Here is a 72,089-nt window from a genome sequence, read left to right on the forward strand (position 1 = left end):
TTCAAAATAATTCCAGGCTTGTTAATGACACCTGCCCTCTAAACAAATCCGTGGTCACTAAATCGAGCAAAAATCTCAAAAGACGTGCATATTTCAAAACGACAATTTAAAGAGGCCTATTTTACGCACATTTTGTATTCTTTCTTTTTCTCTCTTTTTTTTGTTAAAAAAAGGGCAAGGAAACATGCTCAACATCAGTAATTAATAAAGCCAGGCAAATCCAGTCTACAAAAACGTTCACCTCACAGCCGTCAGAATGATCACCAGCAAAAAAGTCTACAACTTATAAATGGTGAAGGGGCTTTAGAGAACTCTGTACCCTCTAGCTGCTGGTGGGATGTCACGTGGTAAAAGACAGTACTGAAAACAGGATGGAGGTGTGTTTAAAGGTAAAAATTGAGCTACCATGTGATCTGGTAGGATCACTGATGGGCCTATCACCTGAGTAGACCAGAATCAAAGAGACACAGGCTGGCAATCCTGCACTGCAGCAACATGTACCATAGCCAAGACTTGGAAGAAACCAAAATGTCCATCAATAGAAAAATTCATCAAGAAGAAGTTGTTCGTGTACACAATGGAATATTAGCCATGGAAAAGCATGGAACAGTGCCATTGGCACCACCATAGAAGGATCTAGAGATAATCACCCAACTTGAAGTAAGAAAGAAACCAAAAGACAGATATCCTATGACATCAATTATAGGTGTTACCTAAAAATTGATACCCATGAAATACTTCTCAAGAGAAGGACACTCATAGATTCAGAAAACCAAATTATGTTTAACCAAATGGAAAGGTGTAAGGAAGGTATGAATTACGATAGGGGGATTAACAGACATGTACTAATACACATGAAATATATAATCACCAAATACCTACGGAATACCAAGAGAGGTCTACTCAACATTCTGTAATAACCTACACGGGAAAGGATCCAAAGATGAATGGATCGATACATACATAAAATGAACCAGATTCTGTACACCTAGAACACACACAACATTTTTATCAAATTTACTCTGATACTAAATAAAAATTAAATTTAAAAAACAAACAAGGAGTAAGGAGATACAAGCTCTTGGGGGTTTGCCCTGGCACATTCCGCCCCAATTTGCAGCCTACTAACAGGATTTCCAGGAAGCCTCTGTTGCCCAAAAACCCAGAGTTGGAAATGTAGAAATGCTGCCACCTTGTGGCCGTTTGCGGCAAGAGCGGCTTTAAACCCACTGCTAATGGTCACTTAACATTCACAGACTCAGGGCTGTAAAGGACACCTGCCCTCAAAAAATGTCCTGAGCTAGGGAATGACCAAAATTATTCAAGACATGCAAATGTTTAAAGGAGATAGTATGGAGAGATAAGTTTGCACACTCTTCTTCTAAAGAAAGGAAAATGTATAAAAGCTCAACATCAGGAATTATTAGACTCATGCAAATCTAATCTACCAAAAGGTTTCAACTCACACACGTCAACTACCATCAGCAAAACATCTACAAACAATACATGCTGAAAGGGTTTTAGAGAACTGTGTACTCTCTAGCTGCTGGTGAGATGTAAAGTGGTTACAGCCAATAATGAGAACAGAAAGGACCTCATTTAAAAGTAAAAACTGGGGCTTCCCTGGTGGTGCAGTGGTTGAGAGTCCACCTTCCGATGCAGGGGACACGGGTTCGTGCCCCAGTCCGGGAAGATCCCACATGCCGCAGAGTGGCTAGGCCCGTGAGGCATAGCCGCTGAGCATGCACGTCCGAAGCCTGTGCTCCACAACGGGAAAGGCCGCAACAGTGAGAGGCCATCGTACCACACACACCAAAAAAAGAAATGTAAAACCGAGCCACCATTCCATCCAGCAGGCCCAATGTTGGGCCTCTCACCTGAGAAGACCAGAATCGAGAAGACAGAGGCTGCAACAGCTGCACTGCAGCCGCTTTCACAGTAGCCAAGATACGGAAGCAACCAAAATGTCCATCAACAGATGAATTGATAAAGAAGAAGTGATCCATGTACACAATGGAATATTAACCTTGGAAAACAATGAAACACTGCTCTTTGAGACACCATAGATGAGCCTAGAGATCATCACAGAACGTGAGGTAAGTCGGAAAGCAAAATACATATTCTATGATATCACTTATAGGCGTTACCTGACAACTGACCCAAATGAACGTATTTCCACAGAGAAAGACACTCACAGACTTAGAAAACAAATTATGCTTATCTAAAAGGAAAGGTGGAGGGAATGGATAAATTAAGACCAGGTTTACCATACGTGTACAAATGTGTATTAAATACGTATGTCAGAAAGACCGGCCATATAGAAACGGAGGTCTACGGGACACTCTTCAATAAGTTACATGGGAGGAGGATCTGCACATCTATATCTATATATCTATATCTATATATCTATATATATCTATACACATATACATATATATAAATATAATGTACAAATGAACCAGACTGTGTCACCTAGGACAAACAATATTCTAATCATTACCCTGATTTAAATAATTCAAACAACGAACAAGAAGTAATGTGACATAAACTTATGGGGTTTTTTCCTGGCACATTGCATTCTAATTTACAACCTGGTAACATGACTTCCAGAAAGGATCTGCTGCCCTAGTAACCGGATTTGGGGATGGAGAAATGCTGCAGACTTGTGGCCGTTTCCCACAACAGCAGCTTTAAAACCAGTGCTAAGGGTCACTAAATATTCACACTCATTGCAGCCCTGTAAATGACACCTACCCTCAAAAAACATCCTGGTATCGAAAATCGACCGCAAAAATCAAGAGGGCAACCTTCCAAGAAGACAATTTCAAGAGGTTTATTGTACTCACATTTTTTCCTGTTTTTGTTTAACAGAATAAAAAAAAGGTGTGGAAAAAAGCTGAAAATTAGGAATTATTAAAGACATGCAAATCCAAATTACAAAAACTTATCAGCTCACACCAGTCAAATAGTCATCAGCAAAAGTTCTGCAAACAATAAATGCTGAAGGGGTTGCGGAGAAATGCGTACCCTCGGTTCTAAGTGGGACGTGGTAAGAGCCACTAATGAAAACACAATGTAGCTGCCTCGAAAGGTAAACATTGAGCTACCATTCAATCAAGCATACCCGTGCTGGGCCTATCGCCTGAGAGGATGAGAATCAAAAAGACACAGGCTGGCAATCCTGCACTCCAGCCATATTTAACACTGCCAACACTTTGAAGCAATGAAAATGTCCATCAACAGAGGAATGCACAAAGAAGAAGTGGTCCATGTACAGAATGGAATATTACGCCAATAAAAAATGTAAATTCAATTTAAAAAACAAACATAAGTAAGGAGACATCAGCTTTTGTGGGTTTATGCGGGGACACTCCACTTTAATTTATAACCAAGGAACACCACTGGCAGGAAGGTCTGTTTCCCTAGTTACCAGAGTGGGGAAAGCAGAAATGCTGCCGCCCTCTGGCCGTTACCTGCAACAGCAGCTTTAAAACCTGTACTAATAGTCACTTCATATGCACAAGTACTGGAGGGCTGTAAATGAAAGCTGCCCTCAAAATGTCTTCAGGGAGGTAATGGCCAAAATATTTCAAAATGTGGCACATATTTCAAGAAAACCATTTGAGGAGGTAAGCTGTACTCACAGTTTGAAGAAAAAAAAGGACATGCCTGAATGCTAAATTTCAAGGCATTATGAGACACATGCAAATCCAACCACAAAGAGGTATCAGCTCACAGCAGTCAGAATAAAAATTAGTAGAAAAACTACAAACCATAAATGCTGAAGGGGTTATGGAGAAGTGCATACCCTCAACTTTAAATGGGACGTAACCTGGTAAGAGCCATTAATGGAACAGAATGGAGGTACCTTTACAAGGTAAACAATTGGCTACCATATGATCCAGCGGGCCCACTACTTGGTCTAAGACCGAAGATGACAGAATTGGAAAGACACAGGCAGGCAAATGTGCACTGCAGCAGTATTACAATAGTCAAGACGTGGAAGCAACCAAAAATTCCATCAACAGATGAGTGGACAAAGAAGAACTGGTACATGCACAGACCGAATATTAGCCAAGGAAAAAAATGACACAATGCCATTTGCAACACCGTAGATGAGTCTAGAAGTAATCACACAACTTGTCGTAAGTCAGAAAGTGAAAGACACGTATACTATGATATCACTTATAGGTGTCACCTAAAACTTGACACCAGTGAAGATATTTCCACAGAGAAAGGCAATCACAGATTTATTAAACAAACTTATGATTCACCAATGGAAAGGTGTGAGGATTGGATACATTAAGATATCGGGGTTAACAGAGATATACAAACACAGGTGAAGTATATAATCACCAAAGACCTACGGAATACCAAGAGAAGACTACTCAACATTGTGTCGTAACCTACATGGGAAAAGGATCCAAAGAACAATAGATATATGTGTAAAACCACCACATCTTGCACACCTAGAAAAAGCAAAACATTGTAATCACACTTGCTGTGATAAAAAATGAAAATTAAATTTAAAAAGCGAAGAAGTAGTGGGATATAAAGTTAAGGGGCTTTTTCCTGGCACATTCCATTCTAATTTACAACCTAGAACACGACTTTCATTAAGGCTCTGTTGCCCTAATAACCAGATTGGTTAAAGGAGAACTGTGCCTCTTTGTGGCCCTTTCACACAGCAGCAGCTCTAAACCCAGCGATAATGGTTACTTGATATTCAAAATAATTCCAGGCTTGTTAATGACACCTGCCCTCTAAACAAATCCGTGGTCACTAAATCGAGCAAAAATCTCAAAAGACGTGCATATTTCAAAACGACAATTTAAAGAGGCTTATTTTACGCACATTTTGTATTCTTTCTTTTTCTCTCTTTTTTTTGTTAAAAAAAAGGGCAAGGAAACATGCTCAACATCAGGAATTAATAAAGCCATGCAAATCCAGTCTACAAAAACGTTCACCTCACAGCCGTCAGAATGATCACCAGCAAAAAAGTCTACAACTTATAAATGGTGAAGGGGCTTTAGAGAACTCTGTACCCTCTAGCTGCTGGTGCGATGTCACCTGGTAACAGACAGTACTGAAAACAGAATGGAGGTGTGTTTAAAGGTAAAAATTGAGCTACCATGGGATCTGGTAGGATCACTGATGGGCCTATCACCTGGGGAGACCAGAATCAAAGAGACACAGGCTGGCAATCCTGCACTGCAGCAACATGTACCATAGCCAAGACTTGGAAGAAACCAAAATGTCCATCAACAGAAAAATTCATCAAGAAGAAGTTGTTCGTGTACACAATGGAATACTAGCCATGGAAAAGCATGGAACAGTGCCATTGGCACCACCATAGAAGGATCTAGAGATAATCACCCAACTTGAAGTAAGAAAGAAACCAAAAGACAGATATCCTATGACCTCAATTATAGGTGTTACCTAAAAATTGATACCCATGAAATACTTCCCAAGAGATGGACACTCATAGATTCAGAAAACCAAATTATGTTTAACCAAATGGAAAGGTGTAAGGAAGGTATGAATTAGGATATGGGGATTAACAGACATGTACTAATACACATGAAATATATAATCACCAAATACCTACGGAATACCAAGAGAGGTCTACTCAACATTCTGTAATAACCTACACGGGAAAGGATCCAAAGATGAATGGATCGATACATACATAAAATGAACCAGATTCTGTACACCTAGAACACACACAACATTTTTATCAAATTTACTCTGATACTAAATAAAAACTAAATTTAAAAAACAAACAAGGAGTAAGGAGATACAAGCTCTTGGGGGTTAGCCCTGGCACATTCCGCCCCAATTTGCAGCCTACTAACAGGATTTCCAGGAAGCCTCTGTTGCCCAAAAACCCAGAGTTGGAAATGTAGAAATGCTGCCACCTTGTGGCCGTTTGCGGCAAGAGCGGCTTTAAACCCACTGCTAATGGTCACTTAACATTCACAGACTCAGGGCTGTAAAGGACACCTGCCCTCAAAAAATGTCCTGAGCTAGGGAATGACCAAAATTATTCAAGACATGCAAATGTTTAAAGGAGATAGTATGGAGAGATAAGTTTGCACACTCTTCTTCTAAAGAAAGGAAAATGTATAAAAGCTCAACATCAGGAATTATTAGACTCATGCAAATCTAATCTACCAAAAGGTTTCAACTCACACACGTCAACTACCATCAGCAAAACATCTACAAACAATACATGCTGAAAGGGTTTTAGAGAACTGTGTACTCTCTAGCTGCTGGTGAGATGTAAAGTGGTTACAGCCAATAATGAGAACAGAAAGGACCTCATTTAAAAGTAAAAACTGGGGCTTCCCTGGTGGTGCAGTGGTTGAGAGTCCACCTTCCGATGCAGGGGACACGGGTTCGTGCCCCCGTCCGGGAAGATCCCACATGCCGCAGAGTGGCTAGGCCCGTGAGGCATAGCCGCTGAGCATGCACGTCCGGAGCCTGTGCTCCACAACGGGAAAGGCCGCAACAGTGAGAGGCCATCGTACCACACACACCAAAAAAAGAAATGTAAAACCGAGCCACCATTCCATCCAGCAGGCCCAATGTTGGGCCTCTCACCTGAGAAGACCAGAATCGAGAAGACAGAGGCTGCAACAGCTGCACTGCAGCCGCTTTCACAGTAGCCAAGATACGGAAGCAACCAAAATGTCCATCAACAGATGAATTGATCAAGAAGAAGTGGTCCATGTACACAATGGAATATTAACCTTGGAAAACAATGAAACACTGCTCTTTGAGACACCATAGATGAGCCTAGAGATCATCACAGAACGTGAGGTAAGTCGGAAAGCAAAATACATATTCTATGATATCACTTATAGGCGTTACCTGACAACTGACCCAAATGAACGTATTTCCACAGAGAAAGACACTCACAGACTTAGAAAAGAAATTATGCTTATCTAAAAGGAAAGGTGGAGGGAATGGATAAATTAAGACCAGGTTTACCATACGTGTACAAATGCGTATTAAATACGTATGTCAGAAAGACCGGCCATATAGAAACGGAGGTCTACGGGACACTCTTCAATAAGTTACATGGGAGGAGGATCTGCACATCTATATCTATATATCTATATCTATATATCTATATATATCTATACACATATACATATATATAAATATAATGTACAAATGAACCAGACTGTGTCACCTAGGACAAACAATATTCTAATCATTACCCTGATTTAAATAATTCAAACAACGAACAAGAAGTAATGTGACATAAACTTATGGGGTTTTTTCCTGGCACATTGCATTCTAATTTACAACCTGGTAACATGACTTCCAGAAAGGATCTGCTGCCCTAGTAACCGGATTTGGGGATGGAGAAATGCTGCAGACTTGTAGCCGTTTCCCACAACAGCAGCTTTAAAACCAGTGCTAAGGGTCACTAAATATTCACACTCATTGCAGCCCTGTAAATGACACCTACCCTCAAAAAACATCCTGGTATCGAAAATCGACCGCAAAAATCAAGAGGGCAACCTTCCAAGAAGACAATTTCAAGAGGTTTATTGTACTCACATTTTTTCCTGTTTTTGTTTAACAGAATAAAAAAAAGGTGTGGAAAAAAGCTGAACATTAGGAATTATTAAAGACATGCAAATCCAAATTACAAAAACCTATCAGCTCACACCAGTCAAAATAGTCATCAGCAAAAGTTCTGCAAACAATAAGTGCTGAAGTGGTTGCGGAGAAATGCGTACCCTCGGTTCTAAGTGGGACGTGGTAAGAGCCACTAATGAAAACACAATGTAGCTGCCTCGAAAGGTAAACATTGAGCTACCATTCAATCAAGCATACCCGTGCTGGGCCTATCGCCTGAGAGGATGAGAATCAAAAAGACACAGGCTGGCAATCCTGCACTCCAGCCATATTTAACACTGCCAACACTTTGAAGCAATGAAAATGTCCATCAACAGAGGAATGCACAAAGAAGAAGTGGTCCATGTACAGAATGGAATATTACGCCAATAAAAAATGTAAATTCAATTTAAAAAACAAACATAAGTAAGGAGACATCAGCTTTTGTGGGTTTATGCGGGGACACTCCACTTTAATTTATAACCAAGGAACACCACTGGCAGGAAGGTCTGTTTCCCTAGTTACCAGAGTGGGGAAAGCAGAAATGCTGTCGCCCTCTGGCCGTTACCTGCAACAGCAGCTTTAAAACCTGTACTAATAGTCACTTCATATGCACAAGTACTGGAGGGCTGTAAATGAAAGCTGCCCTCAAAATGTCTTCAGGGAGGTAATGGCCAAAATATTTCAAAATGTGGCACATATTTCAAGAAAACCATTTGAGGAGGTAAGCTGTACTCACAGTTTGAAGAAAAAAAAGGACATGCCTGAATGCTAAATTTCAAGGCATTATGAGACACATGCAAATCCAACCACAAAGAGGTATCAGCTCACAGCAGTCAGAATAAAAATTAGTAGAAAAACTACAAACCATAAATGCTGAAGGGGTTATGGAGAAGTGCATACCCTCAACTTTAAATGGGACGTAACCTGGTAAGAGCCATTAATGGAACAGAATGGAGGTGCCTTTACAAGGTAAACAATTGGCTACCATATGATCCAGCGGGCCCACTACTTGGTCTAAGACCGAAGATGACAGAATTGGAAAGACACAGGCAGGCAAATGTGCACTGCAGCAGTATTACAATAGTCAAGACGTGGAAGCAACCAAAAATTCTATCAACAGATGAGTGGACAAAGAAGAACTGGTACATGCACAGACCGAATATTAGCCAAGGAAAAAAATGACACAATGCCATTTGCAACACCGTAGATGAGTCTAGAAGTAATCACACAACTTGTCGTAAGTCAGAAAGTGAAAGACACGTATACTATGATATCACTTATAGGTGTCACCTAAAACTTGACACCAGTGAAGATATTTCCACAGAGAAAGGCAATCACAGATTTATTAAACAAACTTATGATTCACCAATGGAAAGGTGTGAGGATTGGATACATTAAGATATCGGGGTTAACAGAGATATACAAACACAGGTGAAGTATATAATCACCAAAGACCTACGGAATACCAAGAGAAGACTACTCAACATTGTGTCGTAACCTACATGGGAAAAGGATCCAAAGAACAATAGATATATGTGTAAAACCACCACATCTTGCACACCTAGAAAAAGCAAAACATTGTAATCACACTTGCTGTGATAAAAAATGAAAATTAAATTTAAAAAGCGAAGAAGTAGTGGGATATAAAGTTAAGGGGCTTTTTCCTGGCACATTCCATTCTAATTTACAACCTAGAACACGACTTTCATTAAGGCTCTGTTGCCCTAATAACCAGATTGGTTAAAGGAGAACTGTGCCTCTTTGTGGCCCTTTCACACAGCAGCAGCTCTAAACCCAGCGATAATGGTTACTTGATATTCAAAATAATTCCAGGCTTGTTAATGACACCTGCCCTCTAAACAAATCCGTGGTCACTAAATCGAGCAAAAATCTCAAAAGACGTGCATATTTCAAAACGACAATTTAAAGAGGCTTATTTTACGCACATTTTGTATTCTTTCTTTTTCTCTCTTTTTTTTGTTAAAAAAAAGGGCAAGGAAACATGCTCAACATCAGGAATTAATAAAGCCATGCAAATCCAGTCTACAAAAACGTTCACCTCACAGCCGTCAGAATGATCACCAGCAAAAAAGTCTACAACTTATAAATGGTGAAGGGGCTTTAGAGAACTCTGTACCCTCTAGCTGCTGGTGCGATGTCACCTGGTAACAGACAGTACTGAAAACAGAATGGAGGTGTGTTTAAAGGTAAAAATTGAGCTACCATGGGATCTGGTAGGATCACTGATGGGCCTATCACCTGGGTAGACCAGAATCAAAGAGACACAGGCTGGCAATCCTGCACTGCAGCAACATGTACCATAGCCAAGACTTGGAAGAAACCAAAATGTCCATCAACAGAAAAATTCATCAAGAAGAAGTTGTTCGTGTACACAATGGAATACTAGCCATGGAAAAGCATGGAACAGTGCCATTGGCACCACCATAGAAGGATCTAGAGATAATCACCCAACTTGAAGTAAGAAAGAAACCAAAAGACAGATATCCTATGACCTCAATTATAGGTGTTACCTAAAAATTGATACCCATGAAATACTTCCCAAGAGATGGACACTCATAGATTCAGAAAACCAAATTATGTTTAACCAAATGGAAAGGTGTAAGGAAGGTATGAATTAGGATATGGGGATTAACAGACATGTACTAATACACATGAAATATATAATCACCAAATACCTACGGAATACCAAGAGAGGTCTACTCAACATTCTGTAATAACCTACACGGGAAAGGATCCAAAGATGAATGGATCGATACATACATAAAATGAACCAGATTCTGTACACCTAGAACACACACAACATTTTTATCAAATTTACTCTGATACTAAATAAAAATTAAATTTAAAAAACAAACAAGGAGTAAGGAGATACAAGCTCTTGGGGGTTAGCCCTGGCACATTCCGCCCCAATTTGCAGCCTACTAACAGGATTTCCAGGAAGCCTCTGTTGCCCAAAAACCCAGAGTTGGAAATGTAGAAATGCTGCCACCTTGTGGCCGTTTGCGGCAAGAGCGGCTTTAAACCCACTGCTAATGGTCACTTAACATTCACAGACTCAGGGCTGTAAAGGACACCTGCCCTCAAAAAATGTCCTGAGCTAGGGAATGACCAAAATTATTCAAGACATGCAAATGTTTAAAGGAGATAGTATGGAGAGATAAGTTTGCACACTCTTCTTCTAAAGAAAGGAAAATGTATAAAAGCTCAACATCAGGAATTATTAGACTCATGCAAATCTAATCTACCAAAAGGTTTCAACTCACACACGTCAACTACCATCAGCAAAACATCTACAAACAATACATGCTGAAAGGGTTTTAGAGAACTGTGTACTCTCTAGCTGCTGGTGAGATGTAAAGTGGTTACAGCCAATAATGAGAACAGAAAGGACCTCATTTAAAAGTAAAAACTGGGGCTTCCCTGGTGGTGCAGTGGTTGAGAGTCCACCTTCCGATGCAGGGGACACGGGTTCGTGCCCCCGTCCGGGAAGATCCCACATGCCGCAGAGTGGCTAGGCCCGTGAGGCATAGCCGCTGAGCATGCACATCCGGAGCCTGTGCTCCACAACGGGAAAGGCCGCAACAGTGAGAGGCCATCGTACCACACACACCAAAAAAAGAAATGTAAAACCGAGCCACCATTCCATCCAGCAGGCCCAATGTTGGGCCTCTCACCTGAGAAGACCAGAATCGAGAAGACAGAGGCTGCAACAGCTGCACTGCAGCCGCTTTCACAGTAGCCAAGATACGGAAGCAACCAAAATGTCCATCAACAGATGAATTGATCAAGAAGAAGTGGTCCATGTACACAATGGAATATTAACCTTGGAAAACAATGAAACACTGCTCTTTGAGACACCATAGATGAGCCTAGAGATCATCACAGAACGTGAGGTAAGTCGGAAAGCAAAATACATATTCTATGATATCACTTATAGGCGTTAACTGACAACTGACCCAAATGAACGTATTTCCACAGAGAAAGACACTCACAGACTTAGAAAAGAAATTATGCTTATCTAAAAGGAAAGGTGGAGGGAATGGATAAATTAAGACCAGGTTTACCATACGTGTACAAATGCGTATTAAATACGTATGTCAGAAAGACCGGCCATATAGAAACGGAGGTCTACGGGACACTCTTCAATAAGTTACATGGGAGGAGGATCTGCACATCTATATCTATATATCTATATCTATATATCTATATATATCTATACACATATACATATATATAAATATAATGTACAAATGAACCAGACTGTGTCACCTAGGACAAACAATATTCTAATCATTACCCTGATTTAAATAATTCAAACAACGAACAAGAAGTAATGTGACATAAACTTATGGGGTTTTTTCCTGGCACATTGCATTCTAATTTACAACCTGGTAACATGACTTCCAGAAAGGATCTGCTGCCCTAGTAACCGGATTTGGGGATGGAGAAATGCTGCAGACTTGTAGCCGTTTCCCACAACAGCAGCTTTAAAACCAGTGCTAAGGGTCACTAAATATTCACACTCATTGCAGCCCTGTAAATGACACCTACCCTCAAAAAACATCCTGGTATCGAAAATCGACCGCAAAAATCAAGAGGGCAACCTTCCAAGAAGACAATTTCTAGAGGTTTATTGTACTCACATTTTTTCCTGTTTTTGTTTAACAGAATAAAAAAAAGGTGTGGAAAAAAGCTGAACATTAGGAATTATTAAAGACATGCAAATCCAAATTACAAAAACCTATCAGCTCACACCAGTCAAAATAGTCATCAGCAAAAGTTCTGCAAACAATAAGTGCTGAAGTGGTTGCGGAGAAATGCGTACCCTCGGTTCTAAGTGGGACGTGGTAAGAGCCACTAATGAAAACACAATGTAGCTGCCTCGAAAGGTAAACATTGAGCTACCATTCAATCAAGCATACCCGTGCTGGGCCTATCGCCTGAGAGGATGAGAATCAAAAAGACACAGGCTGGCAATCCTGCACTCCAGCCATATTTAACACTGCCAACACTTTGAAGAAATGAAAATGTCCATCAACAGAGGAATGCACAAAGAAGAAGTGGTCCATGTACAGAATGGAATATTACGCCAATAAAAAATGTAAATTCAATTTAAAAAACAAACATAAGTAAGGAGACATCAGCTTTTGTGGGTTTATGCGGGGACACTCCACTTTAATTTATAACCAAGGAACACCACTGGCAGGAAGGTCTGTTTCCCTAGTTACCAGAGTGGGGAAAGCAGAAATGCTGTCGCCCTCTGGCCGTTACCTGCAACAGCAGCTTTAAAACCTGTACTAATAGTCACTTCATATGCACAAGTACTGGAGGGCTGTAAATGAAAGCTGCCCTCAAAATGTCTTCAGGGAGGTAATGGCCAAAATATTTCAAAATGTGGCACATATTTCAAGAAAACCATTTGAGGAGGTAAGCTGTACTCACAGTTTGAAGAAAAAAAAGGACATGCCTGAATGCTAAATTTCAAGGCATTATGAGACACATGCAAATCCAACCACAAAGAGGTATCAGCTCACAGCAGTCAGAATAAAAATTAGTAGAAAAACTACAAACCATAAATGCTGAAGGGGTTATGGAGAAGTGCATACCCTCAACTTTAAATGGGACGTAACCTGGTAAGAGCCATTAATGGAACAGAATGGAGGTGCCTTTACAAGGTAAACAATTGGCTACCATATGATCCAGCGGGCCCACTACTTGGTCTAAGACCGAAGATGACAGAATTGGAAAGACACAGGCAGGCAAATGTGCACTGCAGCAGTATTACAATAGTCAAGACGTGGAAGCAACCAAAAATTCTATCAACAGATGAGTGGACAAAGAAGAACTGGTACATGCACAGACCGAATATTAGCCAAGGAAAAAAATGACACAATGCCATTTGCAACACCGTAGATGAGTCTAGAAGTAATCACACAACTTGTCGTAAGTCAGAAAGTGAAAGACACGTATACTATGATATCACTTATAGGTGTCACCTAAAACTTGACACCAGTGAAGATATTTCCACAGAGAAAGGCAATCACAGATTTATTAAACAAACTTATGATTCACCAATGGAAAGGTGTGAGGATTGGATACATTAAGATATCGGGGTTAACAGAGATATACAAACACAGGTGAAGTATATAATCACCAAAGACCTACGGAATACCAAGAGAAGACTACTCAACATTGTGTCGTAACCTACATGGGAAAAGGATCCAAAGAACAATAGATATATGTGTAAAACCACCACATCTTGCACACCTAGAAAAAGCAAAACATTGTAATCACACTTGCTGTGATAAAAAATGAAAATTAAATTTAAAAAGCGAAGAAGTAGTGGGATATAAAGTTAAGGGGCTTTTTCCTGGCACATTCCATTCTAATTTACAACCTAGAACACGACTTTCATTAAGGCTCTGTTGCCCTAATAACCAGATTGGTTAAAGGAGAACTGTGCCTCTTTGTGGCCCTTTCACACAGCAGCAGCTCTAAACCCAGCGATAATGGTTACTTGATATTCAAAATAATTCCAGGCTTGTTAATGACACCTGCCCTCTAAACAAATCCGTGGTCACTAAATCGAGCAAAAATCTCAAAAGACGTGCATATTTCAAAACGACAATTTAAAGAGGCTTATTTTACGCACATTTTGTATTCTTTCTTTTTCTCTCTTTTTTTTGTTAAAAAAAAGGGCAAGGAAACATGCTCAACATCAGGAATTAATAAAGCCATGCAAATCCAGTCTACAAAAACGTTCACCTCACAGCCGTCAGAATGATCACCAGCAAAAAAGTCTACAACTTATAAATGGTGAAGGGGCTTTAGAGAACTCTGTACCCTCTAGCTGCTGGTGCGATGTCACCTGGTAACAGACAGTACTGAAAACAGAATGGAGGTGTGTTTAAAGGTAAAAATTGAGCTACCATGGGATCTGGTAGGATCACTGATGGGCCTATCACCTGGGTAGACCAGAATCAAAGAGACACAGGCTGGCAATCCTGCACTGCAGCAACATGTACCATAGCCAAGACTTGGAAGAAACCAAAATGTCCATCAACAGAAAAATTCATCAAGAAGAAGTTGTTCGTGTACACAATGGAATACTAGCCATGGAAAAGCATGGAACAGTGCCATTGGCACCACCATAGAAGGATCTAGAGATAATCACCCAACTTGAAGTAAGAAAGAAACCAAAAGACAGATATCCTATGACCTCAATTATAGGTGTTACCTAAAAATTGATACCCATGAAATACTTCCCAAGAGATGGACACTCATAGATTCAGAAAACCAAATTATGTTTAACCAAATGGAAAGGTGTAAGGAAGGTATGAATTAGGATATGGGGATTAACAGACATGTACTAATACACATGAAATATATAATCACCAAATACCTATGGAATACCAAGAGAGGTCTACTCAACATTCTGTAATAACCTACACGGGAAAGGATCCAAAGATGAATGGATCGATACTTACATAAAATGAACCAGATTCTGTACACCTAGAACACACACAACATTTTTATCAAATTTACTCTGATACTAAATAAAAATTAAATTTAAAAAACAAACAAGGAGTAAGGAGATACAAGCTCTTGGGGGTTTGCCCTGGCACATTCCGCCCCAATTTGCAGCCTACTAACAGGATTTCCAGGAAGCCTCTGTTGCCCAAAAACCCAGAGTTGGAAATGTAGAAATGCTGCCACCTTGTGGCCGTTTGCGGCAAGAGCGGCTTTAAACCCACTGCTAATGGTCACTTAACATTCACAGACTCAGGGCTGTAAAGGACACCTGCCCTCAAAAAATGTCCTGAGCTAGGGAATGACCAAAATTATTCAAGACATGCAAATGTTTAAAGGAGATAGTATGGAGAGATAAGTTTGCACACTCTTCTTCTAAAGAAAGGAAAATGTATAAAAGCTCAACATCAGGAATTATTAGACTCATGCAAATCTAATCTACCAAAAGGTTTCAACTCACACACGTCAACTACCATCAGCAAAACATCTACAAACAATACATGCTGAAAGGGTTTTAGAGAACTGTGTACTCTCTAGCTGCTGGTGAGATGTAAAGTGGTTACAGCCAATAATGAGAACAGAAAGGACCTCATTTAAAAGTAAAAACTGGGGCTTCCCTGGTGGTGCAGTGGTTGAGAGTCCACCTTCCGATGCAGGGGACACGGGTTCGTGCCCCAGTCCGGGAAGATCCCACATGCCGCAGAGTGGCTAGGCCCGTGAGGCATAGCCGCTGAGCATGCACGTCCGGAGCCTGTGCTCCACAACGGGAAAGGCCGCAACAGTGAGAGGCCATCGTACCACACACACCAAAAAAAGAAATGTAAAACCGAGCCACCATTCCATCCAGCAGGCCCAATGTTGGGCCTCTCACCTGAGAAGACCAGAATCGAGAAGACAGAGGCTGCAACAGCTGCACTGCAGCCACTTTCACAGTAGCCAAGATACGGAAGCAACCAAAATGTCCATCAACAGATGAATTGATAAAGAAGAAGTGGTCCATGTACACAATGGAATATTAACCTTGGAAAACAATGAAACACTGCTCTTTGAGACACCATAGATGAGCCTAGAGATCATCACAGAACGTGAGGTAAGTCGGAAAGCAAAATACATATCCTATGATATCACTTATAGGCGTTATCTGACAACTGACCCAAATGAACATATTACCAAAGAGAGAGACACTCACAGACTTAGAAAACAAATTATGCTTATCTAAAAGGAAAGGTGGAGGGAATGGATAAATTAAGACCAGGTTTACCATACGTGTACAAATGCGTATTAAATACGTATGTCAAAAAGACCGGCCATATAGAAACGGAGGTCTATGGGACACTCTTCAATAAGTTACATGGGAGGAGGATCTGCACATCTATATCTATATATCTATATATATCTATACACTTATACATATATATAAATATAATGTACAAATGAACCAGACTGTGTCACCTAGGACAAACAATATTCTAATCATTACCCTGATTTAAATAATTCAAACAACGAACAAGAAGTAATGTGACATAAACTTATGGGGTTTTTTCCTGGCACATTGCATTCTAATTTACAACCTGGTAACATGACTTCCAGAAAGGATCTGCTGCCCTAGTAACCGGATTTGGGGATGGAGAAAGGCTGCAGACTTGTGGCCGTTTCCCACAACAGCAGCTTGAAAACCAGTGCTAAGGGTCACTAAATATTCACACTCATTGCAGCCCTGTAAATGACACCTACCCTCAAAAAACATCCTGGTATCGAAAATCGACCGCAAAAATCAAGAGGGCAACCTTCCAAGAAGACAATTTCAAGAGGTTTATTGTACTCACATTTTTTCCTGTTTTTGTTTAACAGAATAAAAAAAAGGTGTGGAAAATAGCTGAACATTAGGGATTATTAAAGACATGCAAATCCAAATTACAAAAACCTATCAGCTCACACCAGTCAAAATAGTCATCAGCAAAAGTTCTGCAAACAATAAGTGCTGAAGTGGTTGCGGAGAAATGCGTACCCTCGGTTCTAAGTGGGACGTGGTAAGAGCCACTAATGAAAACACAATGTAGCTGCCTCGAAAGGTAAACATTGAGCTACCATTCAATCAAGCATACCCGTGCTGGGCCTATCGCCTGAGAGGATGAGAATCAAAAAGACACAGGCTGGCAATCCTGCACTCCAGCCATATTTAACACTGCCAACACTTTGAAGAAATGAAAATGTCCATCAACAGAGGAATGCACAAAGAAGAAGTGGTCCATGTACAGAATGGAATATTACGCCAATAAAAAATGTAAATTCAATTTAAAAAACAAACATAAGTAAGGAGACATCAGCTTTTGTGGGTTTATGCGGGGACACTCCACTTTAATTTATAACCAAGGAACACCACTGGCAGGAAGGTCTGTTTCCCTAGTTACCAGAGTGGGGAAAGCAGAAATGCTGCCGCCCTCTGGCCGTTACCTGCAACAGCAGCTTTAAAACCTGTACTAATAGTCACTTCATATGCACAAGTACTGGAGGGCTGTAAATGAAAGCTGCCCTCAAAATGTCTTCAGGGAGGTAATGGCCAAAATATTTCAAAATGTGGCACATATTTCAAGAAAACCATTTGAGGAGGTAAGCTGTACTCACAGTTTGAAGAAAAAAAAGGACATGCCTGAATGCTAAATTTCAAGGCATTATGAGACACATGCAAATCCAACCACAAAGAGGTATCAGCTCACAGCAGTCAGAATAAAAATTAGTAGAAAAACTACAAACCATAAATGCTGAAGGGGTTATGGAGAAGTGCATACCCTCAACTTTAAATGGGACGTAACCTGGTAAGAGCCATTAATGGAACAGAATGGAGGTGCCTTTACAAGGTAAACAATTGGCTACCATATGATCCAGCGGGCCCACTACTTGGTCTAAGACCGAAGATGACAGAATTGGAGAGACACAGGCAGGCAAATGTGCACTGCAGCAGTATTACAATAGTCAAGACGTGGAAGCAACCAAAAATTCCATCAACAGATGAGTGGACAAAGAAGAACTGGTACATGCACAGACCGAATATTAGCCAAGGAAAAAAATGACACAATGCCATTTGCAACACCGTAGATGAGTCTAGAAGTAATCACACAACTTGTCGTAAGTCAGAAAGTGAAAGACACGTATACTATGATATCACTTATAGGTGTCACCTAAAACTTGACACCAGTGAAGATATTTCCACAGAGAAAGGCAATCACAGATTTATTAAACAAACTTATGATTCACCAATGGAAAGGTGTGAGGATTGGATACATTAAGATATCGGGGTTAACAGAGATATACAAACACAGGTGAAGTATATAATCACCAAAGACCTACGGAATACCAAGAGAAGACTACTCAACATTGTGTCGTAACCTACATGGGAAAAGGATCCAAAGAACAATAGATATATGTGTAAAACCACCACATCTTGCACACCTAGAAAAAGCAAAACATTGTAATCACACTTGCTGTGATAAAAAATGAAAATTAAATTTAAAAAGCGAAGAAGTAGTGGGATATAAAGTTAAGGGGCTTTTTCCTGGCACATTCCATTCTAATTTACAACCTAGAACACGACTTTCATTAAGGCTCTGTTGCCCTAATAACCAGATTGGTTAAAGGAGAACTGTGCCTCTTTGTGGCCCTTTCACACAGCAGCAGCTCTAAACCCAGCGATAATGGTTACTTGATATTCAAAATAATTCCAGGCTTGTTAATGACACCTGCCCTCTAAACAAATCCGTGGTCACTAAATCGAGCAAAAATCTCAAAAGACGTGCATATTTCAAAACGACAATTTAAAGAGGCTTATTTTACGCACATTTTGTATTCTTTCTTTTTCTCTCTTTTTTTTGTTAAAAAAAAAGGGCAAGGAAACATGCTCAACATCAGGAATTAATAAAGCCATGCAAATCCAGTCTACAAAAACGTTCACCTCACAGCCGTCAGAATGATCACCAGCAAAAAAGTCTACAACTTATAAATGGTGAAGGGGCTTTAGAGAACTCTGTACCCTCTAGCTGCTGGTGGGATGTCACCTGGTAACAGACAGTACCGAAAACAGAATGGAGGTGTGTTTAAAGGTAAAAATTGAGCTACCATGGGATCTGGTAGGATCACTGATGGGCCTATCACCTGGGTAGACCAGAATCAAAGAGACACAGGCTGGCAATCCTGCACTGCAGCAACATGTACCATAGCCAAGACTTGGAAGAAACCAAAATGTCCATCAACAGAAAAATTCATCAAGAAGAAGTTGTTCGTGTACACAATGGAATATTAGCCATGGAAAAGCATGGAACAGTGCCATTGGCACCACCATAGAAGGATCTAGAGATAATCACCCAACTTGAAGTAAGAAAGAAACCAAAAGACAGATATCCTATGACCTCAATTATAGGTGTTACCTAAAAATTGATACCCATGAAATACTTTCCAAGAGAAGGACACTCATAGATTCAGAAAACCAAATTATGTTTAACCAAATGGAAAGGTGTAAGGAAGGTATGAATTAGGATATGGGGATTAACAGACATGTACTAATACACATGAAATATATAATCACCAAATACCTACGGAATACCAAGAGAGGTCTACTCAACATTCTGTAATAACCTACACGGGAAAGGATCCAAAGATGAATGGATCGATACATACATAAAATGAACCAGATTCTGTACACCTAGAACACACACAACATTTTTATCAAATTTACTCTGATACTAAATAAAAATTAAATTTAAAAAACAAACAAGGAGTAAGGAGATACAAGCTCTTGGGGGTTTGCCCTGGCACATTCCGCCCCAATTTGCAGCCTACTAACAGGATTTCCAGGAAGCCTCTGTTGCCCAAAAACCCAGAGTTGGAAATGTAGAAATGCTGCCACCTTGTGGCCGTTTGCGGCAAGAGCGGCTTTAAATGCACTGCTAATGGTCACTTAACATTCACAGACTCAGGGCTGTAAAGGACACCTGCCCTCAAAAAATGTCCTGAGCTAGGGAATGACCAAAATTATTCAAGACATGCAAATGTTTAAAGGAGATAGTATGGAGAGATAAGTTTGCACACTCTTCTTCTAAAGAAAGGAAAATGTATAAAAGCTCAACATCAGGAATTATTAGACTCATGCAAATCTAATCTACCAAAAGGTTTCAACTCACACACGTCAACTACCATCAGCAAAACATCTACAAACAATACATGCTGAAAGGGTTTTAGAGAACTGTGTACTCTCTAGCTGCTGGTGAGATGTAAAGTGGTTACAGCCAATAATGAGAACAGAAAGGACCTCATTTAAAAGTAAAAACTGGGGCTTCCCTGGTGGTGCAGTGGTTGAGAGTCCACCTTCCGATGCAGGGGACACGGGTTCGTGCCCCAGTCCGGGAAGATCCCACATGCCGCAGAGTGGCTAGGCCCGTGAGGCATAGCCGCTGAGCATGCACGTCCGGAGCCTGTGCTCCACAACGGGAAAGGCCGCAACAGTGAGAGGCCATCGTACCACACACACCAAAAAAAGAAATGTAAAACCGAGCCACCATTCCATCCAGCAGGCCCAATGTTGGGCCTCTCACCTGAGAAGACCAGAATCGAGAAGACAGAGGCTGCAACAGCTGCACTGCAGCCGCTTTCACAGTAGCCAAGATACGGAAGCAACCAAAATGTCCATCAACAGATGAATTGATAAAGAAGAAGTGGTCCATGTACACAATGGAATATTAACCTTGGAAAACAATGAAACACTGCTCTTTGAGACACCATAGATGAGCCTAGAGATCATCACAGAACGTGAGGTAAGTCGGAAAGCAAAATACATATCCTATGATATCACTTATAGGCGTTATCTGACAACTGACCCAAATGAACATATTTCCACAGAGAAAGACACTCACAGACTTAGAAAACAAATTATGCTTATCTAAAAGGAAAGGTGGAGGGAATGGATAAATTAAGACCAGGTTTACCATACGTGTACAAATGCGTATTAAATACGTATGTCAAAAAGACCGGCCATATAGAAACGGAGGTCTACGGGACACTCTTCAATAATTTACATGGGAGGAGGATCTGCACATCTATATCTATATATCTATATCTATATATCTCTATATATATACACATATACATATATATAATGTACAAATGAACCAGACTGTGTCACCTAGGACAAACAATATTCTAATCATTACCCTGATTTAAATAATTCAAACAACGAAAAAGAAGTATCGTGACATAAACTTATGGGGTTTCTTCCTGGCACATTGCATTCTAATTTACAACCTGGTAACATGACTTCCAGAAAGGATCTGCTGCCCTAGTAACCGGATTTGGGGATGGAGAAATGCTGCAGACTTGTGGCCGTTTCCCACAACAGCAGCTTTAAAACCAGTGCTAAGGGTCACTAAATATTCACACTCATTGCAGCCCTGTAAATGACACCTACCCTCAAAAAACATCCTGGTATCGAAAATCGACCGCAAAAATCAAGAGGGCAACCTTCCAAGAAGACAATTTCAAGAGGTTTATTGTACTCACATTTTTTCCTGTTTTTGTTTAACAGAATAAAAAAAAGGTGTGGAAGAAAGCTGACCATTAGGTATTACTAAAGACATGCAAATCCAAATTACAGAAACCTATCAGCTCACACCAGTCAAAATAGTCATCAGCAAAAGTTCTGCAAACAATAAATGCTGAAGGGGTTGCGGAGAAATGCGTACCCTCGGTTCTAAGTGGGACGTGGTAAGAGCCACTAATGAAAACACAATGTAGCTGCCTCGAAAGGTAAACATTGAGCTACCATTCAATCAAGCATACCCGTGCTGGGCCTATCGCCTGAGAGGATGAGAATCAAAAAGACACAGGCTGGCAATCCTGCACTCCAGCCATATTTAACACTGCCAACACTTTGAAGCAATGAAAATGTCCATCAACAGAGGAATGCACAAAGAAGAAGTGGTCCATGTACAGAATGGAATATTACGCCAATAAAAAATGTAAATTCAATTTAAAAAGCAAACATAAGTAAGGAGACATCAGCTTTTGTGGGTTTATGCGGGGACACTCCACTTTAATTTATAACCAAGGAACACCACTGGCAGGAAGGTCTGTTTCCCTAGTTACCAGAGTGGGGAAAGCAGAAATGCTGCCGCCCTCTGGCCGTTACCTGCAACAGCAGCTTTAAAACCTGTACTAAGAGTCACTTCATATGCACAAGTACTGGAGGGCTGTAAATGAAAGCTGCCCTCAAAATGTCTTCAGGGAGGTAATGGCCAAAATATTTCAAAATGTGGCACATATTTCAAGAAAACCATTTGAGGAGGTAAGCTGTACTCACAGTTTGAAGAAAAAAAAGGACATGCCTGAATGCTAAATTTCAAGGCATTATGAGACACATGCAAATCCAACCACAAAGAGGTATCAGCTCACAGCAGTCAGAATAAAAATTAGTAGAAAAACTACAAGCAATAAATGCTGAAGGTGTTATGGAGAAGTGCATACCCTGAACTTTAAATGGGACGTAACCTGGTAAGAGCCATTAATGGAACAGAATGGAGGTGCCTTCACAAGGTAAACAATTGGCTACCATATGATCCAGCGGGCCCACTACTTGGTCTAAGACCGAAGATGACAGAATTGGAGAGACACAGGCAGGCAAATGTGCACTGCAGCAGTATTACAATAGTCAAGACGTGGAAGCAACCAAAAATTCCATCAACAGATGAGTGGACAAAGAAGAACTGGTACATGCACAGACCGAATATTAGCCAAGGAAAAAAATGACACAATGCCATTTGCAACACCGTAGATGAGTCTAGAAGTAATCACACAACTTGTCGTAAGTCAGAAAGTGAAAGACACATATACTATGATATCACTTATAGGTGTCACCTAAAACTTGACACCAGTGAAGATATTTCCACAGAGAAAGGCAATCACAGATTTATTAAACAAACTTATGATTCACCAATGGAAAGGTGTGAGGATTGGATACATTAAGATATCGGGGTTAACAGAGATATACAAACACAGGTGAAGTATATAATCACCAAAGACCTACGGAATACCAAGAGAAGACTACTCAACATTGTGTCGTAACCTACATGGGAAAAGGATCCAAAGAACAATAGATATATGTGTAAAACCACCACATCTTGCACACCTAGAAAAAGCAAAACATTGTAATCACACTTGCTGTGATAAAAAATGAAAATTAAATTTAAAAAGCGAAGAAGTAGTGGGATATAAAGTTAAGGGGCTTTTTCCTGGCACATTCCATTCTAATTTACAACCTAGAACACGACTTTCATTAAGGCTCTGTTGCCCTAATAACCAGATTGGTTAAAGGAGAACTGTGCCTCTTTGTGGCCCTTTCACACAGCAGCAGCTCTAAACCCAGCGATAATGGTTACTTGATATTCAAAATAATTCCAGGCTTGTTAATGACACCTGCCCTCTAAACAAATCCGTGGTCACTAAATCGAGCAAAAATCTCAAAAGACGTGCATATTTCAAAACGACAATTTAAAGAGGCTTATTTTACGCACATTTTGTATTCTTTCTTTTTCTCTCTTTTTTTTGTTAAAAAAAAGGGCAAGGAAACATGCTCAACATCAGGAATTAATAAAGCCATGCAAATCCAGTCTACAAAAACGTTCACCTCACAGCCGTCAGAATGATCACCAGCAAAAAAGTCTACAACTTATAAATGGTGAAGGGGCTTTAGAGAACTCTGTACCCTCTAGCTGCTGGTGCGATGTCACCTGGTAACAGACAGTACTGAAAACAGAATGGAGGTGTGTTTAAAGGTAAAAATTGAGCTACCATGGGATCTGGTAGGATCACTGATGGGCCTATCACCTGGGTAGACCAGAATCAAAGAGACACAGGCTGGCAATCCTGCACTGCAGCAACATGTACCATAGCCAAGACTTGGAAGAAACCAAAATGTCCATCAACAGAAAAATTCATCAAGAAGAAGTTGTTCGTGTACACAATGGAATACTAGCCATGGAAAAGCATGGAACAGTGCCATTGGCACCACCATAGAAGGATCTAGAGATAATCACCCAACTTGAAGTAAGAAAGAAACCAAAAGACAGATATCCTATGACCTCAATTATAGGTGTTACCTAAAAATTGATACCCATGAAATACTTCCCAAGAGATGGACACTCATAGATTCAGAAAACCAAATTATGTTTAACCAAATGGAAAGGTGTAAGGAAGGTATGAATTAGGATATGGGGATTAACAGACATGTACTAATACACATGAAATATATAATCACCAAATACCTACGGAATACCAAGAGAGGTCTACTCAACATTCTGTAATAACCTACACGGGAAAGGATCCAAAGATGAATGGATCGATACTTACATAAAATGAACCAGATTCTGTACACCTAGAACACACACAACATTTTTATCAAATTTACTCTGATACTAAATAAAAATTAAATTTAAAAAACAAACAAGGAGTAAGGAGATACAAGCTCTTGGGGGTTTGCCCTGGCACATTCCGCCCCAATTTGCAGCCTACTAACAGGATTTCCAGGAAGCCTCTGTTGCCCAAAAACCCAGAGTTGGAAATGTAGAAATGCTGCCACCTTGTGGCCGTTTGCGGCAAGAGCGGCTTTAAACCCACTGCTAATGGTCACTTAACATTCACAGACTCAGGGCTGTAAAGGACACCTGCCCTCAAAAAATGTCCTGAGCTAGGGAATGACCAAAATTATTCAAGACATGCAAATGTTTAAAGGAGATAGTATGGAGAGATAAGTTTGCACACTCTTCTTCTAAAGAAAGGAAAATGTATAAAAGCTCAACATCAGGAATTATTAGACTCATGCAAATCTAATCTACCAAAAGGTTTCAACTCACACACGTCAACTACCATCAGCAAAACATCTACAAACAATACATGCTGAAAGGGTTTTAGAGAACTGTGTACTCTCTAGCTGCTGGTGAGATGTAAAGTGGTTACAGCCAATAATGAGAACAGAAAGGACCTCATTTAAAAGTAAAAACTGGGGCTTCCCTGGTGGTGCAGTGGTTGAGAGTCCACCTTCCGATGCAGGGGACACGGGTTCGTGCCCCAGTCCGGGAAGATCCCACATGCCGCAGAGTGGCTAGGCCCGTGAGGCATAGCCGCTGAGCATGCACGTCCGGAGCCTGTGCTCCACAACGGGAAAGGCCGCAACAGTGAGAGGCCATCGTACCACACACACCAAAAAAAGAAATGTAAAACCGAGCCACCATTCCATCCAGCAGGCCCAATGTTGGGCCTCTCACCTGAGAAGACCAGAATCGAGAAGACAGAGGCTGCAACAGCTGCACTGCAGCCGCTTTCACAGTAGCCAAGATACGGAAGCAACCAAAATGTCCATCAACAGATGAATTGATAAAGAAGAAGTGGTCCATGTACACAATGGAATATTAACCTTGGAAAACAATGAAACACTGCTCTTTGAGACACCATAGATGAGCCTAGAGATCATCACAGAACGTGAGGTAAGTCGGAAAGCAAAATACATATCCTATGATATCACTTATAGGCGTTATCTGACAACTGACCCAAATGAACATATTTCCACAGAGAAAGACACTCACAGACTTAGAAAACAAATTATGCTTATCTAAAAGGAAAGGTGGAGGGAATGGATAAATTAAGACCAGGTTTACCATACGTGTACAAATGCGTATTAAATACGTATGTCAAAAAGACCGGCCATATAGAAACGGAGGTCTACGGGACACTCTTCAATAATTTACATGGGAGGAGGATCTGCACATCTATATCTATATATCTATATCTATATATCTCTATATATATACACATATACATATATATAATGTACAAATGAACCAGACTGTGTCACCTAGGACAAACAATATTCTAATCATTACCCTGATTTAAATAATTCAAACAACGAACAAGAAGTATCGTGACATAAACTTATGGGGTTTCTTCCTGGCACATTGCATTCTAATTTACAACCTGGTAACATGACTTCCAGAAAGGATCTGCTGCCCTAGTAACCGGATTTGGGGATGGAGAAATGCTGCAGACTTGTGGCCGTTTCCCACAACAGCAGCTTTAAAACCAGTGCTAAGGGTCACTAAATATTCACACTCATTGCAGCCCTGTAAATGACACCTACCCTCAAAAAACATCCTGGTATCGAAAATCGACCGCAAAAATCAAGAGGGCAACCTTCCAAGAAGACAATTTCAAGAGGTTTATTGTACTCACATTTTTTCCTGTTTTTGTTTAACAGAATAAAAAAAAGGTGTGGAAGAAAGCTGACCATTAGGTATTACTAAAGACATGCAAATCCAAATTACAGAAACCTATCAGCTCACACCAGTCAAAATAGTCATCAGCAAAAGTTCTGCAAACAATAAATGCTGAAGGGGTTGCGGAGAAATGCGTACCCTCGGTTCTAAGTGGGACGTGGTAAGAGCCACTAATGAAAACACAATGTAGCTGCCTCGAAAGGTAAACATTGAGCTACCATTCAATCAAGCATACCCGTGCTGGGCCTATCGCCTGAGAGGATGAGAATCAAAAAGACACAGGCTGGCAATCCTGCACTCCAGCCATATTTAACACTGCCAACACTTTGAAGCAATGAAAATGTCCATCAACAGAGGAATGCACAAAGAAGAAGTGGTCCATGTACAGAATGGAATATTACGCCAATAAAAAATGTAAATTCAATTTAAAAAGCAAACATAAGTAAGGAGACATCAGCTTTTGTGGGTTTATGCGGGGACACTCCACTTTAATTTATAACCAAGGAACACCACTGGCAGGAAGGTCTGTTTCCCTAGTTACCAGAGTGGGGAAAGCAGAAATGCTGCCGCCCTCTGGCCGTTACCTGCAACAGCAGCTTTAAAACCTGTACTAATAGTCACTTCATATGCACAAGTACTGGAGGGCTGTAAATGAAAGCTGCCCTCAAAATGTCTTCAGGGAGGTAATGGCCAAAATATTTCAAAATGTGGCACATATTTCAAGAAAACCATTTGAGGAGGTAAGCTGTACTCACAGTTTGAAGAAAAAAAAGGACATGCCTGAATGCTAAATTTCAAGGCATTATGAGACACATGCAAATCCAACCACAAAGAGGTATCAGCTCACAGCAGTCAGAATAAAAATTAGTAGAAAAACTACAAGCAATAAATGCTGAAGGTGTTATGGAGAAGTGCATACCCTGAACTTTAAATGGGACGTAACCTGGTAAGAGCCATTAATGGAACAGAATGGAGGTGCCTTCACAAGGTAAACAATTGGCTACCATATGATCCAGCGGGCCCACTACTTGGTCTAAGACCGAAGATGACAGAATTGGAGAGACACAGGCAGGCAAATGTGCACTGCAGCAGTATTACAATAGTCAAGACGTGGAAGCAACCAAAAATTCCATCAACAGATGAGTGGACAAAGAAGAACTGGTACATGCACAGACCGAATATTAGCCAAGGAAAAAAATGACACAATGCCATTTGCAACACCGTAGATGAGTCTAGAAGTAATCACACAACTTGTCGTAAGTCAGAAAGTGAAAGACACATATACTATGATATCACTTATAGGTGTCACCTAAAACTTGACACCAGTGAAGATATTTCCACAGAGAAAGGCAATCACAGATTTATTAAACAAACTTATGATTCACCAATGGAAAGGTGTGAGGATTGGATACATTAAGATATCGGGGTTAACAGAGATATACAAACACAGGTGAAGTATATAATCACCAAAGACCTACGGAATACCAAGAGAAGACTACTCAACATTGTGTCGTAACCTACATGGGAAAAGGATCCAAAGAACAATAGATATATGTGTAAAACCACCACATCTTGCACACCTAGAAAAAGCAAAACATTGTAATCACACTTGCTGTGATAAAAAATGAAAATTAAATTTAAAAAGCGAAGAAGTAGTGGGATATAAAGTTAAGGGGCTTTTTCCTGGCACATTCCATTCTAATTTACAACCTAGAACACGACTTTCATTAAGGCTCTGTTGCCCTAATAACCAGATTGGTTAAAGGAGAACTGTGCCTCTTTGTGGCCCTTTCACACAGCAGCAGCTCTAAACCCAGCGATAATGGTTACTTGATATTCAAAATAATTCCAGGCTTGTTAATGACACCTGCCCTCTAAACAAATCCGTGGTCACTAAATCGAGCAAAAATCTCAAAAGACGTGCATATTTCAAAACGACAATTTAAAGAGGCTTATTTTACGCACATTTTGTATTCTTTCTTTTTCTCTCTTTTTTTTGTTAAAAAAAAGGGCAAGGAAACATGCTCAACATCAGGAATTAATAAAGCCATGCAAATCCAGTCTACAAAAACGTTCACCTCACAGCCGTCAGAATGATCACCAGCAAAAAAGTCTACAACTTATAAATGGTGAAGGGGCTTTAGAGAACTCTGTACCCTCTAGCTGCTGGTGCGATGTCACCTGGTAACAGACAGTACTGAAAACAGAATGGAGGTGTGTTTAAAGGTAAAAATTGAGCTACCATGGGATCTGGTAGGATCACTGATGGGCCTATCACCTGGGTAGACCAGAATCAAAGAGACACAGGCTGGCAATCCTGCACTGCAGCAACATGTACCATAGCCAAGACTTGGAAGAAACCAAAATGTCCATCAACAGAAAAATTCATCAAGAAGAAGTTGTTCGTGTACACAATGGAATACTAGCCATGGAAAAGCATGGAACAGTGCCATTGGCACCACCATAGAAGGATCTAGAGATAATCACCCAACTTGAAGTAAGAAAGAAACCAAAAGACAGATATCCTATGACCTCAATTATAGGTGTTACCTAAAAATTGATACCCATGAAATACTTCCCAAGAGATGGACACTCATAGATTCAGAAAACCAAATTATGTTTAACCAAATGGAAAGGTGTAAGGAAGGTATGAATTAGGATATGGGGATTAACAGACATGTACTAATACACATGAAATATATAATCACCAAATACCTACGGAATACCAAGAGAGGTCTACTCAACATTCTGTAATAACCTACACGGGAAAGGATCCAAAGATGAATGGATCGATACTTACATAAAATGAACCAGATTCTGTACACCTAGAACACACACAACATTTTTATCAAATTTACTCTGATACTAAATAAAAATTAAATTTAAAAAACAAACAAGGAGTAAGGAGATACAAGCTCTTGGGGGTTTGCCCTGGCACATTCCGCCCCAATTTGCAGCCTACTAACAGGATTTCCAGGAAGCCTCTGTTGCCCAAAAACCCAGAGTTGGAAATGTAGAAATGCTGCCACCTTGTGGCCGTTTGCGGCAAGAGCGGCTTTAAACCCACTGCTAATGGTCACTTAACATTCACAGACTCAGGGCTGTAAAGGACACCTGCCCTCAAAAAATGTCCTGAGCTAGGGAATGACCAAAATTATTCAAGACATGCAAATGTTTAAAGGAGATAGTATGGAGAGATAAGTTTGCACACTCTTCTTCTAAAGAAAGGAAAATGTATAAAAGCTCAACATCAGGAATTATTAGACTCATGCAAATCTAATCTACCAAAAGGTTTCAACTCACACACGTCAACTACCATCAGCAAAACATCTACAAACAATACATGCTGAAAGGGTTTTAGAGAACTGTGTACTCTCTAGCTGCTGGTGAGATGTAAAGTGGTTACAGCCAATAATGAGAACAGAAAGGACCTCATTTAAAAGTAAAAACTGGGGCTTCCCTGGTGGTGCAGTGGTTGAGAGTCCACCTTCCGATGCAGGGGACACGGGTTCGTGCCCCAGTCCGGGAAGATCCCACATGCCGCAGAGTGGCTAGGCCCGTGAGGCATAGCCGCTGAGCATGCACGTCCGGAGCCTGTGCTCCACAACGGGAAAGGCCGCAACAGTGAGAGGCCATCGTACCACACACACCAAAAAAAGAAATGTAAAACCGAGCCACCATTCCATCCAGCAGGCCCAATGTTGGGCCTCTCACCTGAGAAGACCAGAATCGAGAAGACAGAGGCTGCAACAGCTGCACTGCAGCCGCTTTCACAGTAGCCAAGATACGGAAGCAACCAAAATGTCCATCAACAGATGAATTGATAAAGAAGAAGTGGTCCATGTACACAATGGAATATTAACCTTGGAAAACAATGAAACACTGCTCTTTGAGACACCATAGATGAGCCTAGAGATCATCACAGAACGTGAGGTAAGTCGGAAAGCAAAATACATATCCTATGATATCACTTATAGGCGTTATCTGACAACTGACCCAAATGAACATATTTCCACAGAGAAAGACACTCACAGACTTAGAAAACAAATTATGCTTATCTAAAAGGAAAGGTGGAGGGAATGGATAAATTAAGACCAGGTTTACCATACGTGTACAAATGCGTATTAAATACGTATGTCAAAAAGACCGGCCATATAGAAACGGAGGTCTACGGGACACTCTTCAATAATTTACATGGGAGGAGGATCTGCACATCTATATCTATATATCTATATCTATATATCTCTATATATATACACATATACATATATATAATGTACAAATGAACCAGACTGTGTCACCTAGGACAAACAATATTCTAATCATTACCCTGATTTAAATAATTCAAACAACGAACAAGAAGTATCGTGACATAAACTTATGGGGTTTCTTCCTGGCACATTGCATTCTAATTTACAACCTGGTAACATGACTTCCAGAAAGGATCTGCTGCCCTAGTAACCGGATTTGGGGATGGAGAAATGCTGCAGACTTGTGGCCGTTTCCCACAACAGCAGCTTTAAAACCAGTGCTAAGGGTCACTAAATATTCACACTCATTGCAGCCCTGTAAATGACACCTACCCTCAAAAAACATCCTGGTATCGAAAATCGACCGCAAAAATCAAGAGGGCAACCTTCCAAGAAGACAATTTCAAGAGGTTTATTGTACTCACATTTTTTCCTGTTTTTGTTTAACAGAATAAAAAAAAGGTGTGGAAGAAAGCTGACCATTAGGTATTACTAAAGACATGCAAATCCAAATTACAGAAACCTATCAGCTCACACCAGTCAAAATAGTCATCAGCAAAAGTTCTGCAAACAATAAATGCTGAAGGGGTTGCGGAGAAATGCGTACCCTCGGTTCTAAGTGGGACGTGGTAAGAGCCACTAATGAAAACACAATGTAGCTGCCTCGAAAGGTAAACATTGAGCTACCATTCAATCAAGCATACCCGTGCTGGGCCTATCGCCTGAGAGGATGAGAATCAAAAAGACACAGGCTGGCAATCCTGCACTCCAGCCATATTTAACACTGCCAACACTTTGAAGCAATGAAAATGTCCATCAACAGAGGAATGCACAAAGAAGAAGTGGTCCATGTACAGAATGGAATATTACGCCAATAAAAAATGTAAATTCAATTTAAAAAGCAAACATAAGTAAGGAGACATCAGCTTTTGTGGGTTTATGCGGGGACACTCCACTTTAATTTATAACCAAGGAACACCACTGGCAGGAAGGTCTGTTTCCCTAGTTACCAGAGTGGGGAAAGCAGAAATGCTGCCGCCCTCTGGCCGTTACCTGCAACAGCAGCTTTAAAACCTGTACTAAGAGTCACTTCATATGCACAAGTACTGGAGGGCTGTAAATGAAAGCTGCCCTCAAAATGTCTTCAGGGAGGTAATGGCCAAAATATTTCAAAATGTGGCACATATTTCAAGAAAACCATTTGAGGAGGTAAGCTGTACTCACAGTTTGAAGAAAAAAAAGGACATGCCTGAATGCTAAATTTCAAGGCATTATGAGACACATGCAAATCCAACCACAAAGAGGTATCAGCTCACAGCAGTCAGAATAAAAATTAGTAGAAAAACTACAAGCAATAAATGCTGAAGGTGTTATGGAGAAGTGCATACCCTGAACTTTAAATGGGACGTAACCTGGTAAGAGCCATTAATGGAACAGAATGGAGGTGCCTTCACAAGGTAAACAATTGGCTACCATATGATCCAGCGGGCCCACTACTTGGTCTAAGACCGAAGATGACAGAATTGGAGAGACACAGGCAGGCAAATGTGCACTGCAGCAGTATTACAATAGTCAAGACGTGGAAGCAACCAAAAATTCCATCAACAGATGAGTGGACAAAGAAGAACTGGTACATGCACAGACCGAATATTAGCCAAGGAAAAAAATGACACAATGCCATTTGCAACACCGTAGATGAGTCTAGAAGTAATCACACAACTTGTCGTAAGTCAGAAAGTGAAAGACACATATACTATGATATCACTTATAGGTGTCACCTAAAACTTGACACCAGTGAAGATATTTCCACAGAGAAAGGCAATCACAGATTTATTAAACAAACTTATGATTCACCAATGGAAAGGTGTGAGGATTGGATACATTAAGATATCGGGGTTAACAGAGATATACAAACACAGGTGAAGTATATAATCACCAAAGACCTACGGAATACCAAGAGAAGACTACTCAACATTGTGTCGTAACCTACATGGGAAAAGGATCCAAAGAACAATAGATATATGTGTAAAACCACCACATCTTGCACACCTAGAAAAAGCAAAACATTGTAATCACACTTGCTGTGATAAAAAATGAAAATTAAATTTAAAAAGCGAAGAAGTAGTGGGATATAAAGTTAAGGGGCTTTTTCCTGGCACATTCCATTCTAATTTACAACCTAGAACACGACTTTCATTAAGGCTCTGTTGCCCTAATAACCAGATTGGTTAAAGGAGAACTGTGCCTCTTTGTGGCCCTTTCACACAGCAGCAGCTCTAAACCCAGCGATAATGGTTACTTGATATTCAAAATAATTCCAGGCTTGTTAATGACACCTGCCCTCTAAACAAATCCGTGGTCACTAAATCGAGCAAAAATCTCAAAAGACGTGCATATTTCAAAACGACAATTTAAAGAGGCTTATTTTACGCACATTTTGTATTCTTTCTTTTTCTCTCTTTTTTTTGTTAAAAAAAAGGGCAAGGAAACATGCTCAACATCAGGAATTAATAAAGCCATGCAAATCCAGTCTACAAAAACGTTCACCTCACAGCCGTCAGAATGATCACCAGCAAAAAAGTCTACAACTTATAAATGGTGAAGGGGCTTTAGAGAACTCTGTACCCTCTAGCTGCTGGTGCGATGTCACCTGGTAACAGACAGTACTGAAAACAGAATGGAGGTGTGTTTAAAGGTAAAAATTGAGCTACCATGTGATCTGGTAGGATCACTGATGGGCCTATCACCTGGGTAGACCAGAATCAAAGAGACACAGGCTGGCAATCCTGCACTGCAGCAACATGTACCATAGCCAAGACTTGGAAGAAACCAAAATGTCCATCAACAGAAAAATTCATCAAGAAGAAGTTGTTCGTGTACACAATGGAATACTAGCCATGGAAAAGCATGGAACAGTGCCATTGGCACCACCATAGAAGGATCTAGAGATAATCACCCAACTTGAAGTAAGAAAGAAACCAAAAGACAGATATCCTATGACCTCAATTATAGGTGTTACCTAAAAATTGATACCCATGAAATACTTCCCAAGAGATGGACACTCATAGATTCAGAAAACCAAATTATGTTTAACCAAATGGAAAGGTGTAAGGAAGGTATGAATTAGGATATGGGGATTAACAGACATGTACTAATACACATGAAATATATAATCACCAAATACCTACGGAATACCAAGAGAGGTCTACTCAACATTCTGTAATAACCTACACGGGAAAGGATCCAAAGATGAATGGATCGATACTTACATAAAATGAACCAGATTCTGTACACCTAGAACACACACAACATTTTTATTAAATTTACTCTGATACTAAATAAAAATTAAATTTAAAAAACAAACAAGGAGTAAGGAGATACAAGCTCTTGGGGGTTTGCCCTGGCACATTCCGCCCCAATTTGCAGCCTACTAACAGGATTTCCAGGAAGCCTCTGTTGCCCAAAAACCCAGAGTTGGAAATGTAGAAATGCTGCCACCTTGTGGCCGTTTGCGGCAAGAGCGGCTTTAAACCCACTGCTAATGGTCACTTAACATTCACAGACTCAGGGCTGTAAAGGACACCTGCCCTCAAAAAATGTCCTGAGCTAGGGAATGACCAAAATTATTCAAGACATGCAAATGTTTAAAGGAGATAGTATGGAGAGATAAGTTTGCACACTCTTCTTCTAAAGAAAGGAAAATGTATAAAAGCTCAACATCAGGAATTATTAGACTCATGCAAATCTAATCTACCAAAAGGTTTCAACTCACACACGTCAACTACCATCAGCAAAACATCTACAAACAATACATGCTGAAAGGGTTTTAGAGAACTGTGTACTCTCTAGCTGCTGGTGAGATGTAAAGTGGTTACAGCCAATAATGAGAACAGAAAGGACCTCATTTAAAAGTAAAAACTGGGGCTTCCCTGGTGGTGCAGTGGTTGAGAGTCCACCTTCCGATGCAGGGGACACGGGTTCGTGCCCCAGTCCGGGAAGATCCCACATGCCGCAGAGTGGCTAGGCCCGTGAGGCATAGCCGCTGAGCATGCACGTCCGGAGCCTGTGCTCCACAACGGGAAAGGCCGCAACAGTGAGAGGCCATCGTACCACACACACCAAAAAAAGAAATGTAAAACCGAGCCACCATTCCATCCAGCAGGCCCAATGTTGGGCCTCTCACCTGAGAAGACCAGAATCGAGAAGACAGAGGCTGCAACAGCTGCACTGCAGCCGCTTTCACAGTAGCCAAGATACGGAAGCAACCAAAATGTCCATCAACAGATGAATTGATAAAGAAGAAGTGGTCCATGTACACAATGGAATATTAACCTTGGAAAACAATGAAACACTGCTCTTTGAGACACCATAGATGAGCCTAGAGATCATCACAGAACGTGAGGTAAGTCGGAAAGCAAAATACATATCCTATGATATCACTTATAGGCGTTATCTGACAACTGACCCAAATGAACATATTTCCACAGAGAAAGACACTCACAGACTTAGAAAACAAATTATGCTTATCTAAAAGGAAAGGTGGAGGGAATGGATAAATTAAGACCAGGTTTACCATACGTGTACAAATGCGTATTAAATACGTATGTCAAAAAGACCGGCCATATAGAAACGGAGGTCTACGGGACACTCTTCAATAATTTACATGGGAGGAGGATCTGCACATCTATATCTATATATCTATATCTATATATCTCTATATATATACACATATACATATATATAATGTACAAATGAACCAGACTGTGTCACCTAGGACAAACAATATTCTAATCATTACCCTGATTTAAATAATTCAAACAACGAACAAGAAGTATCGTGACATAAACTTATGGGGTTTCTTCCTGGCACATTGCATTCTAATTTACAACCTGGTAACATGACTTCCAGAAAGGATCTGCTGCCCTAGTAACCGGATTTGGGGATGGAGAAATGCTGCAGATTTGTGGCCGTTTCCCACAACAGCAGCTTTAAAACCAGTGCTAAGGGTCACTAAATATTCACACTCATTGCAGCCCTGTAAATGACACCTACCCTCAAAAAACATCCTGGTATCGAAAATCGACCGCAAAAATCAAGAGGGCAACCTTCCAAGAAGACAATTTCAAGAGGTTTATTGTACTCACATTTTTTCCTGTTTTTGTTTAACAGAATAAAAAAAAGGTGTGGAAGAAAGCTGACCATTAGGTATTACTAAAGACATGCAAATCCAAATTACAGAAACCTATCAGCTCACACCAGTCAAAATAGTCATCAGCAAAAGTTCTGCAAACAATAAATGCTGAAGGGGTTGCGGAGAAATGCGTACCCTCGGTTCTAAGTGGGACGTGGTAAGAGCCACTAATGAAAACACAATGTAGCTGCCTCGAAAGGTAAACATTGAGCTACCATTCAATCAAGCATACCCGTGCTGGGCCTATCGCCTGAGAGGATGAGAATCAAAAAGACACAGGCTGGCAATCCTGCACTCCAGCCATATTTAACACTGCCAACACTTTGAAGCAATGAAAATGTCCATCAACAGAGGAATGCACAAAGAAGAAGTGGTCCATGTACAGAATGGAATATTACGCCAATAAAAAATGTAAATTCAATTTAAAAAGCAAACATAAGTAAGGAGACATCAGCTTTTGTGGGTTTATGCGGGGACACTCCACTTTAATTTATAACCAAGGAACACCACTGGCAGGAAGGTCTGTTTCCCTAGTTACCAGAGTGGGGAAAGCAGAAATGCTGCCGCCCTCTGGCCGTTACCTGCAACAGCAGCTTTAAAACCTGTACTAAGAGTCACTTCATATGCACAAGTACTGGAGGGCTGTAAATGAAAGCTGCCCTCAAAATGTCTTCAGGGAGGTAATGGCCAAAATATTTCAAAATGTGGCACATATTTCAAGAAAACCATTTGAGGAGGTAAGCTGTACTCACAGTTTGAAGAAAAAAAAGGACATGCCTGAATGCTAAATTTCAAGGCATTATGAGACACATGCAAATCCAACCACAAAGAGGTATCAGCTCACAGCAGTCAGAATAAAAATTAGTAGAAAAACTACAAGCAATAAATGCTGAAGGTGTTATGGAGAAGTGCATACCCTGAACTTTAAATGGGACGTAACCTGGTAAGAGCCATTAATGGAACAGAATGGAGGTGCCTTCACAAGGTAAACAATTGGCTACCATATGATCCAGCGGGCCCACTACTTGGTCTAAGACCGAAGATGACAGAATTGGAGAGACACAGGCAGGCAAATGTGCACTGCAGCAGTATTACAATAGTCAAGACGTGGAAGCAACCAAAAATTCCATCAACAGATGAGTGGACAAAGAAGAACTGGTACATGCACAGACCGAATATTAGCCAAGGAAAAAAATGACACAATGCCATTTGCAACACCGTAGATGAGTCTAGAAGTAATCACACAACTTGTCGTAAGTCAGAAAGTGAAAGACACATATACTATGATATCACTTATAGGTGTCACCTAAAACTTGACACCAGTGAAGATATTTCCACAGAGAAAGGCAATCACAGATTTATTAAACAAACTTATGATTCACCAATGGAAAGGTGTGAGGATTGGATACATTAAGATATCGGGGTTAACAGAGATATACAAACACAGGTGAAGTATATAATCACCAAAGACCTACGGAATACCAAGAGAAGACTACTCAACATTGTGTCGTAACCTACATGGGAAAAGGATCCAAAGAACAATAGATATATGTGTAAAACCACCACATCTTGCACACCTAGAAAAAGCAAAACATTGTAATCACACTTGCTGTGATAAAAAATGAAAATTAAATTTAAAAAGCGAAGAAGTAGTGGGATATAAAGTTAAGGGGCTTTTTCCTGACACATTCCATTCTAATTTACAACCTAGAACACGACTTTCATTAAGGCTCTGTTGCCCTAATAACCAGATTGGTTAAAGGAGAACTGTGCCTCTTTGTGGCCCTTTCACACAGCAGCAGCTCTAAACCCAGCGATAATGGTTACTTGATATTCAAAATAATTCCAGGCTTGTTAATGACACTTGCCCTCTAAACAAATCCGTGGTCACTAAATCGAGCAAAAATCTCAAAAGACATGCATATTTCAAAACGACAATTTAAAGAGGCTTATTTTACGCACATTTTGTATTCTTTCTTTTTCTCTCTTTTTTTTGTTAAAAAAAAGGGCAAGGAAACATGCTCAACATCAGGAATTAATAAAGCCATGCAAATCCAGTCTACAAAAACGTTCACCTCACAGCCGTCAGAATGATCACCAGCAAAAAAGTCTACAACTTATAAATGGTGAAGGGGCTTTAGAGAACTCTGTACCCTCTAGCTGCTGGTGCGATGTCACCTGGTAACAGACAGTACTGAAAACAGAATGGAGGTGTGTTTAAAGGTAAAAATTGAGCTACCATGGGATCTGGTAGGATCACTGATGGGCCTATCACCTGGGTAGACCAGAATCAAAGAGACACAGGCTGGCAATCCTGCACTGCAGCAACATGTACCATAGCCAAGACTTGGAAGAAACCAAAATGTCCATCAACAGAAAAATTCATCAAGAAGAAGTTGTTCGTGTACACAATGGAATACTAGCCATGGAAAAGCATGGAACAGTGCCATTGGCACCACCATAGAAAGATCTAGAGATAATCACCCAACTTGAAGTAAGAAAGAAACCAAAAGACAGATATCCTATGACCTCAATTATAGGTGTTACCTAAAAATTGATACCCATGAAATACTTCCCAAGAGATGGACACTCATAGATTCAGAAAACCAAATTATGTTTAACCAAATGGAAAGGTGTAAGGAAGGTATGAATTAGGATATGGGGATTAACAGACATGTACTAATACACATGAAATATATAATCACCAAATACCTACGGAATACCAAGAGAGGTCTACTCAACATTCTGTAATAACCTACACGGGAAAGGATCCAAAGATGAATGGATCGATACATACATAAAATGAACCAGATTCTGTACACCTAGAACACACACAACATTTTTATCAAATTTACTCTGATACTAAATAAAAATTAAATTTAAAAAACAAACAAGGAGTAAGGAGATACAAGCTCTTGGGGGTTAGCCCTGGCACATTCCGCCCCAATTTGCAGCCTACTAACAGGATTTCCAGGAAGCCTCTGTTGCCCAAAAACCCAGAGTTGGAAATGTAGAAATGCTGCCACCTTGTGGCCGTTTGCGGCAAGAGCGGCTTTAAACCCACTGCTAATGGTCACTTAACATTCACAGACTCAGGGCTGTAAAGGACACCTGCCCTCAAAAAATGTCCTGAGCTAGGGAATGACCAAAATTATTCAAGACATGCAAATGTTTAAAGGAGATAGTATGGAGAGATAAGTTTGCACACTCTTCTTCTAAAGAAAGGAAAATGTATAAAAGCTCAACATCAGGAATTATTAGACTCATGCAAATCTAATCTACCAAAAGGTTTCAACTCACACACGTCAACTACCATCAGCAAAACATCTACAAACAATACATGCTGAAAGGGTTTTAGAGAACTGTGTACTCTCTAGCTGCTGGTGAGATGTAAAGTGGTTACAGCCAATAATGAGAACAGAAAGGACCTCATTTAAAAGTAAAAACTGGGGCTTCCCTGGTGGTGCAGTGGTTGAGAGTCCACCTTCCGATGCAGGGGACACGGGTTCGTGCCCCAGTCCGGGAAGATCCCACATGCCGCAGAGTGGCTAGGCCCGTGAGGCATAGCCGCTGAGCATGCACGTCCGGAGCCTGTGCTCCACAACGGGAAAGGCCGCAACAGTGAGAGGCCATCGTACCACACACACCAAAAAAAGAAATGTAAAACCGAGCCACCATTCCATCCAGCAGGCCCAATGTTGGGCCTCTCACCTGAGAAGACCAGAATCGAGAAGACAGAGGCTGCAACAGCTGCACTGCAGCCGCTTTCACAGTAGCCAAGATACGGAAGCAACCAAAATGTCCATCAACAGATGAATTGATAAAGAAGAAGTGGTCCATGTACACAATGGAATATTAACCTTGGAAAACAATGAAACACTGCTCTTTGAGACACCATAGATGAGCCTAGAGATCATCACAGAACGTGAGGTAAGTCGGAAAGCAAAATACATATCCTATGATATCACTTATAGGCGTTATCTGACAACTGACCCAAATGAACATATTTCCACAGAGAAAGACACTCACAGACTTAGAAAACAAATTATGCTTATCTAAAAGGAAAGGTGGAGGGAATGGATAAATTAAGACCAGGTTTACCATACGTGTACAAATGCGTATTAAATACGTATGTCAAAAAGACCGGCCATATAGAAACAGAGGTCTACGGGACACTCTTCAATAATTTACATGGGAGGAGGATCTGCACATCTATATCTATATATCTATATCTATATATCTCTATATATATACACATATACATATATATAATGTACAAATGAACCAGACTGTGTCACCTAGGACAAACAATATTCTAATCATTACCCTGATTTAAATAATTCAAACAACGAACAAGAAGTATCGTGACATAAACTTATGGGGTTTCTTCCTGGCACATTGCATTCTAATTTACAACCTGGTAACATGACTTCCAGAAAGGATCTGCTGCCCTAGTAACCGGATTTGGGGATGGAGAAATGCTGCAGACTTGTGGCCGTTTCCCACAACAGCAGCTTTAAAACCAGTGCTAAGGGTCACTAAATATTCACACTCATTGCAGCCCTGTAAATGACACCTACCCTCAAAAAACATCCTGGTATCGAAAATCGACCGCAAAAATCAAGAGGGCAACCTTCCAAGAAGACAATTTCAAGAGGTTTATTGTACTCACATTTTTTCCTGTTTTTGTTTAACAGAATAAAAAAAAGGTGTGGAAGAAAGCTGACCATTAGGTATTACTAAAGACATGCAAATCCAAATTACAGAAACCTATCAGCTCACACCAGTCAAAATAGTCATCAGCAAAAGTTCTGCAAACAATAAATGCTGAAGGGGTTGCGGAGAAATGCGTACCCTCGGTTCTAAGTGGGACGTGGTAAGAGCCACTAATGAAAACACAATGTAGCTGCCTCGAAAGGTAAACATTGAGCTACCATTCAATCAAGCATACCCGTGCTGGGCCTATCGCCTGAGAGGATGAGAATCAAAAAGACACAGGCTGGCAATCCTGCACTCCAGCCATATTTAACACTGCCAACACTTTGAAGCAATGAAAATGTCCATCAACAGAGGAATGCACAAAGAAGAAGTGGTCCATGTACAGAATGGAATATTACGCCAATAAAAAATGTAAATTCAATTTAAAAAGCAAACATAAGTAAGGAGACATCAGCTTTTGTGGGTTTATGCGGGGACACTCCACTTTAATTTATAACCAAGGAACACCACTGGCAGGAAGGTCTGTTTCCCTAGTTACCAGAGTGGGGAAAGCAGAAATGCTGCCGCCCTCTGGCCGTTACCTGCAACAGCAGCTTTAAAACCTGTACTAAGAGTCACTTCATATGCACAAGTACTGGAGGGCTGTAAATGAAAGCTGCCCTCAAAATGTCTTCAGGGAGGTAATGGCCAAAATATTTCAAAATGTGGCACATATTTCAAGAAAACCATTTGAGGAGGTAAGCTGTACTCACAGTTTGAAGAAAAAAAAGGACATGCCTGAATGCTAAATTTCAAGGCATTATGAGACACATGCAAATCCAACCACAAAGAGGTATCAGCTCACAGCAGTCAGAATAAAAATTAGTAGAAAAACTACAAGCAATAAATGCTGAAGGTGTTATGGAGAAGTGCATACCCTGAACTTTAAATGGGACGTAACCTGGTAAGAGCCATTAATGGAACAGAATGGAGGTGCCTTCACAAGGTAAACAATTGGCTACCATATGATCCAGCGGGCCCACTACTTGGTCTAAGACCGAAGATGACAGAATTGGAGAGACACAGGCAGGCAAATGTGCACTGCAGCAGTATTACAATAGTCAAGACGTGGAAGCAACCAAAAATTCCATCAACAGATGAGTGGACAAAGAAGAACTGGTACATGCACAGACCGAATATTAGCCAAGGAAAAAAATGACACAATGCCATTTGCAACACCGTAGATGAGTCTAGAAGTAATCACACAACTTGTCGTAAGTCAGAAAGTGAAAGACACGTATACTATGATATCACTTATAGGTGTCACCTAAAACTTGACACCAGTGAAGATATTTCCACAGAGAAAGGCAATCACAGATTTATTAAACAAACTTATGATTCACCAATGGAAAGGTGTGAGGATTGGATACATTAAGATATCGGGGTTAACAGAGATATACAAACACAGGTGAAGTATATAATCACCAAAGACCTACGGAATACCAAGAGAAGACTACTCAACATTGTGTCGTAACCTACATGGGAAAAGGATCCAAAGAACAATAGATATATGTGTAAAACCACCACATCTTGCACACCTAGAAAAAGCAAAACATTGTAATCACACTTGCTGTGATAAAAAATGAAAATTAAATTTAAAAAGCGAAGAAGTAGTGGGATATAAAGTTAAGGGGCTTTTTCCTGGCACATTCCATTCTAATTTACAACCTAGAACACGACTTTCATTAAGGCTCTGTTGCCCTAATAACCAGATTGGTTAAAGGAGAACTGTGCCTCTTTGTGGCCCTTTCACACAGCAGCAGCTCTAAACCCAGCGATAATGGTTACTTGATATTCAAAATAATTCCAGGCTTGTTAATGACACCTGCCCTCTAAACAAATCCGTGGTCACTAAATCGAGCAAAAATCTCAAAAGACGTGCATATTTCAAAACGACAATTTAAAGAGGCTTATTTTACGCACATTTTGTATTCTTTCTTTTTCTCTCTTTTTTTTGTTAAAAAAAAAGGGCAAGGAAACATGCTCAACATCAGGAATTAATAAAGCCATGCAAATCCAGTCTACAAAAACGTTCACCTCACAGCCATCAGAATGATCACCAGCAAAAAAGTCTACAACTTATAAATGGTGAAGGGGCTTTAGAGAACTCTGTACCCTCTAGCTGCTGGTGGGATGTCACCTGGTAACAGACAGTACTGAAAACAGAATGGAGGTGTGTTTAAAGGTAAAAATTGAGCTACCATGGGATCTGGTAGGATCACTGATGGGCCTATCACCTGGGTAGACCAGAATCAAAGAGACACAGGCTGGCAATCCTGCACTGCAGCAACATGTACCATAGCCAAGACTTGGAAGAAACCAAAATGTCCATCAACAGAAAAATTCATCAAGAAGAAGTTGTTCGTGTACACAATGGAATACTAGCCATGGAAAAGCATGGAACAGTGCCATTGGCACCACCATAGAAGGATCTAGAGATAATCACCCAACTTGAAGTAAGAAAGAAACCAAAAGACAGATATCCTATGACCTCAATTATAGGTGTTACCTAAAAATTGATACCCATGAAATACTTTCCAAGAGAAGGACACTCATAGATTCAGAAAACCAAATTATGTTTAACCAAATGGAAAGGTGTAAGGAAGGTATGAATTAGGATATGGGGATTAACAGACATGTACTAATACACATGAAATATATAATCACCAAATACCTACGGAATACCAAGAGAGGTCTACTCAACATTCTGTAATAACCTACACGGGAAAGGATCCAAAGATGAATGGATCGATACATACATAAAATGAACCAGATTCTGTACACCTAGAACACACACAACATTTTTATCAAATTTACTCTGATACTAAATAAAAATTAAATTTAAAAAACAAACAAGGAGTAAGGAGATACAAGCTCTTGGGGGTTTGCCCTGGCACATTCCGCCCCAATTTGCAGCCTACTAACAGGATTTCCAGGAAGCCTCTGTTGCCCAAAAACCCAGAGTTGGAAATGTAGAAATGCTGCCACCTTGTGGCCGTTTGCGGCAAGAGCGGCTTTAAACCCACTGCTAATGGTCACTTAACATTCACAGACTCAGGGCTGTAAAGGACACCTGCCCTCAAAAAATGTCCTGAGCTAGGGAATGACCAAAATTATTCAAGACATGCAAATGTTTAAAGGAGATAGTATGGAGAGATAAGTTTGCACACTCTTCTTCTAAAGAAAGGAAAATGTATAAAAGCTCAACATCAGGAATTATTAGACTCATGCAAATCTAATCTACCAAAAGGTTTCAACTCACACACGTCAACTACCATCAGCAAAACATCTACAAACAATACATGCTGAAAGGGTTTTAGAGAACTGTGTACTCTCTAGCTGCTGGTGAGATGTAAAGTGGTTACAGCCAATAATGAGAACAGAAAGGACCTCATTTAAAAGTAAAAACTGGGGCTTCCCTGGTGGTGCAGTGGTTGAGAGTCCACCTTCCGATGCAGGGGACACGGGTTCGTGCCCCAGTCCGGGAAGATCCCACATGCCGCAGAGTGGCTAGGCCCGTGAGGCATAGCCGCTGAGCATGCACGTCCGGAGCCTGTGCTCCACAACGGGAAAGGCCGCAACAGTGAGAGGCCATCGTACCACACACACCAAAAAAAGAAATGTAAAACCGAGCCACCATTCCATCCAGCAGGCCCAATGTTGGGCCTCTCACCTGAGAAGACCAGAATCGAGAAGACAGAGGCTGCAACAGCTGCACTGCAGCCGCTTTCACAGTAGCCAAGATACGGAAGCAACCAAAATGTCCATCAACAGATGAATTGATAAAGAAGAAGTGGTCCATGTACACAATGGAATATTAACCTTGGAAAACAATGAAACACTGCTCTTTGAGACACCATAGATGAGCCTAGAGATCATCACAGAACGTGAGGTAAGTCGGAAAGCAAAATACATATCCTATGATATCACTTATAGGCGTTATCTGACAACTGACCCAAATGAACATATTTCCACAGAGAAAGACACTCACAGACTTAGAAAACAAATTATGCTTATCTAAAAGGAAAGGTGGAGGGAATGGATAAATTAAGACCAGGTTTACCATACGTGTACAAATGCGTATTAAATACGTATGTCAAAAAGACCGGCCATATAGAAACGGAGGTCTACGGGACACTCTTCAATAATTTACATGGGAGGAGGATCTGCACATCTATATCTATATATCTATATCTATATATCTCTATATATATACACATATACATATATATAATGTACAAATGAACCAGACTGTGTCACCTAGGACAAACAATATTCTAATCATTACCCTGATTTAAATAATTCAAACAACGAAAAAGAAGTATCGTGACATAAACTTATGGGGTTTCTTCCTGGCACATTGCATTCTAATTTACAACCTGGTAACATGACTTCCAGAAAGGATCTGCTGCCCTAGTAACCGGATTTGGGGATGGAGAAATGCTGCAGACTTGTGGCCGTTTCCCACAACAGCAGCTTTAAAACCAGTGCTAAGGGTCACTAAATATTCACACTCATTGCAGCCCTGTAAATGACACCTACCCTCAAAAAACATCCTGGTATCGAAAATCGACCGCAAAAATCAAGAGGGCAACCTTCCAAGAAGACAATTTCAAGAGGTTTATTGTACTCACATTTTTTCCTGTTTTTGTTTAACAGAATAAAAAAAAAGTGTGGAAGAAAGCTGACCATTAGGTATTACTAAAGACATGCAAATCCAAATTACAGAAACCTATCAGCTCACACCAGTCAAAATAGTCATCAGCAAAAGTTCTGCAAACAATAAATGCTGAAGGGGTTGCGGAGAAATGCGTACCCTCGGTTCTAAGTGGGACGTGGTAAGAGCCACTAATGAAAACACAATGTAGCTGCCTCGAAAGGTAAACATTGAGCTACCATTCAATCAAGCATACCCGTGCTGGGCCTATCGCCTGAGAGGATGAGAATCAAAAAGACACAGGCTGGCAATCCTGCACTCCAGCCATATTTAACACTGCCAACACTTTGAAGCAATGAAAATGTCCATCAACAGAGGAATGCACAAAGAAGAAGTGGTCCATGTACAGAATGGAATATTACGCCAATAAAAAATGTAAATTCAATTTAAAAAGCAAACATAAGTAAGGAGACATCAGCTTTTGTGGGTTTATGCGGGGACACTCCACTTTAATTTATAACCAAGGAACACCACTGGCAGGAAGGTCTGTTTCCCTAGTTACCAGAGTGGGGAAAGCAGAAATGCTGCCGCCCTCTGGCCGTTACCTGCAACAGCAGCTTTAAAACCTGTACTAAGAGTCACTTCATATGCACAAGTACTGGAGGGCTGTAAATGAAAGCTGCCCTCAAAATGTCTTCAGGGAGGTAATGGCCAAAATATTTCAAAATGTGGCACATATTTCAAGAAAACCATTTGAGGAGGTAAGCTGTACTCACAGTTTGAAGAAAAAAAAGGACATGCCTGAATGCTAAATTTCAAGGCATTATGAGACACATGCAAATCCAACCACAAAGAGGTATCAGCTCACAGCAGTCAGAATAAAAATTAGTAGAAAAACTACAAGCAATAAATGCTGAAGGTGTTATGGAGAAGTGCATACCCTGAACTTTAAATGGGACGTAACCTGGTAAGAGCCATTAATGGAACAGAATGGAGGTGCCTTCACAAGGTAAACAATTGGCTACCATATGATCCAGCGGGCCCACTACTTGGTCTAAGACCGAAGATGACAGAATTGGAGAGACACAGGCAGGCAAATGTGCACTGCAGCAGTATTACAATAGTCAAGACGTGGAAGCAACCAAAAATTCCATCAACAGATGAGTGGACAAAGAAGAACTGGTACATGCACAGACCGAATATTAGCCAAGGAAAAAAATGACACAATGCCATTTGCAACACCGTAGATGAGTCTAGAAGTAATCACACAACTTGTCGTAAGTCAGAAAGTGAAAGACACATATACTATGATATCACTTATAGGTGTCACCTAAAACTTGACACCAGTGAAGATATTTCCACAGAGAAAGGCAATCACAGATTTATTAAACAAACTTATGATTCACCAATGGAAAGGTGTGAGGATTGGATACATTAAGATATCGGGGTTAACAGAGATATACAAACACAGGTGAAGTATATAATCACCAAAGACCTACGGAATACCAAGAGAAGACTACTCAACATTGTGTCGTAACCTACATGGGAAAAGGATCCAAAGAACAATAGATATATGTGTAAAACCACCACATCTTGCACACCTAGAAAAAGCAAAACATTGTAATCACACTTGCTGTGATAAAAAATGAAAATTAAATTTAAAAAGCGAAGAAGTAGTGGGATATAAAGTTAAGGGGCTTTTTCCTGGCACATTCCATTCTAATTTACAACCTAGAACACGACTTTCATTAAGGCTCTGTTGCCCTAATAACCAGATTGGTTAAAGGAGAACTGTGCCTCTTTGTGGCCCTTTCACACAGCAGCAGCTCTAAACCCAGCGATAATGGTTACTTGATATTCAAAATAATTCCAGGCTTGTTAATGACACCTGCCCTCTAAACAAATCCGTGGTCACTAAATCGAGCAAAAATCTCAAAAGACGTGCATATTTCAAAACGACAATTTAAAGAGGCTTATTTTACGCACATTTTGTATTCTTTCTTTTTCTCTCTTTTTTTTGTTAAAAAAAAGGGCAAGGAAACATGCTCAACATCAGGAATTAATAAAGCCATGCAAATCCAGTCTACAAAAACGTTCACCTCACAGCCGTCAGAATGATCACCAGCAAAAAAGTCTACAACTTATAAATGGTGAAGGGGCTTTAGAGAACTCTGTACCCTCTAGCTGCTGGTGCGATGTCACCTGGTAACAGACAGTACTGAAAACAGAATGGAGGTGTGTTTAAAGGTAAAAATTGAGCTACCATGGGATCTGGTAGGATCACTGATGGGCCTATCACCTGGGTAGACCAGAATCAAAGAGACACAGGCTGGCAATCCTGCACTGCAGCAACATGTACCATAGCCAAGACTTGGAAGAAACCAAAATGTCCATCAACAGAAAAATTCATCAAGAAGAAGTTGTTCGTGTACACAATGGAATACTAGCCATGGAAAAGCATGGAACAGTGCCATTGGCACCACCATAGAAGGATCTAGAGATAATCACCCAACTTGAAGTAAGAAAGAAACCAAAAGACAGATATCCTATGACCTCAATTATAGGTGTTACCTAAAAATTGATACCCATGAAATACTTCCCAAGAGATGGACACTCATAGATTCAGAAAACCAAATTATGTTTAACCAAATGGAAAGGTGTAAGGAAGGTATGAATTAGGATATGGGGATTAACAGACATGTACTAATACACATGAAATATATAATCACCAAATACCTACGGAATACCAAGAGAGGTCTACTCAACATTCTGTAATAACCTACACGGGAAAGGATCCAAAGATGAATGGATCGATACATACATAAAATGAACCAGATTCTGTACACCTAGAACACACACAACATTTTTATCAAATTTACTCTGATACTAAATAAAAATTAAATTTAAAAAACAAACAAGGAGTAAGGAGATACAAGCTCTTGGGGGTTAGCCCTGGCACATTCCGCCCCAATTTGCAGCCTACTAACAGGATTTCCAGGAAGCCTCTGTTGCCCAAAAACCCAGAGTTGGAAATGTAGAAATGCTGCCACCTTGTGGCCGTTTGCGGCAAGAGCGGCTTTAAACCCACTGCTAATGGTCACTTAACATTCACAGACTCAGGGCTGTAAAGGACACCTGCCCTCAAAAAATGTCCTGAGCTAGGGAATGACCAAAATTATTCAAGACATGCAAATGTTTAAAGGAGATAGTATGGAGAGATAAGTTTGCACACTCTTCTTCTAAAGAAAGGAAAATGTATAAAAGCTCAACATCAGGAATTATTAGACTCATGCAAATCTAATCTACCAAAAGGTTTCAACTCACACACGTCAACTACCATCAGCAAAACATCTACAAACAATACATGCTGAAAGGGTTTTAGAGAACTGTGTACTCTCTAGCTGCTGGTGAGATGTAAAGTGGTTACAGCCAATAATGAGAACAGAAAGGACCTCATTTAAAAGTAAAAACTGGGGCTTCCCTGGTGGTGCAGTGGTTGAGAGTCCACCTTCCGATGCAGGGGACACGGGTTCGTGCCCCAGTCCGGGAAGATCCCACATGCCGCAGAGTGGCTAGGCCCGTGAGGCATAGCCGCTGAGCATGCACGTCCGGAGCCTGTGCTCCACAACGGGAAAGGCCGCAACAGTGAGAGGCCATCGTACCACACACACCAAAAAAAGAAATGTAAAACCGAGCCACCATTCCATCCAGCAGGCCCAATGTTGGGCCTCTCACCTGAGAAGACCAGAATCGAGAAGACAGAGGCTGCAACAGCTGCACTGCAGCCGCTTTCACAGTAGCCAAGATACGGAAGCAACCAAAATGTCCATCAACAGATGAATTGATAAAGAAGAAGTGGTCCATGTACACAATGGAATATTAACCTTGGAAAACAATGAAACACTGCTCTTTGAGACACCATAGATGAGCCTAGAGATCATCACAGAACGTGAGGTAAGTCGGAAAGCAAAATACATATCCTATGATATCACTTATAGGCGTTATCTGACAACTGACCCAAATGAACATATTTCCACAGAGAAAGACACTCACAGACTTAGAAAACAAATTATGCTTATCTAAAAGGAAAGGTGGAGGGAATGGATAAATTAAGACCAGGTTTACCATACGTGTACAAATGCGTATTAAATACGTATGTCAAAAAGACCGGCCATATAGAAACGGAGGTCTACGGGACACTCTTCAATAATTTACATGGGAGGAGGATCTGCACATCTATATCTATATATCTATATCTATATATCTCTATATATATACACATATACATATATATAATGTACAAATGAACCAGACTGTGTCACCTAGGACAAACAATATTCTAATCATTACCCTGATTTAAATAATTCAAACAACGAAAAAGAAGTATCGTGACATAAACTTATGGGGTTTCTTCCTGGCACATTGCATTCTAATTTACAACCTGGTAACATGACTTCCAGAAAGGATCTGCTGCCCTAGTAACCGGATTTGGGGATGGAGAAATGCTGCAGACTTGTGGCCGTTTCCCACAACAGCAGCTTTAAAACCAGTGCTAAGGGTCACTAAATATTCACACTCATTGCAGCCCTGTAAATGACACCTACCCTCAAAAAACATCCTGGTATCGAAAATCGACCGCAAAAATCAAGAGGGCAACCTTCCAAGAAGACAATTTCAAGAGGTTTATTGTACTCACATTTTTTCCTGTTTTTGTTTAACAGAATAAAAAAAAGGTGTGGAAGAAAGCTGACCATTAGGTATTACTAAAGACATGCAAATCCAAATTACAGAAACCTATCAGCTCACACCAGTCAAAATAGTCATCAGCAAAAGTTCTGCAAACAATAAATGCTGAAGGGGTTGCGGAGAAATGCGTACCCTCGGTTCTAAGTGGGACGTGGTAAGAGCCACTAATGAAAACACAATGTAGCTGCCTCGAAAGGTAAACATTGAGCTACCATTCAATCAAGCATACCCGTGCTGGGCCTATTGCCTGAGAGGATGAGAATCAAAAAGACACAGGCTGGCAATCCTGCACTCCAGCCATATTTAACACTGCCAACACTTTGAAGCAATGAAAATGTCCATCAACAGAGGAATGCACAAAGAAGAAGTGGTCCATGTACAGAATGGAATATTACGCCAATAAAAAATGTAAATTCAATTTAAAAAGCAAACATAAGTAAGGAGACATCAGCTTTTGTGGGTTTATGCGGGGACACTCCACTTTAATTTATAACCAAGGAACACCACTGGCAGGAAGGTCTGTTTCCCTAGTTACCAGAGTGGGGAAAGCAGAAATGCTGCCGCCCTCTGGCCGTTACCTGCAACAGCAGCTTTAAAACCTGTACTAAGAGTCACTTCATATGCACAAGTACTGGAGGGCTGTAAATGAAAGCTGCCCTCAAAATGTCTTCAGGGAGGTAATGGCCAAAATATTTCAAAATGTGGCACATATTTCAAGAAAACCATTTGAGGAGGTAAGCTGTACTCACAGTTTGAAGAAAAAAAAGGACATGCCTGAATGCTAAATTTCAAGGCATTATGAGACACATGCAAATCCAACCACAAAGAGGTATCAGCTCACAGCAGTCAGAATAAAAATTAGTAGAAAAACTACAAGCAATAAATGCTGAAGGTGTTATGGAGAAGTGCATACCCTGAACTTTAAATGGGACGTAACCTGGTAAGAGCCATTAATGGAACAGAATGGAGGTGCCTTCACAAGGTAAACAATTGGCTACCATATGATCCAGCGGGCCCACTACTTGGTCTAAGACCGAAGATGACAGAATTGGAGAGACACAGGCAGGCAAATGTGCACTGCAGCAGTATTACAATAGTCAAGACGTGGAAGCAACCAAAAATTCCATCAACAGATGAGTGGACAAAGAAGAACTGGTACATGCACAGACCGAATATTAGCCAAGGAAAAAAATGACACAATGCCATTTGCAACACCGTAGATGAGTCTAGAAGTAATCACACAACTTGTCGTAAGTCAGAAAGTGAAAGACACATATACTATGATATCACTTATAGGTGTCACCTAAAACTTGACACCAGTGAAGATATTTCCACAGAGAAAGGCAATCACAGATTTATTAAACAAACTTATGATTCACCAATGGAAAGGTGTGAGGATTGGATACATTAAGATATCGGGGTTAACAGAGATATACAAACACAGGTGAAGTATATAATCACCAAAGACCTACGGAATACCAAGAGAAGACTACTCAACATTGTGTCGTAACCTACATGGGAAAAGGATCCAAAGAACAATAGATATATGTGTAAAACCACCACATCTTGCACACCTAGAAAAAGCAAAACATTGTAATCACACTTGCTGTGATAAAAAATGAAAATTAAATTTAAAAAGCGAAGAAGTAGTGGGATATAAAGTTAAGGGGCTTTTTCCTGGCACATTCCATTCTAATTTACAACCTAGAACACGACTTTCATTAAGGCTCTGTTGCCCTAATAACCAGATTGGTTAAAGGAGAACTGTGCCTCTTTGTGGCCCTTTCACACAGCAGCAGCTCTAAACCCAGCGATAATGGTTACTTGATATTCAAAATAATTCCAGGCTTGTTAATGACACCTGCCCTCTAAACAAATCCGTGGTCACTAAATCGAGCAAAAATCTCAAAAGACGTGCATATTTCAAAACGACAATTTAAAGAGGCTTATTTTACGCACATTTTGTATTCTTTCTTTTTCTCTCTTTTTTTTGTTAAAAAAAAGGGCAAGGAAACATGCTCAACATCAGGAATTAATAAAGCCATGCAAATCCAGTCTACAAAAACGTTCACCTCACAGCCGTCAGAATGATCACCAGCAAAAAAGTCTACAACTTATAAATGGTGAAGGGGCTTTAGAGAACTCTGTACCCTCTAGCTGCTGGTGCGATGTCACCTGGTAACAGACAGTACTGAAAACAGAATGGAGGTGTGTTTAAAGGTAAAAATTGAGCTACCATGGGATCTGGTAGGATCACTGATGGGCCTATCACCTGGGTAGACCAGAATCAAAGAGACACAGGCTGGCAATCCTGCACTGCAGCAACATGTACCATAGCCAAGACTTGGAAGAAACCAAAATGTCCATCAACAGAAAAATTCATCAAGAAGAAGTTGTTCGTGTACACAATGGAATACTAGCCATGGAAAAGCATGGAACAGTGCCATTGGCACCACCATAGAAGGATCTAGAGATAATCACCCAACTTGAAGTAAGAAAGAAACCAAAAGACAGATATCCTATGACCTCAATTATAGGTGTTACCAAAAAATTGATACCCATGAAATACTTCCCAAGAGATGGACACTCATAGATTCAGAAAACCAAATTATGTTTAACCAAATGGAAAGGTGTAAGGAAGGTATGAATTAGGATATGGGGATTAACAGACATGTACTAATACACATGAAATATATAATCACCAAATACCTACGGAATACCAAGAGAGGTCTACTCAACATTCTGTAATAACCTACACGGGAAAGGATCCAAAGATGAATGGATCGATACATACATAAAATGAACCAGATTCTGTACACCTAGAACACACACAACATTTTTATCAAATTTACTCTGATACTAAATAAAAATTAAATTTAAAAAACAAACAAGGAGTAAGGAGATACAAGCTCTTGGGGGTTAGCCCTGGCACATTCCGCCCCAATTTGCAGCCTACTAACAGGATTTCCAGGAAGCCTCTGTTGCCCAAAAACCCAGAGTTGGAAATGTAGAAATGCTGCCACCTTGTGGCCGTTTGCGGCAAGAGCGGCTTTAAACCCACTGCTAATGGTCACTTAACATTCACAGACTCAGGGCTGTAAAGGACACCTGCCCTCAAAAAATGTCCTGAGCTAGGGAATGACCAAAATTATTCAAGACATGCAAATGTTTAAAGGAGATAGTATGGAGAGATAAGTTTGCACACTCTTCTTCTAAAGAAAGGAAAATGTATAAAAGCTCAACATCAGGAATTATTAGACTCATGCAAATCTAATCTACCAAAAGGTTTCAACTCACACACGTCAACTACCATCAGCAAAACATCTACAAACAATACATGCTGAAAGGGTTTTAGAGAACTGTGTACTCTCTAGCTGCTGGTGAGATGTAAAGTGGTTACAGCCAATAATGAGAACAGAAAGGACCTCATTTAAAAGTAAAAACTGGGGCTTCCCTGGTGGTGCAGTGGTTGAGAGTCCACCTTCCGATGCAGGGGACACGGGTTCGTGCCCCAGTCCGGGAAGATCCCACATGCCGCAGAGTGGCTAGGCCCGTGAGGCATAGCCGCTGAGCATGCACGTCCGGAGCCTGTGCTCCACAACGGGAAAGGCCGCAACAGTGAGAGGCCATCGTACCACACACACCAAAAAAAGAAATGTAAAACCGAGCCACCATTCCATCCAGCAGGCCCAATGTTGGGCCTCTCACCTGAGAAGACCAGAATCGAGAAGACAGAGGCTGCAACAGCTGCACTGCAGCCGCTTTCACAGTAGCCAAGATACGGAAGCAACCAAAATGTCCATCAACAGATGAATTGATAAAGAAGAAGTGGTCCATGTACACAATGGAATATTAACCTTGGAAAACAATGAAACACTGCTCTTTGAGACACCATAGATGAGCCTAGAGATCATCACAGAACGTGAGGTAAGTCGGAAAGCAAAATACATATCCTATGATATCACTTATAGGCGTTATCTGACAACTGACCCAAATGAACATATTTCCACAGAGAAAGACACTCACAGACTTAGAAAACAAATTATGCTTATCTAAAAGGAAAGGTGGAGGGAATGGATAAATTAAGACCAGGTTTACCATACGTGTACAAATGCGTATTAAATACGTATGTCAAAAAGACCGGCCATATAGAAACGGAGGTCTACGGGACACTCTTCAATAATTTACATGGGAGGAGGATCTGCACATCTATATCTATATATCTATATCTATATATCTCTATATATATACACATATACATATATATAATGTACAAATGAACCAGACTGTGTCACCTAGGACAAACAATATTCTAATCATTACCCTGATTTAAATAATTCAAACAACGAACAAGAAGTATCGTGACATAAACTTATGGGGTTTCTTCCTGGCACATTGCATTCTAATTTACAACCTGGTAACATGACTTCCAGAAAGGATCTGCTGCCCTAGTAACCGGATTTGGGGATGGAGAAATGCTGCAGACTTGTGGCCGTTTCCCACAACAGCAGCTTTAAAACCAGTGCTAAGGGTCACTAAATATTCACACTCATTGCAGCCCTGTAAATGACACCTACCCTCAAAAAACATCCTGGTATCGAAAATCGACCGCAAAAATCAAGAGGGCAACCTTCCAAGAAGACAATTTCAAGAGGTTTATTGTACTCACATTTTTTCCTGTTTTTGTTTAACAGAATAAAAAAAAGGTGTGGAAGAAAGCTGACCATTAGGTATTACTAAAGACATGCAAATCCAAATTACAGAAACCTATCAGCTCACACCAGTCAAAATAGTCATCAGCAAAAGTTCTGCAAACAATAAATGCTGAAGGGGTTGCGGAGAAATGCGTACCCTCGGTTCTAAGTGGGACGTGGTAAGAGCCACTAATGAAAACACAATGTAGCTGCCTCGAAAGGTAAACATTGAGCTACCATTCAATCAAGCATACCCGTGCTGGGCCTATCGCCTGAGAGGATGAGAATCAAAAAGACACAGGCTGGCAATCCTGCACTCCAGCCATATTTAACACTGCCAACACTTTGAAGCAATGAAAATGTCCATCAACAGAGGAATGCACAAAGAAGAAGTGGTCCATGTACAGAATGGAATATTACGCCAATAAAAAATGTAAATTCAATTTAAAAAGCAAACATAAGTAAGGAGACATCAGCTTTTGTGGGTTTATGCGGGGACACTCCACTTTAATTTATAACCAAGGAACACCACTGGCAGGAAGGTCTGTTTCCCTAGTTACCAGAGTGGGGAAAGCAGAAATGCTGCCGCCCTCTGGCCGTTACCTGCAACAGCAGCTTTAAAACCTGTACTAATAGTCACTTCATATGCACAAGTACTGGAGGGCTGTAAATGAAAGCTGCCCTCAAAATGTCTTCAGGGAGGTAATGGCCAAAATATTTCAAAATGTGGCACATATTTCAAGAAAACCATTTGAGGAGGTAAGCTGTACTCACAGTTTGAAGAAAAAAAAGGACATGCCTGAATGCTAAATTTCAAGGCATTATGAGACACATGCAAATCCAACCACAAAGAGGTATCAGCTCACAGCAGTCAGAATAAAAATTAGTAGAAAAACTACAAGCAATAAATGCTGAAGGTGTTATGGAGAAGTGCATACCCTGAACTTTAAATGGGACGTAACCTGGTAAGAGCCATTAATGGAACAGAATGGAGGTGCCTTCACAAGGTAAACAATTGGCTACCATATGATCCAGCGGGCCCACTACTTGGTCTAAGACCGAAGATGACAGAATTGGAGAGACACAGGCAGGCAAATGTGCACTGCAGCAGTATTACAATAGTCAAGACGTGGAAGCAACCAAAAATTCCATCAACAGATGAGTGGACAAAGAAGAACTGGTACATGCACAGACCGAATATTAGCCAAGGAAAAAAATGACACAATGCCATTTGCAACACCGTAGATGAGTCTAGAAGTAATCACACAACTTGTCGTAAGTCAGAAAGTGAAAGACACATATACTATGATATCACTTATAGGTGTCACCTAAAACTTGACACCAGTGAAGATATTTCCACAGAGAAAGGCAATCACAGATTTATTAAACAAACTTATGATTCACCAATGGAAAGGTGTGAGGATTGGATACATTAAGATATCGGGGTTAACAGAGATATACAAACACAGGTGAAGTATATAATCACCAAAGACCTACGGAATACCAAGAGAAGACTACTCAACATTGTGTCGTAACCTACATGGGAAAAGGATCCAAAGAACAATAGATATATGTGTAAAACCACCACATCTTGCACACCTAGAAAAAGCAAAACATTGTAATCACACTTGCTGTGATAAAAAATGAAAATTAAATTTAAAAAGCGAAGAAGTAGTGGGATATAAAGTTAAGGGGCTTTTTCCTGGCACATTCCATTCTAATTTACAACCTAGAACACGACTTTCATTAAGGCTCTGTTGCCCTAATAACCAGATTGGTTAAAGGAGAACTGTGCCTCTTTGTGGCCCTTTCACACAGCAGCAGCTCTAAACCCAGCGATAATGGTTACTTGATATTCAAAATAATTCCAGGCTTGTTAATGACACCTGCCCTCTAAACAAATCCGTGGTCACTAAATCGAGCAAAAATCTCAAAAGACGTGCATATTTCAAAACGACAATTTAAAGAGGCTTATTTTACGCACATTTTGTATTCTTTCTTTTTCTCTCTTTTTTTTGTTAAAAAAAAGGGCAAGGAAACATGCTCAACATCAGGAATTAATAAAGCCATGCAAATCCAGTCTACAAAAACGTTCACCTCACAGCCGTCAGAATGATCACCAGCAAAAAAGTCTACAACTTATAAATGGTGAAGGGGCTTTAGAGAACTCTGTACCCTCTAGCTGCTGGTGCGATGTCACCTGGTAACAGACAGTACTGAAAACAGAATGGAGGTGTGTTTAAAGGTAAAAATTGAGCTACCATGGGATCTGGTAGGATCACTGATGGGCCTATCACCTGGGTAGACCAGAATCAAAGAGACACAGGCTGGCAATCCTGCACTGCAGCAACATGTACCATAGCCAAGACTTGGAAGAAACCAAAATGTCCATCAACAGAAAAATTCATCAAGAAGAAGTTGTTCGTGTACACAATGGAATACTAGCCATGGAAAAGCATGGAACAGTGCCATTGGCACCACCATAGAAGGATCTAGAGATAATCACCCAACTTGAAGTAAGAAAGAAACCAAAAGACAGATATCCTATGACCTCAATTATAGGTGTTACCTAAAAATTGATACCCATGAAATACTTCCCAAGAGATGGACACTCATAGATTCAGAAAACCAAATTATGTTTAACCAAATGGAAAGGTGTAAGGAAGGTATGAATTAGGATATGGGGATTAACAGACATGTACTAATACACATGAAATATATAATCACCAAATACCTACGGAATACCAAGAGAGGTCTACTCAACATTCTGTAATAACCTACACGGGAAAGGATCCAAAGATGAATGGATCGATACTTACATAAAATGAACCAGATTCTGTACACCTAGAACACACACAACATTTTTATCAAATTTACTCTGATACTAAATAAAAATTAAATTTAAAAAACAAACAAGGAGTAAGGAGATACAAGCTCTTGGGGGTTTGCCCTGGCACATTCCGCCCCAATTTGCAGCCTACTAACAGGATTTCCAGGAAGCCTCTGTTGCCCAAAAACCCAGAGTTGGAAATGTAGAAATGCTGCCACCTTGTGGCCGTTTGCGGCAAGAGCGGCTTTAAACGCACTGCTAATGGTCACTTAACATTCACAGACTCAGGGCTGTAAAGGACACCTGCCCTCAAAAAATGTCCTGAGCTAGGGAATGACCAAAATTATTCAAGACATGCAAATGTTTAAAGGAGATAGTATGGAGAGATAAGTTTGCACACTCTTCTTCTAAAGAAAGGAAAATGTATAAAAGCTCAACATCAGGAATTATTAGACTCATGCAAATCTAATCTACCAAAAGGTTTCAACTCACACACGTCAACTACCATCAGCAAAACATCTACAAACAATACATGCTGAAAGGGTTTTAGAGAACTGTGTACTCTCTAGCTGCTGGTGAGATGTAAAGTGGTTACAGCCAATAATGAGAACAGAAAGGACCTCATTTAAAAGTAAAAACTGGGGCTTCCCTGGTGGTGCAGTGGTTGAGAGTCCACCTTCCGATGCAGGGGACACGGGTTCGTGCCCCAGTCCGGGAAGATCCCACATGCCGCAGAGTGGCTAGGCCCGTGAGGCATAGCCGCTGAGCATGCACGTCCGGAGACTGTGCTCCACAACGGGAAAGGCCGCAACAGTGAGAGGCCATCGTACCACACACACCAAAAAAAGAAATGTAAAACCGAGCCACCATTCCATCCAGCAGGCCCAATGTTGGGCCTCTCACCTGAGAAGACCAGAATCGAGAAGACAGAGGCTGCAACAGCTGCACTGCAGCCGCTTTCACAGTAGCCAAGATACGGAAGCAACCAAAATGTCCATCAACAGATGAATTGATAAAGAAGAAGTGGTCCATGTACACAATGGAATATTAACCTTGGAAAACAATGAAACACTGCTCTTTGAGACACCATAGATGAGCCTAGAGATCATCACAGAACGTGAGGTAAGTCGGAAAGCAAAATACATATCCTATGATATCACTTATAGGCGTTATCTGACAACTGACCCAAATGAACATATTTCCACAGAGAAAGACACTCACAGACTTAGAAAACAAATTATGCTTATCTAAAAGGAAAGGTGGAGGGAATGGATAAATTAAGACCAGGTTTACCATACGTGTACAAATGCGTATTAAATACGTATGTCAAAAAGACCGGCCATATAGAAACGGAGGTCTACGGGACACTCTTCAATAATTTACATGGGAGGAGGATCTGCACATCTATATCTATATATCTATATCTATATATCTCTATATATATACACATATACATATATATAATGTACAAATGAACCAGACTGTGTCACCTAGGACAAACAATATTCTAATCATTACCCTGATTTAAATAATTCAAACAACGAACAAGAAGTATCGTGACATAAACTTATGGGGTTTCTTCCTGGCACATTGCATTCTAATTTACAACCTGGTAACATGACTTCCAGAAAGGATCTCCTGCCCTAGTAACCGGATTTGGGGATGGAGAAATGCTGCAGACTTGTGGCCGTTTCCCACAACAGCAGCTTTAAAACCAGTGCTAAGGGTCACTAAATATTCACACTCATTGCAGCCCTGTAAATGACACCTACCCTCAAAAAACATCCTGGTATCGAAAATCGACCGCAAAAATCAAGAGGGCAACCTTCCAAGAAGACAATTTCAAGAGGTTTATTGTACTCACATTTTTTCCTGTTTTTGTTTAACAGAATAAAAAAAAGGTGTGGAAGAAAGCTGACCATTAGGTATTACTAAAGACATGCAAATCCAAATTACAGAAACCTATCAGCTCACACCAGTCAAAATAGTCATCAGCAAAAGTTCTGCAAACAATAAATGCTGAAGGGGTTGCGGAGAAATGCGTACCCTCGGTTCTAAGTGGGACGTGGTAAGAGCCACTAATGAAAACACAATGTAGCTGCCTCGAAAGGTAAACATTGAGCTACCATTCAATCAAGCATACCCGTGCTGGGCCTATCGCCTGAGAGGATGAGAATCAAAAAGACACAGGCTGGCAATCCTGCACTCCAGCCATATTTAACACTGCCAACACTTTGAAGCAATGAAAATGTCCATCAACAGAGGAATGCACAAAGAAGAAGTGGTCCATGTACAGAATGGAATATTACGCCAATAAAAAATGTAAATTCAATTTAAAAAGCAAACATAAGTAAGGAGACATCAGCTTTTGTGGGTTTATGCGGGGACACTCCACTTTAATTTATAACCAAGGAACACCACTGGCAGGAAGGTCTGTTTCCCTAGTTACCAGAGTGGGGAAAGCAGAAATGCTGCCGCCCTCTGGCCGTTACCTGCAACAGCAGCTTTAAAACCTGTACTAAGAGTCACTTCATATGCACAAGTACTGGAGGGCTGTAAATGAAAGCTGCCCTCAAAATGTCTTCAGGGAGGTAATGGCCAAAATATTTCAAAATGTGGCACATATTTCAAGAAAACCATTTGAGGAGGTAAGCTGTACTCACAGTTTGAAGAAAAAAAAGGACATGCCTGAATGCTAAATTTCAAGGCATTATGAGACACATGCAAATCCAACCACAAAGAGGTATCAGCTCACAGCAGTCAGAATAAAAATTAGTAGAAAAACTACAAGCAATAAATGCTGAAGGTGTTATGGAGAAGTGCATACCCTGAACTTTAAATGGGACGTAACCTGGTAAGAGCCATTAATGGAACAGAATGGAGGTGCCTTCACAAGGTAAACAATTGGCTACCATATGATCCAGCGGGCCCACTACTTGGTCTAAGACCGAAGATGACAGAATTGGAGAGACACAGGCAGGCAAATGTGCACTGCAGCAGTATTACAATAGTCAAGACGTGGAAGCAACCAAAAATTCCATCAACAGATGAGTGGACAAAGAAGAACTGGTACATGCACAGACCGAATATTAGCCAAGGAAAAAAATGACACAATGCCATTTGCAACACCGTAGATGAGTCTAGAAGTAATCACACAACTTGTCGTAAGTCAGAAAGTGAAAGACACATATACTATGATATCACTTATAGGTGTCACCTAAAACTTGACACCAGTGAAGATATTTCCACAGAGAAAGGCAATCACAGATTTATTAAACAAACTTATGATTCACCAATGGAAAGGTGTGAGGATTGGATACATTAAGATATCGGGGTTAACAGAGATATACAAACACAGGTGAAGTATATAATCACCAAAGACCTACGGAATACCAAGAGAAGACTACTCAACATTGTGTCGTAACCTACATGGGAAAAGGATCCAAAGAACAATAGATATATGTGTAAAACCACCACATCTTGCACACCTAGAAAAAGCAAAACATTGTAATCACACTTGCTGTGATAAAAAATGAAAATTAAATTTAAAAAGCGAAGAAGTAGTGGGATATAAAGTTAAGGGGCTTTTTCCTGGCACATTCCATTCTAATTTACAACCTAGAACACGACTTTCATTAAGGCTCTGTTGCCCTAATAACCAGATTGGTTAAAGGAGAACTGTGCCTCTTTGTGGCCCTTTCACACAGCAGCAGCTCTAAACCCAGCGATAATGGTTACTTGATATTCAAAATAATTCCAGGCTTGTTAATGACACCTGCCCTCTAAACAAATCCGTGGTCACTAAATCGAGCAAAAATCTCAAAAGACGTGCATATTTCAAAACGACAATTTAAAGAGGCTTATTTTACGCACATTTTGTATTCTTTCTTTTTCTCTCTTTTTTTTGTTAAAAAAAAAGGGCAAGGAAACATGCTCAACATCAGGAATTAATAAAGCCATGCAAATCCAGTCTACAAAAACGTTCACCTCACAGCCATCAGAATGATCACCAGCAAAAAAGTCTACAACTTATAAATGGTGAAGGGGCTTTAGAGAACTCTGTACCCTCTAGCTGCTGGTGGGATGTCACCTGGTAACAGACAGTACTGAAAACAGAATGGAGGTGTGTTTAAAGGTAAAAATTGAGCTACCATGGGATCTGGTAGGATCACTGATGGGCCTATCACCTGGGTAGACCAGAATCAAAGAGACACAGGCTGGCAATCCTGCACTGCAGCAACATGTACCATAGCCAAGACTTGGAAGAAACCAAAATGTCCATCAACAGAAAAATTCATCAAGAAGAAGTTGTTCGTGTACACAATGGAATATTAGCCATGGAAAAGCATGGAACAGTGCCATTGGCACCACCATAGAAGGATCTAGAGATAATCACCCAACTTGAAGTAAGAAAGAAACCAAAAGACAGATATCCTATGACCTCAATTATAGGTGTTACCTAAAAATTGATACCCATGAAATACTTTCCAAGAGAAGGACACTCATAGATTCAGAAAACCAAATTATGTTTAACCAAATGGAAAGGTGTAAGGAAGGTATGAATTAGGATATGGGGATTAACAGACATGTACTAATACACATGAAATATATAATCACCAAATACCTACGGAATACCAAGAGAGGTCTACTCAACATTCTGTAATAACCTACACGGGAAAGGATCCAAAGATGAATGGATCGATACATACATAAAATGAACCAGATTCTGTACACCTAGAACACACACAACATTTTTATCAAATTTACTCTGATACTAAATAAAAATTAAATTTAAAAAACAAACAAGGAGTAAGGAGATACAAGCTCTTGGGGGTTTGCCCTGGCACATTCCGCCCCAATTTGCAGCCTACTAACAGGATTTCCAGGAAGCCTCTGTTGCCCAAAAACCCAGAGTTGGAAATGTAGAAATGCTGCCACCTTGTGGCCGTTTGCGGCAAGAGCGGCTTTAAATGCACTGCTAATGGTCACTTAACATTCACAGACTCAGGGCTGTAAAGGACACCTGCCCTCAAAAAATGTCCTGAGCTAGGGAATGACCAAAATTATTCAAGACATGCAAATGTTTAAAGGAGATAGTATGGAGAGATAAGTTTGCACACTCTTCTTCTAAAGAAAGGAAAATGTATAAAAGCTCAACATCAGGAATTATTAGACTCATGCAAATCTAATCTACCAAAAGGTTTCAACTCACACACGTCAACTACCATCAGCAAAACATCTACAAACAATACATGCTGAAAGGGTTTTAGAGAACTGTGTACTCTCTAGCTGCTGGTGAGATGTAAAGTGGTTACAGCCAATAATGAGAACAGAAAGGACCTCATTTAAAAGTAAAAACTGGGGCTTCCCTGGTGGTGCAGTGGTTGAGAGTCCACCTTCCGATGCAGGGGACACGGGTTCGTGCCCCAGTCCGGGAAGATCCCACATGCCGCAGAGTGGCTAGGCCCGTGAGGCATAGCCGCTGAGCATGCACGTCCGGAGCCTGTGCTCCACAACGGGAAAGGCCGCAACAGTGAGAGGCCATCGTACCACACACACCAAAAAAAGAAATGTAAAACCGAGCCACCATTCCATCCAGCAGGCCCAATGTTGGGCCTCTCACCTGAGAAGACCAGAATCGAGAAGACAGAGGCTGCAACAGCTGCACTGCAGCCGCTTTCACAGTAGCCAAGATACGGAAGCAACCAAAATGTCCATCAACAGATGAATTGATAAAGAAGAAGTGGTCCATGTACACAATGGAATATTAACCTTGGAAAACAATGAAACACTGCTCTTTGAGACACCATAGATGAGCCTAGAGATCATCACAGAACGTGAGGTAAGTCGGAAAGCAAAATACATATCCTATGATATCACTTATAGGCGTTATCTGACAACTGACCCAAATGAACATATTTCCACAGAGAAAGACACTCACAGACTTAGAAAACAAATTATGCTTATCTAAAAGGAAAGGTGGAGGGAATGGATAAATTAAGACCAGGTTTACCATACGTGTACAAATGCGTATTAAATACGTATGTCAAAAAGACCGGCCATATAGAAACGGAGGTCTACGGGACACTCTTCAATAATTTACATGGGAGGAGGATCTGCACATCTATATCTATATATCTATATCTATATATCTCTATATATATACACATATACATATATATAATGTACAAATGAACCAGACTGTGTCACCTAGGACAAACAATATTCTAATCATTACCCTGATTTAAATAATTCAAACAACGAACAAGAAGTATCGTGACATAAACTTATGGGGTTTCTTCCTGGCACATTGCATTCTAATTTACAACCTGGTAACATGACTTCCAGAAAGGATCTGCTGCCCTAGTAACCGGATTTGGGGATGGAGAAATGCTGCAGACTTGTGGCCGTTTCCCACAACAGCAGCTTTAAAACCAGTGCTAAGGGTCACTAAATATTCACACTCATTGCAGCCCTGTAAATGACACCTACCCTCAAAAAACATCCTGGTATCGAAAATCGACCGCAAAAATCAAGAGGGCAACCTTCCAAGAAGACAATTTCAAGAGGTTTATTGTACTCACATTTTTTCCTGTTTTTGTTTAACAGAATAAAAAAAAAGTGTGGAAGAAAGCTGACCATTAGGTATTACTAAAGACATGCAAATCCAAATTACAGAAACCTATCAGCTCACACCAGTCAAAATAGTCATCAGCAAAAGTTCTGCAAACAATAAATGCTGAAGGGGTTGCGGAGAAATGCGTACCCTCGGTTCTAAGTGGGACGTGGTAAGAGCCACTAATGAAAACACAATGTAGCTGCCTCGAAAGGTAAACATTGAGCTACCATTCAATCAAGCATACCCGTGCTGGGCCTATCGCCTGAGAGGATGAGAATCAAAAAGACACAGGCTGGCAATCCTGCACTCCAGCCATATTTAACACTGCCAACACTTTGAAGCAATGAAAATGTCCATCAACAGAGGAATGCACAAAGAAGAAGTGGTCCATGTACAGAATGGAATATTACGCCAATAAAAAATGTAAATTCAATTTAAAAAGCAAACATAAGTAAGGAGACATCAGCTTTTGTGGGTTTATGCGGGGACACTCCACTTTAATTTATAACCAAGGAACACCACTGGCAGGAAGGTCTGTTTCCCTAGTTACCAGAGTGGGGAAAGCAGAAATGCTGCCGCCCTCTGGCCGTTACCTGCAACAGCAGCTTTAAAACCTGTACTAAGAGTCACTTCATATGCACAAGTACTGGAGGGCTGTAAATGAAAGCTGCCCTCAAAATGTCTTCAGGGAGGTAATGGCCAAAATATTTCAAAATGTGGCACATATTTCAAGAAAACCATTTGAGGAGGTAAGCTGTACTCACAGTTTGAAGAAAAAAAAGGACATGCCTGAATGCTAAATTTCAAGGCATTATGAGACACATGCAAATCCAACCACAAAGAGGTATCAGCTCACAGCAGTCAGAATAAAAATTAGTAGAAAAACTACAAGCAATAAATGCTGAAGGTGTTATGGAGAAGTGCATACCCTGAACTTTAAATGGGACGTAACCTGGTAAGAGCCATTAATGGAACAGAATGGAGGTGCCTTCACAAGGTAAACAATTGGCTACCATATGATCCAGCGGGCCCACTACTTGGTCTAAGACCGAAGATGACAGAATTGGAGAGACACAGGCAGGCAAATGTGCACTGCAGCAGTATTACAATAGTCAAGACGTGGAAGCAACCAAAAATTCCATCAACAGATGAGTGGACAAAGAAGAACTGGTACATGCACAGACCGAATATTAGCCAAGGAAAAAAATGACACAATGCCATTTGCAACACCGTAGATGAGTCTAGAAGTAATCACACAACTTGTCGTAAGTCAGAAAGTGAAAGACACATATACTATGATATCACTTATAGGTGTCACCTAAAACTTGACACCAGTGAAGATATTTCCACAGAGAAAGGCAATCACAGATTTATTAAACAAACTTATGATTCACCAATGGAAAGGTGTGAGGATTGGATACATTAAGATATCGGGGTTAACAGAGATATACAAACACAGGTGAAGTATATAATCACCAAAGACCTACGGAATACCAAGAGAAGACTACTCAACATTGTGTCGTAACCTACATGGGAAAAGGATCCAAAGAACAATAGATATATGTGTAAAACCACCACATCTTGCACACCTAGAAAAAGCAAAACATTGTAATCACACTTGCTGTGATAAAAAATGAAAATTAAATTTAAAAAGCGAAGAAGTAGTGGGATATAAAGTTAAGGGGCTTTTTCCTGGCACATTCCATTCTAATTTACAACCTAGAACACGACTTTCATTAAGGCTCTGTTGCCCTAATAACCAGATTGGTTAAAGGAGAACTGTGCCTCTTTGTGGCCCTTTCACACAGCAGCAGCTCTAAACCCAGCGATAATGGTTACTTGATATTCAAAATAATTCCAGGCTTGTTAATGACACCTGCCCTCTAAACAAATCCGTGGTCACTAAATCGAGCAAAAATCTCAAAAGACGTGCATATTTCAAAACGACAATTTAAAGAGGCTTATTTTACGCACATTTTGTATTCTTTCTTTTTCTCTCTTTTTTTTGTTAAAAAAAAGGGCAAGGAAACATGCTCAACATCAGGAATTAATAAAGCCATGCAAATCCAGTCTACAAAAACGTTCACCTCACAGCCGTCAGAATGATCACCAGCAAAAAAGTCTACAACTTATAAATGGTGAAGGGGCTTTAGAGAACTCTGTACCCTCTAGCTGCTGGTGCGATGTCACCTGGTAACAGACAGTACTGAAAACAGAATGGAGGTGTGTTTAAAGGTAAAAATTGAGCTACCATGGGATCTGGTAGGATCACTGATGGGCCTATCACCTGGGTAGACCAGAATCAAAGAGACACAGGCTGGCAATCCTGCACTGCAGCAACATGTACCATAGCCAAGACTTGGAAGAAACCAAAATGTCCATCAACAGAAAAATTCATCAAGAAGAAGTTGTTCGTGTACACAATGGAATACTAGCCATGGAAAAGCATGGAACAGTGCCATTGGCACCACCATAGAAGGATCTAGAGATAATCACCCAACTTGAAGTAAGAAAGAAACCAAAAGACAGATATCCTATGACCTCAATTATAGGTGTTACCTAAAAATTGATACCCATGAAATACTTCCCAAGAGATGGACACTCATAGATTCAGAAAACCAAATTATGTTTAACCAAATGGAAAGGTGTAAGGAAGGTATGAATTAGGATATGGGGATTAACAGACATGTACTAATACACATGAAATATATAATCACCAAATACCTACGGAATACCAAGAGAGGTCTACTCAACATTCTGTAATAACCTACACGGGAAAGGATCCAAAGATGAATGGATCGATACATACATAAAATGAACCAGATTCTGTACACCTAGAACACACACAACATTTTTATCAAATTTACTCTGATACTAAATAAAAATTAAATTTAAAAAACAAACAAGGAGTAAGGAGATACAAGCTCTTGGGGGTTAGCCCTGGCACATTCCGCCCCAATTTGCAGCCTACTAACAGGATTTCCAGGAAGCCTCTGTTGCCCAAAAACCCAGAGTTGGAAATGTAGAAATGCTGCCACCTTGTGGCCGTTTGCGGCAAGAGCGGCTTTAAACCCACTGCTAATGGTCACTTAACATTCACAGACTCAGGGCTGTAAAGGACACCTGCCCTCAAAAAATGTCCTGAGCTAGGGAATGACCAAAATTATTCAAGACATGCAAATGTTTAAAGGAGATAGTATGGAGAGATAAGTTTGCACACTCTTCTTCTAAAGAAAGGAAAATGTATAAAAGCTCAACATCAGGAATTATTAGACTCATGCAAATCTAATCTACCAAAAGGTTTCAACTCACACACGTCAACTACCATCAGCAAAACATCTACAAACAATACATGCTGAAAGGGTTTTAGAGAACTGTGTACTCTCTAGCTGCTGGTGAGATGTAAAGTGGTTACAGCCAATAATGAGAACAGAAAGGACCTCATTTAAAAGTAAAAACTGGGGCTTCCCTGGTGGTGCAGTGGTTGAGAGTCCACCTTCCGATGCAGGGGACACGGGTTCGTGCCCCAGTCCGGGAAGATCCCACATGCCGCAGAGTGGCTAGGCCCGTGAGGCATAGCCGCTGAGCATGCACGTCCGGAGCCTGTGCTCCACAACGGGAAAGGCCGCAACAGTGAGAGGCCATCGTACCACACACACCAAAAAAAGAAATGTAAAACCGAGCCACCATTCCATCCAGCAGGCCCAATGTTGGGCCTCTCACCTGAGAAGACCAGAATCGAGAAGACAGAGGCTGCAACAGCTGCACTGCAGCCGCTTTCACAGTAGCCAAGATACGGAAGCAACCAAAATGTCCATCAACAGATGAATTGATAAAGAAGAAGTGGTCCATGTACACAATGGAATATTAACCTTGGAAAACAATGAAACACTGCTCTTTGAGACACCATAGATGAGCCTAGAGATCATCACAGAACGTGAGGTAAGTCGGAAAGCAAAATACATATCCTATGATATCACTTATAGGCGTTATCTGACAACTGACCCAAATGAACATATTTCCACAGAGAAAGACACTCACAGACTTAGAAAACAAATTATGCTTATCTAAAAGGAAAGGTGGAGGGAATGGATAAATTAAGACCAGGTTTACCATACGTGTACAAATGCGTATTAAATACGTATGTCAAAAAGACCGGCCATATAGAAACGGAGGTCTACGGGACACTCTTCAATAATTTACATGGGAGGAGGATCTGCACATCTATATCTATATATCTATATCTATATATCTCTATATATATACACATATACATATATATAATGTACAAATGAACCAGACTGTGTCACCTAGGACAAACAATATTCTAATCATTACCCTGATTTAAATAATTCAAACAACGAACAAGAAGTATCGTGACATAAACTTATGGGGTTTCTTCCTGGCACATTGCATTCTAATTTACAACCTGGTAACATGACTTCCAGAAAGGATCTGCTGCCCTAGTAACCGGATTTGGGGATGGAGAAATGCTGCAGACTTGTGGCCGTTTCCCACAACAGCAGCTTTAAAACCAGTGCTAAGGGTCACTAAATATTCACACTCATTGCAGCCCTGTAAATGACACCTACCCTCAAAAAACATCCTGGTATCGAAAATCGACCGCAAAAATCAAGAGGGCAACCTTCCAAGAAGACAATTTCAAGAGGTTTATTGTACTCACATTTTTTCCTGTTTTTGTTTAACAGAATAAAAAAAAGGTGTGGAAGAAAGCTGACCATTAGGTATTACTAAAGACATGCAAATCCAAATTACAGAAACCTATCAGCTCACACCAGTCAAAATAGTCATCAGCAAAAGTTCTGCAAACAATAAATGCTGAAGGGGTTGCGGAGAAATGCGTACCCTCGGTTCTAAGTGGGACGTGGTAAGAGCCACTAATGAAAACACAATGTAGCTGCCTCGAAAGGTAAACATTGAGCTACCATTCAATCAAGCATACCCGTGCTGGGCCTATCGCCTGAGAGGATGAGAATCAAAAAGACACAGGCTGGCAATCCTGCACTCCAGCCATATTTAACACTGCCAACACTTTGAAGCAATGAAAATGTCCATCAACAGAGGAATGCACAAAGAAGAAGTGGTCCATGTACAGAATGGAATATTACGCCAATAAAAAATGTAAATTCAATTTAAAAAGCAAACATAAGTAAGGAGACATCAGCTTTTGTGGGTTTATGCGGGGACACTCCACTTTAATTTATAACCAAGGAACACCACTGGCAGGAAGGTCTGTTTCCCTAGTTACCAGAGTGGGGAAAGCAGAAATGCTGCCGCCCTCTGGCCGTTACCTGCAACAGCAGCTTTAAAACCTGTACTAAGAGTCACTTCATATGCACAAGTACTGGAGGGCTGTAAATGAAAGCTGCCCTCAAAATGTCTTCAGGGAGGTAATGGCCAAAATATTTCAAAATGTGGCACATATTTCAAGAAAACCATTTGAGGAGGTAAGCTGTACTCACAGTTTGAAGAAAAAAAAGGACATGCCTGAATGCTAAATTTCAAGGCATTATGAGACACATGCAAATCCAACCACAAAGAGGTATCAGCTCACAGCAGTCAGAATAAAAATTAGTAGAAAAACTACAAGCAATAAATGCTGAAGGTGTTATGGAGAAGTGCATACCCTGAACTTTAAATGGGACGTAACCTGGTAAGAGCCATTAATGGAACAGAATGGAGGTGCCTTCACAAGGTAAACAATTGGCTACCATATGATCCAGCGGGCCCACTACTTGGTCTAAGACCGAAGATGACAGAATTGGAGAGACACAGGCAGGCAAATGTGCACTGCAGCAGTATTACAATAGTCAAGACGTGGAAGCAACCAAAAATTCCATCAACAGATGAGTGGACAAAGAAGAACTGGTACATGCACAGACCGAATATTAGCCAAGGAAAAAAATGACACAATGCCATTTGCAACACCGTAGATGAGTCTAGAAGTAATCACACAACTTGTCGTAAGTCAGAAAGTGAAAGACACATATACTATGATATCACTTATAGGTGTCACCTAAAACTTGACACCAGTGAAGATATTTCCACAGAGAAAGGCAATCACAGATTTATTAAACAAACTTATGATTCACCAATGGAAAGGTGTGAGGATTGGATACATTAAGATATCGGGGTTAACAGAGATATACAAACACAGGTGAAGTATATAATCACCAAAGACCTACGGAATACCAAGAGAAGACTACTCAACATTGTGTCGTAACCTACATGGGAAAAGGATCCAAAGAACAATAGATATATGTGTAAAACCACCACATCTTGCACACCTAGAAAAAGCAAAACATTGTAATCACACTTGCTGTGATAAAAAATGAAAATTAAATTTAAAAAGCGAAGAAGTAGTGGGATATAAAGTTAAGGGGCTTTTTCCTGGCACATTCCATTCTAATTTACAACCTAGAACACGACTTTCATTAAGGCTCTGTTGCCCTAATAACCAGATTGGTTAAAGGAGAACTGTGCCTCTTTGTGGCCCTTTCACACAGCAGCAGCTCTAAACCCAGCGATAATGGTTACTTGATATTCAAAATAATTCCAGGCTTGTTAATGACACCTGCCCTCTAAACAAATCCGTGGTCACTAAATCGAGCAAAAATCTCAAAAGACGTGCATATTTCAAAACGACAATTTAAAGAGGCTTATTTTACGCACATTTTGTATTCTTTCTTTTTCTCTCTTTTTTTTGTTAAAAAAAAGGGCAAGGAAACATGCTCAACATCAGGAATTAATAAAGCCATGCAAATCCAGTCTACAAAAACGTTCACCTCACAGCCGTCAGAATGATCACCAGCAAAAAAGTCTACAACTTATAAATGGTGAAGGGGCTTTAGAGAACTCTGTACCCTCTAGCTGCTGGTGCGATGTCACCTGGTAACAGACAGTACTGAAAACAGAATGGAGGTGTGTTTAAAGGTAAAAATTGAGCTACCATGGGATCTGGTAGGATCACTGATGGGCCTATCACCTGGGTAGACCAGAATCAAAGAGACACAGGCTGGCAATCCTGCACTGCAGCAACATGTACCATAGCCAAGACTTGGAAGAAACCAAAATGTCCATCAACAGAAAAATTCATCAAGAAGAAGTTGTTCGTGTACACAATGGAATACTAGCCATGGAAAAGCATGGAACAGTGCCATTGGCACCACCATAGAAGGATCTAGAGATAATCACCCAACTTGAAGTAAGAAAGAAACCAAAAGACAGATATCCTATGACCTCAATTATAGGTGTTACCTAAAAATTGATACCCATGAAATACTTCCCAAGAGATGGACACTCATAGATTCAGAAAACCAAATTATGTTTAACCAAATGGAAAGGTGTAAGGAAGGTATGAATTAGGATATGGGGATTAACAGACATGTACTAATACACATGAAATATATAATCACCAAATACCTACGGAATACCAAGAGAGGTCTACTCAACATTCTGTAATAACCTACACGGGAAAGGATCCAAAGATGAATGGATCGATACATACATAAAATGAACCAGATTCTGTACACCTAGAACACACACAACATTTTTATCAAATTTACTCTGATACTAAATAAAAATTAAATTTAAAAAACAAACAAGGAGTAAGGAGATACAAGCTCTTGGGGGTTAGCCCTGGCACATTCCGCCCCAATTTGCAGCCTACTAACAGGATTTCCAGGAAGCCTCTGTTGCCCAAAAACCCAGAGTTGGAAATGTAGAAATGCTGCCACCTTGTGGCCGTTTGCGGCAAGAGCGGCTTTAAACCCACTGCTAATGGTCACTTAACATTCACAGACTCAGGGCTGTAAAGGACACCTGCCCT

Source organism: Stenella coeruleoalba (assembly GCF_951394435.1).
Source record: "Stenella coeruleoalba genome assembly, contig: scaffold_159, whole genome shotgun sequence".
Lineage (NCBI taxonomy): Eukaryota > Metazoa > Chordata > Mammalia > Artiodactyla > Delphinidae > Stenella > Stenella coeruleoalba.